Raw genomic sequence first — 72,089 nt, 5'->3', positions numbered from 1 at the left:
TAACCTTGGAAAAATATCTCAATGTAGTCCCTCATAATACTATTTTAAAGAGATTGGAAAATAATGGGTTCCTAATTTTTTTTTGTGTATCCCAGAGGAACCCAACAACCTTCCTCACATGTAACTACTAGCAAACCTCTATGGGTCTACAACCTGTCCTCCTCTTTGTCAACTAGGTTGCAAACAGGGGGATTTGAACCTTTGATATCTCAATTTTCATAGATTTCTCATTAATTTGATCACTAATTGAGCTTCCCCCTACGACATAATGGGGTCCTAAGGTTATATGAAAGAGTCATTGCAAAATTTAGAAGAAACCATACTTCTTTGGAAAAACTTAATTATAATATAGGGGCTAATCAATCATGTCCTTTCCCTCACCCTTCTTGGAATTTACATGGATAAGTTAGAAGATTTCCTAGAGGTCGTAACGTGTGTGGGCACTAACCTTATATGTGGTTATAATCCCGTTCTTTTTTGTTGTAGGCATTTTTATTTTAGTAAGAGATCCTTCTAACCTCGAAAAAAGAAAAAAAAAGTTCAACATTTTTGTACTAACTTTGAGATCACTATGAATATCGATAAAACAAAGATAATGATCACTAAGTCTATGCATTTCACATGGCTTGAGTTTTTTTACAATAACTAATACTTAGAATAAGTTCCCTCATACAAGTATCATGTAATCGACCTCCATCATAAGACAATTGGGAATTTAATGTTGAAAAAATGATCAATGGAGATTGGAAAGGTTGGTTTGGTCTTGAAAATAATTTTAAAGAAGCCAAGTTTTGGTTCTATTAAAAGATGGATCTGTTTGCTACAATTGTTATCACAGTGATTTTTTTATGGTTGTGAAGACTAGGGTTGTTGTGCTTCTAGGGAGACTTGAAAGAAATAAATCTAATCCAAAAGTATTTTAGAGGCTAGACTCCACCTATGGATAATAAGGCTATGCTAAGGTACTTATTTTACAAGTAAAAGTTGACTAACATGAAGAAATAAAGGATTCCCTTCATAGGTGCAAACATTAGCAAAACCATTCAAGACTGTTGACACAAGGTGAATTAAAGATGCTAATTGTTGGTTCCATTATTGTGGGGGTTTTCAAAGAGGAGGCACTTCAATATATGAACACCATTAATAGTATAAGTGTAACTAACTTTAAAGAGAAATTTTGGTGTTATAAGGATTTTGAAAATAAGAAAAAGACAATTTATGACAAAAACGTTATTAATCCTAAGTTATAAGATTTAAATTATCTCTTTGTTGTTGCTAGTGCCAAAAAGAAACTAAAAATTCTGAAACTAAGAACAAACTCTTATGAGCTTCATAGAGAAATTAGAAGCCAGAGAAACCCTAAAACATTTCAGGAAGAAATAATTTGTAAAGTTTGCAATTCTAATAAAGTAGAATACTAAAAATATTTTTCCCTGTAGTGCACATCCTACATGAATAATAGATCTCATCTTATAAACATTTTTGAAAACACTAATATTTATAATGTTTTAACCTATGAAAACCAAACTGAACTCAATAATCTTTCTAAATTATTTTATTTTAAAATAAATATAATAAAACAAAATAATTAATGTTTCCTTGTTAAGGTCCAATAAATCAATGTTGATCTCAATGGATATTGTTTTCATCCTCTTCATCTTCACCATTGTTTATGTCACTATTGTCACCACCACCACCACCACCCCAAGGATACTCTTAATAATATAATTACTATAAACCAAGTGGATACAATCATCAAAATTGATTGTTGTAATTCCATTTTATTTTTGCAATAATGTGATTTAAACTCTTCATGCTTGTAAATCAACAATTTTTTAAGTTTTGGTAAAGTGGTGGGGAGGAGGGATTAGATATAAGTGACATTATTAGTTTGGTTTATAACCAATATTTGTTATTTTCATTGATATATGTTTTGTATTTGATTGATGAAGGAAAAAAGTCAATTATAAATGTCTATCATTTATATATCTATATCTATATCTATATATCTATATATATATATATATATATATATATATATATATATATATATATATAGATATATATATAGATAGAAAGATAGATATATATAAAATATAAAATATTAATAATAAATGTTAAAGGTTAAAAGGATATATATATGCAAAATTTCATGGAAAATCTAAAGGATGCTTCCCCACATTTATGAATAACATCCCTAATAAACTTGCTGATGTATATTAGTAGAGTTAAACCAAAAGGACTTAAACTGAGAATTTGTTGGCATCAAACTAGTTTCCAAATACTCAACAACAATGACAACAATTGATTGATCTAACCCCTTGAGCTAGATAGAGCCATAGTGGGGGGATAGAGCCATACTTTTATTGCTAAAAGTAGGTTCCCACTTGTTTTTGGTATTCCTATAATTGGCATAGCAACACTAAATGTTGGTTTTTCATTTGGTTGGAGTGTTACTCTTAGGCTTGATCATTCCAATAGCATTTTTGAAAGCACCGAGTGCAACAGTTTTCATAAGGGAAGTAATATGAGGGGGGCTATAAGGTCAATTCATTTTCCAACACAGTTTCCTTTCTTAGCAACTTTGAAACTACTCAACCTATCTAGGTTGGAAAATGACCCCATAAAGCACCACCCTTCATCATTGAACATAAATTCCTTTGAAGCTACCATATGATATTCCCATGTTTGATTATAAATGCGGGGAATATTCTTTCACATGCATCATTACTTATCACCTATGGTGTTATTTGAACTCATTGGTGGATGATAGCATAAGCTTGAAGATTTTTTGTGGACCTTTATAGGAGCTATTTGCTAAATGCTACATTAAATTTGCTAGCACTTCATTAGTGACTTTTCATCCTTGGCCATGTCATTCTCGATGCATTTCTGGCTATCCATATGTTATGAGGCCATGATAGAAATTCTGACATCATTATGTTAGAGTAATACCATGCATAAATCCAATCATGTTCATTAATGGGGATAATGTTGGAGGCTCATTAAAGATGAAGTTTTCAATCAATTTATAGTGAATTGGTTTGTTAAGTCATTATTGTCACCTTGCCAAGGACATGACTATGTTAGAGGTAGTTAGCAGGGAGAAGGTAATTATATTTTCATAACATTTAGAACATATACTCTTAGTATGGAATTATATATGTATTCCACATGCTCAAAGGATATTGATAAATCCCATAAAACCTAATCTAGGACCACACACTAATGTTGTCATTAGTTCTATGTCCCATACATCTATTAGTTAGTTGAGTGGATATATGACTTATATGTCCATATCTAAAAATCCACATGTAGTTGTGCCAACATCACAAAATGACATAGTTCTTACTTAGACCTTTGAGGTTCATTAGGTGTAGTCCATAAAATCAAAGAACTCTCAACAACTCGAAGGTAAGAAAATAATTCTAATCATGGGAAATAAGCTATCTGTAGATATTCCTTGTAGATTCAAACTGCTTATGGAATTTTCTAAAACAAAAGACTTGAATCTACTCCACTGATCAGCGAAAACAATCAAACAATCGAGAAATCAAAGCATAAACATGAGACAAGATTCAATCACATATGCCCAGAGATTTATCTAAGGGGAAATAATCTGATCAAAACCCCTTCTTATATGTATTGCATTAATCAGAAAATAGAGAGGAAATACAATTCTTACTCAAGTGTGACTAACCTCTAAACCATTTTAATCTATCTCACTTCTTCCTAAACAAGGTTTGGTCAATACTTAACCAAATCCAAGCCTGCCCAAGTCCCTATTTCCCTATGTGGTTCCTCAAGGAATTAGACCCCTATTAATTAGGGAAATTCCCAATTATAACTATTGTTGGGCGACATATCCCCCCATAGTATTTGTTTGGGGCTTGAAGCCCAGATTTTGGTCAAGTGTAACATGAATACCCAGTGAAATGCGGGCGTGGAGCACGAGAGTCTATGGTTGTCCGCCCTAACATAATGTAATTTATGTAAAGTGTGTTGGCCTACCCATGGTCCATGGACCATGGGATTGTATAAATAGAGCGAGGCTCTAAGTGTAAAGTCAGTTTTAGTCTTAAGTATTATATTCTTTTGGATGAGGAATTCGCTCTGAGTCTATAAGTCTGAGTCTTGGGTTGTGGTAGTAGGGAGAGGCTCTGCAACTATGTGCGCAGAGGCTTGGTAGAGTCTGTAGCTGTGTGCACAGACCCCTACAATTGAGTGCGTAGGGCGGAGTTGGGATTGTTCTTGGACAGAGAATTAATAAACGATAAGTTGATTTTGGAATATTCTGTGTCTATGCTTCTATTATATTTATGCGTCTCTTTACAGTTTATGATTGCACGCACTAGTTATAAATGTTGAATGATTAATGTGAATATTGGGCCCACATAATTAAGTTAAGATCTATAATAAAAGCACAGTAAGAAATAAGGGTCTAGATAGCACCTCTTCACGCTCTTTACAGAGCTACGTGGAAGAAGTTGCACAAGTTGTAAAGGACAGATGGTTGTGCAGAGCAGCGCAAGCATGCAGGATTGGTTCACGAACTTCCCAGACTTCATCAAGATATCCCTAAGGTGGAGAAACCTAGTTTTAGCACCCTCCCATACTACCTCGGGTCAGACCTCAGTCCGTGCACCACGGACTGTTGCCGAAAGGGCCGATAGTTTTAGGATTTGTTTGGCTAAATCACTTATGAACCTGGGTCAGGCTCCAACAAGCCTACAGATTATTCCGTTGCCGGGACCGACATCTGCCTAAGGGATGTCTGATGTCATGCCACTGGAACCCAAAAAAGAAGTAAATTGAAGAGTGGTTGGACAAGAAGCTTCACGAGTTCGTGACACAGGAAAACAAAACTCCACAAATATCCAAGAAGAGGTGGCTAGATCACTATGTTTATATGAAAATCCACGAGATCTTCTTCACGTCCTTCCCTTCTAAACTGTATGAGTGGATCGTGAGGTTAGATGACAGCCAGGGAAGGTATATGCTCGATCAACCGATAGTGTGGACTCTAGAATTAGTGCATAGGCTAGAGACATCAGAAGATAAGATCGTGCGGGTTGTTGCTCGATCGGATAATAGGGGGATTTATCATTGAGTTTGCGATAGACACGACCATGAGCTACAATGAAGCAGAGCGATGTTTTCATAAGGGATCATGAGGTAGGTACATTAAATCCTTGAATACCTAGATTAAGATGCTATTATGTGAAAAACGGGTGATGTGAGTACATTAATGTTTAGAACGATGCAGAGCGGAAGGATCTAAAAAGGTAGTGGGGAATTAGGAAATAGTCCCTTAATTTCACCTTCACGAGAAACTGAGGAAGAGCTTGCTCGGGTCTCTTCGAGAAGTGTGGTCAGCTTGATAAGGCAACGCATTCTGTAGTTACCACCTCCACTTATGCCACCACCCGCTTCACCTCCTTCACCTACATCTTCACCCACCCCACCTCCACCAACACTGTAGTTTAGCATGGCAAGCGCAGTCAAGCTACCCATATTCAAAGGAGTAGGAAATGAGGATCCAGATTAGTTCTGGTTCGTGGTAAGAGTAGTGTGGGAAGCATAAGGGGTCACAGACGACAACATTAAGAAGGACACATTGGTGATCATGCTGCAGGATTGTGTGCTGACATGGTATATCAAGCATTCCAATGATCACCCAAACGCAGGAATAACAGAGGTCCAGAATGCACTGAATAGAGAATTTAGCTGGCTTAAATCAGAAACACAATCAATCATTAGATTTAAAGAGATCACGATGCTTCCAGGCGAGACCACCTGGGATCTGGATAAATGGCTTAAAAGTAGGATCCGCGAGGCTAATATGACGCTAATGGATGTGCAGCATCGTGCAGGGTTTGTGCCACCTCTAACACTGCACCTAAGGATGATGCTGTCACAACAGAAACTTTCTACCCAGGCCGAAGCATTGGAAATGGCGATGAGGTTGCGTGAAACACCAATACAAGATCTAGGGCTGGGAATTCAACAAATCCACGTGTAACTACAGAATCTCTACCTAGAGATGCAGAGGTTGAAGAAGGATAGGGCACCGTGACTAGAGGCGCGCGAGGAAGTGTGATGCATAAAATGCAAAGGCTAGGGCCATGACAAGGACCATTGTCTGGTATTTGCGAGCTACTTAGCAGGATGGGGACCAATGCTGTTGAGACCAGAGGCACAGGCAGGGCCAAGTGCAGCACCCACGCTATGGTGCATGATCTGTCAGATAGGGGGAAAGCACACGACATATAATGTTATATATCTGACCTGGAAATAATATGAGAAACATAAATATACCCAAGAAATAACAAGATCTGAATATTGTCAGAAATGCTTCACTTTATTAATCAAACCCTTAAGGTAGGGCAACACCATACATTCACTCCTTAAGGAAGGAGAACACTCCACAAGCCATATGCTTGTCCATACAATATTCCTTGACATCTCTCAATGGGGAGTCTCTAGCATCTATATAGGCCTTATACATACAATACCATGGGTCATTACCATGGTTCCCTCAATACCATCTATCTAATACCATGGGCTTATTACATTATTGTTAAGTACTTGTGGTCCCTTACATGATACGTGTTAACCACCTTATTTATTACAATGGCCCATCCCATTATTACATTATTCCCTTTGGTACCTCCCTCTGTACCCCATATTATCCCGCCTAGGTATACTACAGATAACTGTCATTTGTTGCAAAAGTATACACAGACTTCCTAGCAACTGTTTTGTAATTTTTGTAGATCGGTGGGCCACGACGAGCGTACTTGTCACAGCTACGAGTTAATGATGGAGTGGACACCAACTTATAGAATGCAGATAGAAATACGAGGCCTCAACCCAGCCGTGGGGATGGCACACACTGGATTTTATGGCCGAGGTCGAGCACGAGGAGGAATGGGGCTAGGAAGGGGTCATGGACAGTTAATCTATTACAATTGCGGAGGACCAGGGCACTACGCTCACGATTGTACCAACCTAATGAGAATATCTTGCTCGTACTGTGCTCAGTTTGATAATGAACTAGTGGATTGTCCTACGTTGATCACACAGATGCGCAAGAAAGGAGTACTCCAACCTCCTCCAACTCAGAATATCCAAATGATGAGATCTGAACCCCGCGAAGAAGACCCCAACATGAACATGATTCTCTGAAGTGCCGCAACCATAGGGAAAGATAAGGGGAAGCAGCCTAAGGAAGATACATGGCTTTGCAAGGCTCCTACAAAGGAACCTGAGTTTGACTTAGAACGTGCAAAGGAGACATTTATGGAAGCTAAGAAGAGCTTTGTGAAGCCTCTAATTCAGGTAGTAAGGATCAACCAGAGCTAGGAATGGATCCTTCTATGCTTAATACCTTTTTAGAGACATGCATGAAGTTGTTGTGCGATAATAAGGTAGTCAAGGGACTACAGGAGTTGATCACCAAGTGCAAGGGTTAGGGGAGCCGCGCGTAGTCCAGAAATTGGGGAAGCATGCATTACACACTGGGAGGGAAATGAGATTGACGACATAGATTGGCAAATATGAAATGGATCAGGTAATCCTAGACCTAGGTTCAGATGTAAATGTGTTACCAAAGCAGACATGGGAACACATGGGTAGGCCTATGTTATAATGGTCCCCTATTCAATTACGAATGGCGAACAAACAGAAGATTTTGTCCACAGGGAGCTTACAAGGGGTAACAGTTGATATCGAAGGCATGAGCACACAGACAGACTTTGAAGTAATAGATATTGTTGATGATAGCAAGCATTATCCCGCATTGCTAGGAATAGACTGGGCCACTGATATGAATGGAGTCATCAACCTAAAGAAGCAGAAGATGATATTCGAGAAAAAGTCCCTACATGTAGTAGTTCCTCTAGACCCAGCTCAAGGAGCCCGTTACACGGAACCGGTGCGCGACAATGAAAGTGATGATGAGATGGATTGTATCTACAAGATAACTGCACGAGATCAGGATTGGGTAAATCCGACTACAGATGGAAGGATCTCATGGGAGCGCACAAGTTCCTACACCTCGAATTCAAATGAAGAAGACGAACACTGGCACAATCAGTTGAATGAGGTGATAACGCTGAATTGCAACATGATGACTAGATCACTGCATTGTGTAACAACGCAGGCTTGAGATATGCAAACATATGATGGATTGAAAATGGGTGGATGAGTTCTTGAGCAAGTTTGAGAGTGCAGTAGTAGAACAACAGTGGTTCGATGTGTTGAAGTTGGCGCTGCGCGTGACACCTGTGAAATGGTGGGGAACACATCAAGGAAATTTTGAAAACGGGTGCGGCTGTAGGAGGATGACGCGCCTACGATTTGGGAAACCACAACTACGGATGATAGATAAATACAATGGATGTGATGACCCATGTACGCACCTCGTGAAATGGACCAAGGCCTATGGAGAAGAACCTCAGCCTGAATGGGTACACTTATTCTTGGATGTCATACCTAAGAATTGGTATATCAAGATAGAAATATGACATGGTATGGATGAATAGGATGTCCTGCACGAGGGATTTTTGATAACATTGACATTTGAAGACCGATGGTTGGATATTATTGACGATGTGCTACAAGCCGTAAAAGCCACTATCTTCAAAATACCATAGGAACCCCGAGAAGTAGTTCAAATAGCATGGGCAACCCAGTTAAGTAGTGCCCTAGAATGTTATAATGTACAAGTAGAGGAGGATGACGATGACCCCCGAAATATTAATATTCCAAAAACTGAAGGGTGTCACGAAGTTTGAGGACCATCAATCGAGGATCTTGACATCATTGAGCTGCTAAAAACAAAGCAGGTAGACATTGGTATAGATGTGAAGCCAAAGTACGCGATGCTTGGGGACTGTTGGGATGATGCTATGGTAGATATCGTCACTGAGTTACTCCGAAAATATCAATATTTGTTCCCGACCAAAATCATGGACTTAAAGGGGATCATTGGCGACTTAGGCATGATGAAGATCACTCTAAAACTAGACACGAAGCTAGTTAAGCAGTGACCTTACCATTTGAATATGAAGTATAAAGAAAAGGTCTGTGAAGAATTAGACAAAATGCTTGCAGCCGGAATTATTGAAGCAATGGAAGAATCCGACTGGGTGAGTCCTATGGTAGTACAGAAGAAAAAACATAAGGGAGAAATTCGAATCTCCATGGATCTCAGAAAGCTTAACGATGCCTGTGTTCATGATCCATTCCAAACACTGTTTACAGAGGAAGTATTGGAGAATGTCAGCAGTCAGGAAGCTTACTCATTCACAGATGGCTTCTCAGGGTACCATCAGATCAAGATCGCATTGGAATATAGGAGCAAGACAACTTTCGCAACCGAATGGGGCTATTTTCAATACATCGTTATGCCCTCTGGACTGAAGAACGCACCAGCGATATTCTTGCACGTAGTGGTGGCCGCGTTCAAGGAATACATCCACAAGTTCTTGGAGGTCTATCTGGATGATTGGACTCTATTTGGGTTAGTTAAGCACCATATAGTGAGCTTATGTTTGATGCTAGATACTTGTCGATGACACCAGATTGCACTGAATCTTAAGAAGTGCGCCTTCCTCATCCCCTTTAGAAACCTGATTGGCCATGTCGTCTGCAAACAAGGCCTGATGGTGGACCCTGCGAAGATTTCTGTTATTCTCAATTTGGAAGCACCGTGAAGTGTCAAACAACTACGTGCCTCTTTGGGGCACACTGGTTACTATAGAAATTTTATCAAGATCTATGCACAAATAATAGCACCAATGGAACAACTATTGAAAAAGGACGCTACATATTGTTGGAATGATGATTATATGAAAAGTTTGGATGTTCTCAAGGAGAAAATGGCATACGCTCCCATCTTGATCTTCCCAAAATGGGACGTATAATCTCATGTACATGTTGATGCGTTGTGTATCATGCTAGGAGCTATACTCACACAGGAAGGCACGAAAGGCATGGATCACCTGATTACATTCGCGAGTCGGCGACTGTCCAAAGCTGATAAGAATTATTCTACTACTGAGTGCGAAGGATTGGTAATGGTATATGCGCTCCAAAAATACTGACACTATTTACTTGGCGGGCACTTCAAGATGTATACTAATCATTCCACGTTGAAATACCTGGTGAACAAGCCTGTGTTGGGGGGGCGAATATGCATATGGCTATTACTATTTCAAGAATATGACTTCGAGGTCATCGTAAAGCCAGGATGCCTAAATGTAGGACCAGATCACTTATCACAAATTGATGTAGACGAGGAGTGAACAAATTCGGAAGAAGGACTACCTGATGCACAGCTCTTTGCAATGTGCATCGCAAATGGCCACTTCGAAGATATAATCCATTTTTTAACCACAAGGATTGTGCTGAAGGAATATTCAGTCCAACAGAAGAAGGATTTGATGGTATGTGTGACAGACATTTCTGTCATCGTGGGGCACCTCTACAAAATGGGAAATGATGAGATATTGTGAAGCTATGTACCTGAATTTGAACAAGGACAGATCCTCGTGGAAGCACATGAGGGGCCTGCAGGAGGACACTATGCAAGATGTGCCGACAGAAGATTTGTCACGCTAGGCTATGGTGGCCAACCTTACATCAAGATTCGAAAACATACTGTTGGGCCTGTGACATATGTCAAAGGACTAGGAAACCATCACAAAGGGATGAGATGCCACTCAATTCACATATGAAATTGCATCCATTTGAAAAATGGGCAATCGAATTTGTGGGACTAATCAAAACTCAGGGAAAGATGGGTGCGCACTACATCATGACCGTGACAGAGTACCTGAATCGATGGGTGGAAGCACAGATGGTTAAGGACTGCACAGCCGCCACAACTGTGAAATTTTTGTTTGACCATGTGTTAACACTGTTTGGATGCTTGAAAATTTTAATGAGCGACTACGGAACGCACTTCCTCAATGAAACTATTAGTGCCCTCACCAAGGAGTTCCAGGTGTATCATCAACAAAGTACACCATACCATCCGCAAGCTAATGGGACAGTAGAAGCATTCAACAAGATTCTAGAGACTGCGCTGACCAAAGCATGTAACATGTAGTGAAACGACTAGGACCTGCGCATACCTGCCATATTATGGGCATACAAAACCATGTGCAAGAAATTGAAGGGTCAGACACATTTCAGGTTAGTCTATGGCATGGAGGCAGTCATGCCAATGGAAGACATCATACCCAGTTTGTGGATAGTAGCAATTACAGGCATGTCAGACCGCAAAGCCTTGGAAGAGAGACTCGCACAATTGGAAGAACTCAAGGAAGAATGGTTTCTCGTGGGATTCCATCAGCAGGTCCAGAAACACTGAGAGAAAGCCTAGCACGATCGCCATATCAAGTTGTGCACTTTCAAGGTAAACGATTTAGTGTTGTTGTTTGATAGCAAGTTCAAAAAATTTAGGGAAAATTTAGAATGCATTGGTTGGGACCGTATGTGGTCAAGGAGGTCATAGACGGAGGTGTGGTCCAGCTAGTCAAACTTAATGGAGAGCCCTTCCCATGAAGAGTAAATGGTAGTCGCCTGAAGCCCTACACAGGTGGGCTGGCTGTCTGACTAATCGACCAAAGTACATTCTTCGTAACTTGGCAAGCCGGACAGAGGTGCGGGACTATAAACACAAGTACTAGAAGCTGGCATCAAAGTAGAGAATCAAATCAGACGTAGATGATTCAAAAGAAGAAATGGAGCAGATCCAGACGAGGGCAGCATGGTGAGTTGCTGACCTTCACGTCGCAATGGCATAGTTGGATGGACTTCACGCTAGGATCGCCGCACCATTAAAGTGACTCAGGATGAGTCACGATGATTGTGTTGGGGGCTTGTTGGGCAACGAATCCCCCCATAATATGTGTTTAGGGCTCGAAACCCAGATTTTGGTCAAGCGTAATGTAAATATCCCGCAAAATTCAGGGGCAGAGCATGAGATTCTAGGGTTGTCCACCCTAAGATAATGTAATTTAATGTAGAGTGTGTCAGCCTACCCATGGTCCGCAGACCATGGGATTGTATAAATAGAGCGAGGATCTAAGTGTAAAGTCAGTTTTAGTCTTACGTCTTATATTCTTTTGGATGAGGAATTCGCTCTGAGTCTGTATGTCCAAGTCTTGGGTTGTAGCAGTAGGGAGAGGCTCTGCAACTATGTGCGCGGAGGCCTGGTAGAGTCCGCAGCCGTGTGCATGGAACCCTGTAGTTGAGTGTGCAGGGCAGAGTTGGGATTGTACTTGGATAGAGAATTAATAAAAGATAAGTCGATTTTGGAATATTCTGTGTCTATGCTTCTGTTATATTTATGCATCTCTTTATAATTTATGATTGTGTGCACTGGTTATAAATGTTGACTGATTAATGAGAATATTGGGCCCACATAATTAAGTTAATATCTATAATAAAAGCATAGTAAGGAATAAGGATCTAGACAACATCTCTTCGCACTCTTTACAGAGCTACACAGAAGTAGTTGCACAAGTCGCGAAGGATAGACAGCTACACGGAGCAGTACAAGCGGGCAGGATCGGTTCGTGAACTTCCCATACTTCATCAAGACATCCCTAGGGTGTAGAAACCTAGTTCCAACACCCTCCCATATTACCTCGGGTGAGACCTCAGTCCGCACACCGCGGACTGTTGCCGAAAGGGCTGGAAGTTTCGGGATTTGTTTGGCTAAATCACTTCTGAACCTGGGTTAGGCATCAAAAGGCCAACAAATTACGTAATCCCTATAGTCCCTTCTATGACTGCATGCACCACCTGTACAATTTGGAATTTTCTACAATTAATAGTAAATTCCCCTTGAACTCCAATCTCACCTAGGTCACTCAAATTCTATGCATGCATGAGCTAATTTAGGCTAATTGATCAGTTTAACTGGATGATCGCTCATTGTGAAAGAAGTTACACACCCTTGTATGAACCTCCACTAGTTATACTAACATTAAGAACTAGTTACACTGACAATAACTCAAATTAACTGAACTAGATTGCTACAAATTAGTAATCAATCATGTAGAACCAAACTCAAGTGTATCCAACTTGAATTAACTAATTTAACTAAGTGATAAGTTCCATATCACTTCAGTTAAATTCCTACAAGTATTTTTTTATGAAATGAGAATTCAAATTTCTCCAAATTTATTTTGGAGGAATTTCTTGCTACATTTTAAACACTCCATCTCGGCAAGAAAGGGATTATCTGCTACCCCAATCCTACCTCTATGGAACTCAAATTTTAATCTTGACAATGCCTTTGTCAAAACATCTGCATCCTATTCCTCTGCAGGAATGTACTCCAACAACATGATTCTCCTCTACACACAATCTCATAGATGGTGATATCGAATGTTGATATGCTTGGACTAATCATGAAAAAATGGAATCTCAGAGAGTTTGATAAAACCATGGCTATCAAAGTAAATCACTGTAGGATCCATCATCTGACCAAATAAACCAACAAGGATCTTTCTCATCCAGATAGCCTCACATGTTTCTTGGATAGTATTCATATACTCTGCCTCTGCTGAGTTGACTGAAACAAATCATTGCTTCTCACTATGCCAAGAAACCACTGCTGACCCAACACAAAATTCCTCGTGGTGTGTTATTCCTGTCTGATGGACTACCTACCCAATCTGCATCTGTGAATCCTTACAACTTCACCCCCTTTTTTCACCTATACCAAAGACCAACCTTAGTGGTGTCTCTGAGGTATCTCAACACATGCTTTGTTGCCTTCCAATACATTTTGGTTTGCTTAACCATAACTTGAATAAGCAATTTACCTGCATAACACATGTTCAGTCGTGTGTTCACCAAATACATAAGTGAACCCATAAGTAACCTGTAGATGGTAGCCTCCACTAATTCACTTGAAGTAACATCTTACTTCCTCCAATTCCATGGTAGAGGAGTCTCCATGGGTTTGACGCTCTCCATGTGGAACTTCTTCAGTATATCTTTGGCATACCTTCTTTGGGAGACAAACATTTCCCCATCCCCTTGCCATACTTCCATATAAAGGAAATAATGCATGAGCCCCAAGTCCTTCATCTCGACTTCTCTTGAGAAATCTTCTTTGCAGGACTTAATCAACTTCTGACCATCGATTAAAATTAAATCATCGACATATAATACTATAATCAATAATTTACCTTCAACAACAATATAGTAAAGGTTTGCATCTGATTCACTTTTTTTGAAGCCCAACTCAGTGAGATAACTATCGATCCTAGTGTACCAAAGATAGGGTGCTTGTTTCAATCCACATGCTTGAGTCTGTAGACATGTGACTCTCTGTCGAAGGTCTAAAATCCTTCCATCTACTCAATGTACACCTCCTCCTCAATCACTCCATTGAGGAATGATGTCTTCACATCCATATGGTAGATCTTCCACCCCATTCGTACTGCAAGAGCTATAATTGATCTGATTGAAGATTACCTTGAAACTAGAGCAAAGGTCCACTCATAGTCAATTACCTCCACCAGAGAGAACCCCTTGACACAAATATTTCCTTGTACTTCTCAATGCTTCCATCAGCTGCTTGCTTCACCTTGTAGATCCACCTGGAACATACCATTTATTTTTCCTATGGTCCTGGGAACACTTCCCAAACATTGTTTCTGATAATGGAATCATAATCCTCTACCATGGCATCAACTCATACTATTTGTTGCACTGCTTCCTCGAATGAGGCTCACTCAGTATCTACAAACTCACTCATCAGATCCATGTAGCCAGTGGACCAATCTGGTGACATCCTCTTCCTGTGTTGTGATGTGGGTTCTCCCACATTCTCTATAGCATCATGAAATAATATGCCAGCTTCTCCGGTGCACTCCCTTCCATCTCTTGATGTATCTGCTTGAGTGGAATTCTCCACTCTCTTTACCTTTGCTTATGGTTACCCCACAACTTCCTAAGGTTCCTCCTTTAGAACCAAAATAACATGATCTAAATGAAAGTGAAGCTCCCTCTCAAGGGAACAACTTGTTTCCTTCTCCTAATCAAAATTCACATCTCTTTTGAAAACTATCATCCTAAGAGATGTTAGGTACACACGATAGTTGTGAGGTGTATCAGTGTACCCCACAAATATGCCCAACTCAGCTATAAGCTCTATATTTTTCCTTGCATCCTTGGAAACATGATAATAAAATGATGATCCAAAGTTCCTAAAGTGTGACACATATGGTTTCTTCCCTAAAAAAGCTTCCTCTGGTGTACTCATGCTAAGAATATTGTGAGGAATCATGTTTTGCAAATAAACAACAGTGTTGAATGCTTCACCCACAAGTGCAATGGTACGCTTTGATCATACAATGTGGCCCGTGATGCTCCCACAATAATTTTTTTCTTCCTCTCAGCCACCCCATTCTATTGCGAGTTATAAGGTGTCATCAAATCTCGTCGAATGCCTTATTTTGCACAAAATGTATTAAACTCATTCAACACATATTCTCCACAATTGTCGCTACTGAGAGCCTTCACTTTCCTACTAGTATCTTTCTCAAAAACTGATTTAAATTGATCAAATTTGGAGAATATCTAGTCTTTCTTCTCCATGAAGATGATCCAACACTTATGTGAGAAATCATATTCAAATATCATATAATACCTATGCTTGGTCATGGAGGCTGTCGAGAAAGGTTCATACACATCCAAGTGAACTCTTTCAAGGACTGCTTGTGCTTTATTGTCCCACTCATTGAATATGGATTTTGTGTACTTCCCCAATGTACGCACTTTCCATGTATCTCTACGCTCTAGTGCACCCTTAGGAAGTCCTGTTTAAATAAGATGCATGATATTCAAGGATCCATGGTGTAAATGGCCCAATATTCTATGCCATAATTCACCTATTTCTCGGCTCTACACCTTTTTTGCTTTTGTGCTCAATTTTGCACAATATTCTACATCCAATTTGTAGAGGATCTTCACTCGAATGACGATCCTCTTCACCTGTCCTGTGGTGATGTGTCTAAGGAAAGCCTTTCCTTTTCTAAATATCACATAGTAGCCATGGTCTTCCAACATAGCAACTCAAATGAGGTTCTTCCTCAGACTTGGAACATACATCACATATTTTAATTTGAGAGGGGAGCCATACTTCCTCTTAAAAGTAACTATATCAATACCAGTAGCACTATGCCTTTCGTCATCTCCCATTTTGATGTGCATATGGAGGTCTTTCTCCTCCAAGTTACTGAATAATTCTCACTTTCCCGTTATATGGAATGAGGCTCCACTATCTAGATACCACACACTACCCATCATGGTTCTCACCATACAAGCGATGAGGGTGAAATAATGTTTCAATTGTGAAATAAGAGCTTCACCCGCCGCTCCTCTTGAGATATTCTTACCTGCCTTATTGTGTGGAAACTTTGTGGCATAGTGTCCTAGTTCATGAAAATGAAAACACTTGATATTCGAGAAGTCTTTCTTCTTGCCACCCTGACTGGAATCCCCTTTGGATTGGGATTTCTTCCCTTTCCCTTTCTTTGGCTTTCCATCTAAGGCACAATTCTCCTCATCACCATGCTTGGATAGGGTTCCATCTTTGCTGTTCTACCTTATCTCTTCTTGTACCAAGTCAGACCACAATTGCTGCTAATTTGGTAGCTTCTCCCTCCCATTTATTGAATCTTGATAGTTGTGCTAGCTCTTGGGAAGTCCTAGAAGTGCTAGGCTTGCTAGATCATCCTCAACAACTGTAATGTCAACACTCCCAAGTTCATCCTAACATTAGGTGAACCTGCTCTGGTACTGTGGTATTGTGTCACGCTTCTCCATCTTGATCTTCTAAAGATTGTCCTTCAGTACCAACTTCTTGTGGTCATTGTTGTTCTCAAACAAGTTTATCAAGGCTTTCCACATTTCATATGGGGTATCCTTCCTGTGGAGATTCTAGACAATATGATCTTGAACTCCTAGTATTATTCTCCTCGCCTTTGCCACAGATTTCTTCCACTCTTCCAGATCTTGAGCATCAATTGTTGGAGGCTTTGGAATATCATTGTCTATGAATTCCTTCAACCTGTTATCTTCCAAAACTACCTCCATCTTGTCCTTCCATGAAATGAAATTCAAGCTACACTCAAGGGCATACTCGTGTCTCAATACATGGAACGACATCCTGCTAGATTTGAAGAATGATACTACAAATTCGATACACCTGTAAAGAAAAACTCGAATTATTCTCTTATATTGAGATTCCTTCTCTAATACCATGTATAAATTACTTGTAGATTGAAATTGATTATGTAATTTGCTAAAAAAAATACTTGAATATACTCTACTCATCAGCAGACATAATTAAAAGATCGAGAAATCACAACATAAACATGAGACAAGATTCAACCACATTTGCTCATATATTTATCTAATGGGAAAACAACTGGTCAAAACCCCTTCCTATTTCTATTGCATTAGTCAGAAAGTAGAGAATAAATACAGTTCTTTCTCAAGCCCGAGCAACCTCTGCACTAGTATAATCTATCTCACTACTTCCTAGACAAGCTCTGGTCAATACTTAACCAAATCCAAGCCTTCCCAAGTCCATATGTCCCTGTGATTTTCCTCAAGAAATTAATCCCCTATTAATTAGGGAAATTCCCAGTTAGAATTATGCAATCCCTATAGGCCCTTATTTGACTACATGCATCACCTGTACAATTTGGAATTATCTACAACTAATAGTAAACTGCCTTTGAACTACAATCTCAACTGGGTGACTTGAATTCTATGCATGCATGAGCTAATTTAGGCTGATTGATTAGTTTAACTGAATGATATGTCAGTGTGAAAAGAGTTACACATCCTTGAGTGAACCTCCACTAGTTCTACTAATAGTGAGAAGTAGTTACATTGACAATAACTCAAATTAATTGAACTAGATTGCTACAAATTAGTAATCAATCATGTAGAACTAAACTAAAGTGATAAGTGCCATATCACTTCAGTTAAATTCCTCCAAGTAATTTTTATGAAATTAAAATTCGAATTTCTCTTAACTTATTTTGGGCAAAATTAAATTAGGAATTTCTTGCTACATTTTCAACACTATTGAAGATCAAAATAGTAATGTGGGAGGCAACAAGGAGAAGAAGAGGTTGACGTTTCCTTCCAATATTTACAATAGAGACCATCTCACCAACAAATGTCCTTGAATGAATGACATTCACCAATATTTATCTTAGTAGGGAGTTTCGTAGAAACTTGTTGCACAAAAAAATCCATTCCCACCACAACAATAATAAATGGTTGCATCGAATCCCACACCTCCATAAGGAAGCATGTGAGGTAACCCCTAGCAAGGGAGAAACACATCAAATGCAAATTTTTACCTCTGTTATCGCACAATTAACCTATAAACCCAAGCTTGTAATTATAAGAATCTTGAGACTAGTTATTCAAATAAGGTTCCATCTCATTCTTAGCTTGATGGCCTTCTTGAGATAGATAAACCATCATGTTACATAGTGATTTTCTCACCTAAGGGTGCTTGATGATGTTGATGCATAATTCTAATGCATGATATATCCATACTTACAATATTGTATAATATTCAGTTGAGGCATCGTGTGCAATGTTTGCCCGTGAAGTCCTCCAAAGATGCCCCATGAAACATAAAGAATTGTTGTCTATTATATGTGGATTTGAGATTATTGGCACTTTCTTAAACATTTGATATCAACCAAGGTAGGCATAGGTTCCCCTGCCAAATTATTTTTGAAATTCAAGTGGTTTTTCATGGGAGTAATATTTTGAGGATTGTTGTCTATGAAGCAGACTCTGATTATATAAAGTCCTTGTAAGATTGGTGAGCATTAGGTTCTCTAGATCTCATTCAATTGAACACTATGTTGAAAGTGTTTGATGGATATACATTTAAAACTTATAGAATCATTATCTCTTTTCTAACTAAGTTAGGGGGAATATTGTCTGATTAAAGTTGAGGTAGTTGATCCTCTAATATATTACTATCTTTTATTAGGCTATATTTGTTTATATGCTATGATGGTTTTAGGTTTCTAAATATTTATGATCCTCCTCTTTCCCTATAAAGGGACATTGTTACTATTGATTAATTGGCCTATTATACGTCGAATTCTAGGGATAAGAATAATATGTGAATTCCATATGTAAATAGTTCCATGAGAGTGTATAGTAGTGTTTGTGTATGAATGCTTAAGGTTTGACCATTTATGGGTACATTTTACCCTACCTCCACCATTCAATTCTTCGCACAAAAATACTATTTATACGTCCTCCTATGATGCTATTGAATAACATGGTAGATCCTTGGCTTCTTAATCAATTTTGTTTGACATGTTAGCAATTCAAAAATGTCCTTGGGTAGTACCTCATCCTTCAAAAGTAGAATAATCCAAAGTGAGTACTAATTAAGTGTGGTGAATATTTTGTTTCAAGCAATCTATTCAACATTAGTCAATGTAAATAAGATACTCTTCAAAATGTGTTTATATGATTCATATTTCAATGGAGCTTCTAGATACACTATTCATTTGCTTTGTCAACCCAGGTTTTGTAAAATTGCAAGGTACTCCATGCAATATACACAAGAAGTAGATTCCTCACTTGCCCTAAATGGCCTAGGCTACTAAGCAAGGAAAAATACGGGGATATGGATTCTTTATAAGGGATAGACTTGATATCTTCCCACAAATCCACTAGATGGTCCCTCATGCACCCAAGCCCTTTACTTGAGTTCCTATCTATGTGTCAATGGGTAGGCCAAATTTAGGTGACTTTGTAGCATGCCAATTCTGTAATAGTTGCTTGCCATAGTTTTTTAACAACCTGATTTTGCAGTAGTTAGCCACAGGTATCGTCCCCTTAAAATCAAATTCAATGAAATAAATCCTAACACTACCAACTTCTATTATTTTTGAATCAAAAGCACACAACACTAAATTACAATGATAAGTTTCAATGCTAAATTCTAATATTTAAGCATTATGATAATTCACACTTTGGAATTGAAACAAATGCATAAGAAGTAATTCAATAGAATGAGTTATAAAGTAATGTATACAATTTTTATTGAATATAGAAGGAATTGGGCATATTCTTCATACTGATTAGGGTATACACATACACATGAAAATTTGATGTTATAACACTCAAAAAAAATTTGTCACTAATATTTTTTAAAATGTCATATGTCAACTCCATCTTAACTAGTGATTGAATTATACATCTCCCTCATACATAGATGTATAAAACACCTAATATTTCTTTTTTACTTTCAATTACTCTTGTATGTATGTATATATATATATATATATATATATATATATATATATATATATATATATATATATATATATATATATATATATATATATATATATATATATATCTGTGTGTGTGTGTGTGTGTGTGTGTGTGTGCACCACATGTCAACTCCATGTTGAGCAGGGAAGGAATTACACATCTCCCTCATAATTGACTATAAAAACACCTTTTAGCACAATGACTTATTTTTATTTTTATTTTTTTGCATCTCACAATAACTATTTTTGGATTAAAATATGAAAAACATAATTTTGTATTAATGGAACCATAAATACTACATTGCATAAGAGGTATTCACGGGTGTTGAATATGCATTAAAAACAACGATTTCATCAATTCAAAAGAACAACCCCAACAAAGTTTACTTGGTCAAATTATGTTGATGGAAAATAAATTAAAATGTTAAAAAACAAATTTTGTAGCCCTTTTTTCTTAGTTGACCTTGAAAAAGATCTTAATGTACTCCCTCACAATAATATTTTGAAGATTAGAAGATAATCGGATCCTAAGGTTATATGAAAGAGTCATTGCAAAATTTAGAACCATACTTCTTTGGAAAAAAATAATTATAATATAGGGGTCAAGCAATGATGTCCTTCCCCCACCCTTTTTGGAATTTACATGGAAAAGTTAGAATATTTCCTCGAACATGTAGGGTGTCTCGGTACTAACCTTATATGTAGCTGTCATCCTCTTCCTTAGTGGAGTAGGAATTTTTCTTTTAGTAAGAAATCCTTCTAACCTTAAAAAACAAAATAAAAATTATTCAACATTTTTGTACTAACTTTGTGATCACTACGAACACTGATAAAACAAATATAATGATCACAAAATCTAGGCATTTAACGTAGCTTAAGTTATTTTACAATAAAAAAAACTTGGAAGAAATCCCCTCATACAAACATCATGTAATTGACCTCCATCATCAGAGAAATTGGAATTTAGTGTTGAAAAAATAATCAATGGAGATTGGAAAGCTTGGTGTGGTCTTGAAAATAATTTTAAAGAAGCCAAGTTTAGGTTATATGAAAAAATTGATCACTTTTCTACAATTGTTATCATAGTGATTTTCATGTCAGCTTCACTGGGAGACCAATAACATACCACATGTTTCATATTGGTGGATATATATTGAGGAAAAATGGCATAATTTTTTAGGGGATATATAGGGGGTGAATGGTTTTTATATTGGCAGGTACAAAAAATGGAGCTCAAAGTTAATGAAAAAATATAAAGGGGTATAAAAAATGTTAATGAAAAAATGGATACCTACAATATCTAGTGAAATTAGGGGTAGTTTAATCAAAGAGATATAGAATAGGCGGTGAAGGAGTGTGTTGTTAAGGCACTCCGTAAGTAAAGGTCATCGATTGTAGTCTCGCTGATACCAAAAATCTAGCATGGTTTCTACTGGTGCAGCTTAGGCCAGGTGTGATCCCCAGGTGACTTTGATGGCTTAGATGCCCCTGAGTCATGGCCTCTTAGCCACAGGGTAAGCGTGATTTTCAGTATTCACCCACTTATCAACCAAAAAAAAAAATAGGGGTATTTTAAATTGGGAAGGTGTATTTGGTTTGTATTGGTAGGGGGTTAAATAATGTCATTTTTAGATGTATTTTCCAATATGTAGTCAAATTAAGGGTATCCTTTAATATGCCATGAATGCACACGATATGTTAGAGGTTCACTAAGTGAAGCTCCCATGGTGATTTTGACTGGTTGTGAAGACTAGGGTTATTGTGTTTCTAGGGAGACTTGAAGAAAATCGATATAATATAAAAGTATTTGAGAGGCTAGGCTCCACATATAGATAATAAGGCCATGCTAAGGTACTTACTGTATAAGTACATGTTGAGTAACATGAAGAAAAACAAGCTTCCCATTATAACTGCAAACATTAGTAAAATTGTTCAAGACTATTCACAAAAGGTGGACTAAAGTATTCTGTGGGTTGTCAAAGAGGAGGCACTTCAATATATGAACAACATTAATTGTATAATTATAACTAACTTTAAAGAGAAATTATGGTGTTATAAAAATAATGAAAATAAGAAAAAGAGTGTTTATGACAAAAAGGTTATTAATCCTAAGTTAGAAGATTTAGATTATCGCTTTGTTTTTTCTAGTGCCAAGAAGAAACTAAATATTATAAAACAATAAAAAAATCCTATGAGATTCATAGAGAAATTAGAACACAGAGAAAACTGAAAACATTTCAAGAAGAAAGAATTTGTAAAGTTTGTAATTCTAATAAAGTAGAGATTAAAAATATTTTTTTCCTACAATGCACATCTTACATAAAGACTAGATCCTATCTTCTAAATATTTTTAATAACACTAATATTTATAATATGTTAACCTATGAAAACAAATGTGAAATCAATAATTTTATTTATAAACTATTTAATTTTAAAAGTAGTATAACTGTTAGTGTGAAATTTCTTGGATGGTGTGACAAAAATACTTCACTTAAGTTACTAGGTGACAAGTGACCCTAACAACAATTTGATGGATGCTTACAATTCATATCTACAATAAAAAGTGAAAAGCCTACGACAAAAGCATAAATGATCCAAAATAGAAAACAACAATAAAGATATCCAATGCAATAACTGAAATGGAAAGACTTTAATTGAATAAATTCTTTATTGAAAACACCTAGTGAAGGAGATATACAAAAAGGGTATGCAAATCCCCCTTCGTGGGATGGGTCTTTTGATGTCCTTGATGCCTCAATAATCAATCTTGTCTCTCAATGTATGAAAAAACCAAAACAGTATAGAGAACTCAAATGGGAGCTCAAAAGAAAAGAGATGATAATGGTGACGATGATAGTTATCATGGTGAAGAATGAATGGAAAAACCCCTATTTACAACAAACTATTGAGTTAATCTCAAAAATGGAGAATAATAAAATAATGTTGACCAAATCAAGATCTAACCGCTAGGAATAATTTATTATATTTTTTGGAGAGGGAAAAGATATTTAAAAGGGTCAAATATATTTATTTAGAAATAATTAATGAATACAATGATTTATTAATTATTTCGTGAGGATTAAGAACGATGTGAAATTGAAATAATTATTAAATAGTGATTTAACAGTTATTCCAATAATAGAAGTAAGGAATAATAAATAAATATTGATTTATTTAATTATTCCTAGTAGATTTAGTGAAATGTGATAAGGAGTAATTATTTAAACAATTAATTAATATTTAATAATTATTCCTGGAGAAAATTAAATAAATAATGATTTATTTAATTTTTCTCTTGGGTTTTTTTTTGTTTAAATCATAAAATGATTTAATAAAAGTGGTCTAATAAATGATTTTCCAGAGTGAATGTGATTTTGTTATGGTAAAATTAATCCTACATGGTGTATTTTGATCCACCTAGTTATAAATGGCTAGGTGATCATTTTTTGGTGATAACGGATTTCCCTTCAACGTATGAGTGTTAGGATAAAATGATATGATTGAAATAAATTGTAGGTTACACTTCCACGAGACACCAAAGGGGAATCAAAGAGAGAGAGAGAAAACTACAACAATGCAAGGACAAAAAAATCGAGGGGGTGAGACCTACTAAACTGATATAAGTATCCTTTTATGTCAGAGTACATGATCTCAAATGAGGCAAAGGAGGCATACCCATACCTCCCGAAGTAACTGCGTACAAAGAATAATGATGATCCCAACAATGTAGGACTGAGCTATAAAGTACATGATATACTGGCATCAATGGGCCATAAAATAATCCAATGGATCTGATATACATAATGCGCCTAGAAAAACATAGGGCAAGAATGAATACAATAACATTTGAGTACATGAGACATAATTTCCCTCAAGTAGACATGGTGGGGGGGATCATAACCAAAGAAGCCCTGCTAAATAAGAAATGGCTTTGAAGATATGAATGGATCATCTAAAGGAGACATGCATGCTATGGGCACTACAAGTGGTAGAAGCCGAACCCATCACATCTGTGGAACTACGTCTGAGGCTAGATCAACATTTCTGATCATCTGGGCATGTGGGGGACTACCTGAAGGGCCACCCCCTCATCAGGTCTAGAACATCTCACACACAAATGGGAGTCACTCGAACAATCTTTTAGATCACCGAATCATCAAGTGTCTGAATCTCGATCATGTGATAAGGAGCTAGTGTCGAGCACGTGAGAAACAACCAAGTCAAAGGGAAATGATGATTCCCTTTTCTTTATTTGAGGCATAGAACAAATATGGAATCTAGAAACAAGGTACACCTGCCTTTGGATCACTCTTGTAGAAATAAATGTGTTGAGGTCGACAGAAAGGGGCCCACCAGAGTTAAGGCAATGAGGAATCCTTAACAAAGGCACGATGAATCATAGTAGAGTGAATGATGGACTGACACTAGGGATGATGATGGAACGAAACAATATGGGTGGCTTATTGAGGACTTCCCTTGTCAGAGCATAATAAGTATGATTGACCTGGCAGCGACTAACGTGATTCTGTAGAGGATGGTCAATGACTCAAACGGGTTCTACAAAGAGGGAGAAGTAGAGTTGTAGGAAAAATATGAATAAAATGGGATGGATGAGATACAAAAATGTATGGAACAATGTAAATGTACTCAAGGGGTCTCAAACGAGACACCATAGATACAAGGGTGACTCATCTTGGATGCTCTATACTAGGGTGACTAGATGATGTTTCCATGGGAGGGAGGCCCGGAGGGGACCATAAAAACATCAGTAAATGATGGTTACTCATGAATAAAATCAACCAGTGCAATGGTAAAATGATATCATAGTATGGGTGGCTCAAATGAAGCAATTTGATTTTAATGGGTGGAAGAGTGAGACCTCATGGAAAAAATTGCTTCTCGGTGAAGTGTCAAATTTCCAAAAAAAGAGAGAGACCCATTATAGAACTTGTTGAGAGTTTTCAAATGGTGTTGATGGTTCATTAAAAGAAGCTATGGTTTGGTTGCAATGGGAAATGAAAAAACTAGGGTTTTTCATATAAGAGGGATTTTTTCCCCCAAATTGAATTCACTTGCATAGTGAGATGTGGAGAATTTGGAGAGGAGGAGAAGGTCATAAATCTTGTGGAGATCGTAGTGGACAAACTAAATGTTGGAATCAGGATCTGCAAGTTGGAGGTAGGTGGCCCAACCTTACTCATCATTTTTTGTGCATCCAAATTTTAGATTAGGGCTTCACTTTGCTGTGGGGGAAACCTACTCATCCTCACAGTCACAATGCACTTTTGGGGGCCTGGTCTATGCTATGGAGTGAAAAAATTGGGTGCACAAGTGCATCTAGTGCAGTTTTGAGGGAAAAAACCACATTTTGGGTTTAGAGGATGCATAGGAATGGTGGTCTATGGTGAGCTAAAGCTAAGTACTAGACATTCACGCCTTTGACTCTCGACTGAAAAAACATAATGTTATTTTGCAAGTATGGTAGAGCTAAAGGTGTCATGGTGAGAACAATATTTGTAACCCCTCCATGCTGAGATTCAGGGGAATCAAGAAATGAGAGGGGTGTTGGCATGATATGGTGTGCTGAAGTTCTTAGAGAAACCTATGTTGAGGGTTGGTGAGCCCTTGATATCGAGGATTTTGAGTTACTAGGACCTAGATTAGGAGGCATTTGTAGTACAGGGGCACAAGATCGAGGTCACAATCCAAGACATATATTTCCTGACAGGATTGCCCCCCTTCGGGGTGGTATGGGATATACATCCAGTGTTGCCTCATGGGAGGCATATAGCTGAGATTGTTGATTTCCATTGTGTACCAAGGAGTTGTGCAAAGGGTATGGCCATATAGATTAGTGACCTAGAGGGGCTTCAGACACAAGATACAACCACAACAATGTTGCGAATCTTGGGTGGTCATCTCTTCCATTATATCATTGGAGGGTAGATGATGCTGGTGGAGAGTGTGTTGGCGAGGACCTACAATGGTTGGGCCCAAATGATGTTGTCATTGTTGAAACGACATTTGACACTATTCAGACAGAGGACCAATGGTAATTGTTTATTGGGGACAATGTTATGCTCACTCTTCTATGAGAAAATCCCCACTATTCGACCTCACATACAGATCCATGATGCGGGGCCATAGAAGCCTAGGATGTGCTATTGGGGGAAAATACTGAGAAGAGGTGGAAGAGGGGGAGTTAGACAAGTCTTCTTACCTGAGTTTTTTCTCATTGGGACTAGATGCCACTATACATAGATGACTATCCATATAGTGGCATGAACTATTAAGGGGACCCATACTTACCAATTTCATCGAGACGAGCATGGGGTTCAGATGGTAAGTGAAAGTTGATATATATTTGATGCATTTATAGTTTAATAAATATTCGTATATGGTACTAATTTCTAAACTTTGTGGTATGCATATATAGAACCAGTGAGTTCAGTAGGATACATGGGACGAGCTGCAATGCCTAGGGCTGCATATGAGGGTGTTTCCACATCACAACAGAGATCAAGGAGTAATGCTCTACTGGAGGATATCTTATGTAGATTCGACGTGCTATTAACTAGGGTGACAGAGCATGGGTGGCATGAGCTAGAATATCAATATACATATGAGTGAAAAGTTCTTCCCTCAGAGTGGCGAGGAATCACGCGGTGCATTTCTATGGCCGGTCAAGAAGTACGAGATCTACGGGCTAGTGGGATGGAGTGATTGGCCCAAGAGACTCCAAATGATAGTGATTAGGCATAGGGACATTTGGGTCCCCATTTTTGTTCTATGATAACATGTGAATGAGCAGGTCAAAGGTATTTAGAGGAGTGGACTCAAAACACTGTATGACGATACATATTTATGATTATGCATCTATTTGTTTTGACAATTGTGGTTTACCATTTGTTTATGAATGTCTTATTATATATGCATGTGATAAATGCCAATTTAGAATTTTATTTTCATTCGTATCTACATAGTGATTCCGGGCTCTATGAACATGATTGAACAAAATGGATTCAAATTCATGTGCGAAAATGTTAACTCATAGATATTTTCTAAATAGGACAAGATTATGCACATGATAAATGCCATTCAATTGCATGAAAAGTAGTGAATAATCAAGACAAACATGAACGTGAAGGATGCAATGATCAAGGGAATCGACTAACAAACCTATCATAACATCATATTTGGCCTGGTTACTGGTGGCAGGTCTAATGTAACCGTTGCTGGAGTGGACTAATGAATGCAAGGGGGTGAAAATGGCCAAAGATGCCAAGGCTAGATTCCTAGTGAAGGGACTCGCACCATCGGCATAACTAATATAAGGCGTTGATAATGGATCCATGTGAAAGATGCAAGAAGACAATTTGTAAGATGGTGGGCAATGAAAACTATATAAATGCAAGAAGAAATAAAGAGATACATGCATTTCAATGGGAAATGCTATGGTTAAAATTTCTTGAGGTAGAGTGCATTTCGAGGATTGGGAAGGATTTCTCCTTCTGGACCCTCTAACAAGCATGTCATCTTTCCCAAACACTTATGAATGATATAAGGTCCTAGACATAATGGTTCAAACTTTCCATACCCGAGGATATCATGAGCTTGGTCATAAACAAGAACAAGGTCACCTTCATGGCAGGTACGAGGGTGGAGTTTTTGGTCATACTAGTAGTCTTTGAAGGACTACTAGTGTTTTAACTTCTTTTAGATTGTATAAATGTTGTTTGAAGTTTTATATTGTCTTTCCCAAGTGGCATATGTGTTTTCTCATTCTTTTCACAACCAATCGTTGTTGCAGTGACTCTCTTCACATGCTTCATTTTTCCTTTAGTTTGATTGATTCCTTCCCTTGTTTCACTTGTATGCATCATCACTTAGACATATCTATATTCAACATCACACAATCCTTTAGACCTTCTCGATTTCACACTCCCCTTGGGCAAATCTAGGCTCCCCTTGCCTAGATCTCACATTTCACTAAATGCACTATGCAATATGGGAGTTGAAGACCTTTGCCTTGGATTTTGGAATTGTGCAGAGGTTGTCCTAGCTTGCATCCAACTGCACACTACATAGTTCCAGGATTCATCCTCCTAGCTTGGCCACTTAGACTATGCAATACACAGATTCTCCTAGCCTTGTCCTAAGACTAAACTGTGCATTACGCAATTCCAGTCACTAAGCCTCCTGACTGATTGTTGGGACTACACAATGTGTAGTTCCAAAAAGTAGCCAGTGACCTCTTTCAACTCGAATTCCACAATCTCTCCCATCATGAGCCTGATTTGTTTCTTGATCTTTTATTGAAGTTTCTTTGGTTTTTAAGCTGACATTTGCTTGCCATGAGTGTCTTCTTTGTCCCATAGGTACAATAGTTATTGAGCATCTTTCTAGAAGTTACAGTTTACATGGCATCCAAGAGAGATGCATCAAAGGAAACTGTTGAGAGTAATACTGGGGAAGCAATTGAGAAAATATCAGTTAATCTACTAGTCTATGCAGACACTCAGTTGTTCATTGAGAAGAGTACACCATTAACATGGAAACAAATCAAGGATACTTTTGCAGAGGAATTCAAGGAAGACTTAGAGGACTGATAGGTTTACCTTAACAACCATCGATTAGGCTTATACAAGGTTTCATGTAGGTATCCCGTCTCCCATGTGTGAACATTATCAGCTGGATCGTCTAACACATAAATGAACGAACAATGACTTTGATCAATTCCATCAAGAAAAATCTTTCCACCTTCAGGGTGGAGAACGTTTAGCAAATCTATTATTTACCTTAGCTGGTGAAGTGCATGGATTCATTTTTCTATGCCACCCATAGCCTTGTGAACACTAGATACATCGTTAAGTGCTAGGTGAAAGAGCCGTAAAAGTTTAGATAGAAACCCAATCATGTTTACAAGACGAAGTTCCTTAGGAAGGCTTATCAATTCTTGATCATATTTTCCTGCAAAATATATGGTCAAGAGAACACAAAAACCTTTCCTGAAGGCTGGGTAGCCATGTTGGACTAGTTGATGAAAGATGGGAAGGCATTCAACTCGTCAGACTTGTTGGCTCATAAGTTGAAGATCCATGTGACTAATGTTCAAAATACACTTAAGAATAAGAAAGGAAGATTCTAAATGTCTGTGTTTTTACTTGATGTAATCTGTGCCCAAGATCAGTTCCCTGGCATGAGATGGACATGGAAACCAAAGGAGACTATCGTCAATATCTATTGCAATTTTCTTTCTGACTGCAGCTATCCAGGAGTGATGGTAAATCTAACTCACCATTTTATCATCCGATTGTACAAGCTTATCTTTGAGAAAGATCCCCTTTGCAAGTCCAAAGAAGTAATGGAGGCGATAATGAACATCGCAGATTGGTATGTCTCACCAGGTGGCACCTTCATCATAGTGTATGGTAGAGAGAAGCCCCCACATATTTGATGGGCCTCAATATTGCAACAAGAATGCTGCAACTCCCGAGGCTACCAACTTTACTTATCAACCTGGGGTTCATACAAACTTAAGAGGTATCAGCACTATATGTGTAGCATAAAATGTTTTTTTTTATTTGCTGTCATAATGTAATGGAATGTATGTATTGAATTCAAATCCTAAACTAATTGAATAAAAGGAAATGTTCGAAATGGAACCTTAACCTATTGCAAGAAATAAAGTACAAGGAAAGAGAATGAAATAAAATGCTAAAACACACCATTTTCTAACTAACTCCTAAGAGGCTTTGCTTCAAAAGAATGCTAAGTTAACATGTATGCAATCCTACTATCCTAAGCATGTAGTTTCAAACCATCAAACCTTCTACTGATGTGCATGTAAATGAATAAAATAAATTTGTTTTTATTTTTGTCTTTTTTCCATGTGAGAGTGTGAAAGCTAATCCCTTTTGGTGATGTGGAAGGCGGCTTGGAGATTATGGGGAATGGTCGGAAGGTTTTGGAGACAAGTAGGGACCCCTTGCTAGCCTCCTAGAGGATTTTTCGACAATTAGGCCTCAAAACAAGCTTTCCTCAAGGATGCTATAGTGATTTCCTACAAGATCCCCTAATTTTCCTACAGGATGTACAAATTTATTATAATTCATCAAATGACCAAGAAAATAAAATCCAAATTGGATGCGAAAAATTTTGGTATTAACTAGGATTTCTTAGGTCCCCATTCCAAGTGAAATCACTCAAATATACCTCTATTAAACCATGCAAAAAGAAATAAAAAAACATTACTAGTAGAAAATCTAGAAATTCGAGAACTAGTGAGCTAGTAAATCTAAAAAATCCCTAACCAAATCAAGTGAAAATGCAATGGAGTAATTTTTGTTATGAACAAAATGTTTTTTTTGATCTAATGAAAGTGGAATCAATTCGATTGAAACTCGTTAGCATGCTCTAAAAAATAGCAGAATTTTATTGTTCTTTGCTAAAAAGGAGGTCCAACAATCTAGATTTGGGAATAAGAAGACTAATCCAAGAAACTCAATGATTATTATGAACTTCCAAAGCTTTTCCAAGGATGAAATAATTCTTGTGATCCTACAAAAGAACTTACATCAACCATTTAACTCAATCCTACAACAAGAAATCATTAATACTAAGTGCATAAATAGAAAGAAATAAAAACTAGAGATGCATGTAAATAACCAATGAAAAGAAGGAAAGAAAATTATACAAAAGGGCTCTAAGGCTCCTAGGATGGCCAATACCAAGGAAACTCAGAGACCTATGGAGGAGAAAATTATTTAGAAGTTGAACATGACACCAATCTTCATTATTTTCATCAAAAGAATTACATCCCAGCAAGAAAATACAATGGAGCTGCAAAAATACAAGCTCTCTCCACAATAACACTAATGAAAATCTATCCCTAGAGGCAAATTTTACTTGGTACTTATACAAAATGATTAGGAATAATTCCTGAAGCTTTCCCCACCAAAATCCCTTTATTAGTGGATGTAGTCCCCAATAAGAGGAATTTGAATTAAATGGCAAGGAACACATTCCTAGATTTTCTCAATCATTCCCTAGAGAAAATTCGACTTGGTACTTATAAAAAATTATTAATAATCATTCTCCATGGATGGAGGAAGATTTCCCCACCAAAATCCCTTGATTAGTGGATCTTCTCCCTTGATTGGTGGATCTGCTCCCTTGATTAGTGGAACACATTCCTAGATTTTCTCAATCATTGGAGTTCCACAATTTGTGCCATAATTCCATAATATATTTTTGACTTATTATTTAGTATTGATCCTCCAGTAGTAGGGAACAAGTCCCTAAATTATCTCCTCCTCCAACTCTTCATAATTTGCCCAATATTCTCATAATATTTTACAAAAAATAAATAATATTAGGCACAAATATTCAATTATTCATAAACCTTCCTAATGAATATATTAAAGTTAAAAGTAATTTATCTAATGCAAAAATAGAGGTTTAATGTGTTGAAGAATGGTCATACGCCATAATTTATGTTTTAAATTTGAAACATGGGCCTTAATTTATGTTTAATTTAGAGGCCCATCATACCCCCTGCTGAAAGTGTTGCTCATCCTCTAAGCAGCTTAGTGACCTCATTGTGCCTCATCCATGGCCCTGGTGGCCTCTCTCTTGTGCATTAAGAATCTTGGTTGTAAGCTCTGCAAGGACAAGCCAAAAAAACATATTTTTGCAAAGAAAAATCCTTTTTTCTTGAGACCATTAGTTTTCTTTCTTCCCCTTATTCAAGATTGTTCATGATTATTTTTTCAATTTGGCAAGGTCTTCCACAACCTTATCAACATTTTTCTACCCTGTTCCACCATTTATTTGCCTTAGGATTGCCTCCTGTAGGATTTCCAGGTCACTGTAATTCCTACAGGATCATCCTGTAGAAAGCACATTCCCTTTGTAAACTAAAGTAAAGGAGTGGAAAAATGACATAAATGGTGAAGGAATGAATGGTAATGAGCGGTAAAAAAAAAATGTGAGTGACAGGGGTCTCTTTGTGATCCTCCTTTGCTCTTTGACCATCCTTCTTGCTGACCTGTAAATGGGAATTTCATGAAAATGGAGAGCATGCTCTCTTTGTTTTTTTTCAAGAATGCAATGGGATGGATGAATGATGAATAGATAGTGAATATGAAGTGGATGGAGGGTTTGGAGTGTTGTAGTGATCTTGACCTTTTCAAAAACTTCTTCTTTTAACTGCTGTCCTCATTCCTTGAAATCATCCCCCCTCATAATTTGACTTTTCAACATTGCATGAGTGAGGAGTGAGCTGCAATCAACTAGTTGAAGGCGGCTGAGACTGTTGACCCATCCTTACCTTATTAAATCTCATCTCTCATGCATTTGACAACAAATTTCTAAGTATAATATGCTCAAGAGAAGAGGTCAAGAATATTGCATACCTATACCTACCTGATGGTTGTTTGAGAGATATGCATGCTGCTACTGAGTTGATGTTGATGATCTTGATGCTGCTGCTAATATCTAGAGGAGTTTCTTTGACCTCTGGATCTCCTTTAAAACTGCTCACTGCCAATCTTGTAGGTGATGTTCTATGTCCTGTAGGTTTATAGGACAACGACTTGTTTTACCCATATCTCCCAAACGGTAGACTGGATTGAGTCGAAACATTTTGAGCATGTTGCCATCATCATTATGCACCTCCCCATAGAAAAATTGACGGTCAATGGATGCACAAATCTTGAGAAAAACTAAAAATGTTTGAAGGTGATGGAGGTCGATTTCTTGGAAATCGTGCACTAGAATTTGCTGAAATTGCTTGGGCATGTTACCATCATCCATATGAATCTCCCCATGAAACATCTTTTTAAATGGATGCACAGATATTAAGAAAATGCAAAAATAGATGAAGGTGTTGGAGGTTGATTTCTTGGAAACTGTGCACTGGAATTTGATAAAATTTCTTGAGCATGTTACCATCATCCATATGAAACACCTCTTGAAACAGATTGGAAAATGGATGAATTGTTTTCATGTTATTACAAAAACAAATTTCTGCTCTATGTATTTTTGTATCTTGTAGTAAAACAGAGCATCGTATAGTTTTTTAGGACAACAAGGAAATTGAATGGTAGAAGCTTGAGAATGATGGATTGATGGTGGAAAAAGATGAGGGTGATGGATTGGCATGGCCTTGGCCTTGTTGGAGCATTTGAGTGAAGTAGAAGAAAGTCACAGTTTGACTTCTTTTGACTAGGCTTGACCAATTTTCCTTTTGGTACCAACTTGTTCTTTTTGCTTGCGGATGTTGGAGAGTACATGCATGCATGGAGCAAGAAATTTTATTTTTTTTCTCTTTTTTTCTTCTACGCCTACTAGCCACCTCAATGAAGTTTTCAACTCGTAGGTCTGCCTAGGCGCCTTAAAGGAGGTTTTCACCTACGATCTTTTTTTTTCTCTTTTTTCTTTTTTCCAACCCATTGACTGCCTCATGGAGGTTTTCAATCAATGAGCCAATCTGAGGCACCCCCAAGGAGGTTCTCACCTTAGATTTTTTTTTCCCTCATATTTTTCATTTTTTTTCTTCTACCCTACCCTACTTGAAAATCAAAATCACTTTCAAGTATAGGAATACTTCCAATGGAACCATGTGCACATCAAGATGACACAAAAAATTATGTGGAGGCTTGAAAAGTATGCTTTGACATGTACCTGGACTTGAGAGATCAAATGATTTGACTTTGAAGATATTAGGCACATTGAAGCAGAGGGTATTGTTGCAACTTAATGACTGTCTGGAACCATATTTCAATATAGTTGTGATGCCGTTGTTCCACTTGCTGATTTGGATAATTTTGGATGTCTTCTTCTTCCATGACCTTCAAATCTTCCTCTTTTTGTTGATTCTTCTCTTGACCACATGGAATATTTGATGATAACCATGAGGGAGCTTTCTCAATCTCTAATTTTGTTGTCTGCTCTTCATCAAATGCATCTGATGATCCTTTGGTACTCTCATTTGAATCTTCTTCTTCTGGATGTGGTCCTTCATTAATATCGAGATTATCTCTTTTTTGCAATACTCTTCTTGAGCTATGGTGAATACCATTGATCCCAAGAGGAGATGTTTGGAAGTGTTGTACCTCAACATTGTAAGTGGGATGAGCTACTTCAATGTGTGGGATTGGAAATGGTGGTACAAGTAGATGAGTGGAAATGTATATTTGAGATGGGTGTGGGTCGGGTTGTGGTTGTGGTGGAGGTGAGTGGTAAGGATAACATGGAGTTTGGTATGGAGGAAATTGAGGAAAATACTAAGGATATTTTGGCTGGATCCCATAAGTTCCTTGCCAAACTTGTTGCCAAGATTGGTTTTGGGGTTGAGATGGCCAATGTTGCCAAGGAAAGGGTGTGTTCCAATTACTTTGAGGTGGATGTGCATAAGCTTGAAATTGTGAAATAGGTTCTCGCATCATATCAGGTTGAATAGGCTACCATGGTTCTCTTAGAGCTACATAACATTACCGCATTAGCAATTGACTTGCTCCATTGTCCTCTTGGTGAACTTCCTTCGACCTTGGTAATGAGGAGCAACATTTAACATCATGTGATTCTACATGGACAACATAGAAATCTTTTTTTTTCTCATTTTGTATTCTTAACATTTCTACTTGTTTGTTTAAATTGCTAAGAATTTTTGTTTTAAAGTCATCAAACAAATTTCCAAGTTTAGCTTGACTTGCCGACTTTGATGTTGATTTACCTACTCTTTCTTTTCCTCTTGATATGTGTTGCCATGTTTCACAAATTCCCTCAAATGATAACTGATATACATCACCTCTACTTGTGAGATTAAGGATATCAATCCACTCATCCCTAATTGTTCTAGGTAAAAGGGTTTTTAGTGTGTCAGATCCTGAATGATGTAGTTTTTCCCTCTTAAGATTATACATGAACCTCTCTATTAGATCCTCTAGACTCTCATTTTCTCTTTGATTCATTATAAAGATTTCTTATTTTAGATCATGATCTTTATATTTTTCTAAAAATATATTTTTCATATCATTCCATGATCTTATTGAATTACTCCCTAAACTCATGAACCATTTAAGAGCTCTATCGTTCAATGTTTCCGGAAACAATCTCAATTTTTAAGTTTTTAATAAGTAGCCATAATATCTACAAATAATCTCAAATTCAAAGAGAAAGGTTTTTGGATTTTCTAAACCTAGACCATGAAATTTTGGAAGAAAAGATGGAGGGATGTTCTTCATGTGCACACTTACATCAGTATCTTGAATGGGAAATCTGTTAGAATATTCCCCATTGTCATCATCGCCATCAATTTCTTCTACATTCATCACTATCTTCTTCTTCTATCTATAGCAGTGAATGGTGATATGGCTCTTACTGCACCATGTGATCAAATGGGGGGGTGGGTTGGTGTTGGAGAATTTTGTTTTTGTTTTTATGATTGAATGAAAACTATAATGCAATTCAATTTTCTACTTTTGAAATTAAATATGCATAATGCAATTTTTTTTTTGTTTTTTCAAAAAGTAAAAAGAAATGAATCAACTAGGGAAGAAAACAATGCATACTTTGACACCTCCCCGGCAATGGCACCAAAAAGTGATGGGCCTTGGTATTGCAACGAGAATGTTGCAACTCCTGAAACTACCAACTTTACTTATCAACTTGGGGTTCATACAAACTTAAGAGGTATCGGCACTATATGTGCAGCATAAAATGTGTCCTTCCTTTGTTGTCATAATTTAATGGATTGTATGTATTGAATTCAAATCCTAAACTAATTGAAGAAAATGAAATGCTCGAAATGGAACGTTAACCTATTGCAAGAAATAAAGTACAAGGAAAGAGAATGAAATCAAATGCTAAAACGCACCATTTTCTAACTAAATCCTAAGAGGCTTTGCTTCAAAAGAATGCTACGTTAACATATATTCAATCCTATTATCCTAAGCATGTGGTTTCAAACCATCAAACCTTCTACTTTTGTGCATGTAAATGAATAAAATAAATTTGTTTTCCTTTTTGTCTTTCTTCCATGTGAGAGTGTGAAAGCTAATCTCTTTTAGTGATGTGGAAGGCGGCTTGGAGTTGATGGTGAATGGTCAGGAGGTTTGGGAGATAAGTGGAGACCATTTTCTAGCTTCCTGGAGGATTTTTCATCAATTTGGTCCCAAAACAGACTTTCCTACAGGATGCTACAGTGATTTCCTACAGGATCCCCTGATTTTCCTACAAGATGTATAGATTTACTATAATTCATCGAATGTCCAAGAAAATAAAATCCAAATTGGATGGAACAAATTTTGGTATTAACTAGCATGTCTTAAGTCCCCATTCCAAGTGGAATCACTCAAAAAGACCTCTGTTAACCGATGCAAAAAAATAAAAAATCATTACTAGTGGAAAATTTAGAAATTCGAGAACTAGTGAGCTAGTAAATCTAAAAAATGACTAACCAAATCAAGTGCAAATTAAATGGGGTAATCTTTTCTATGAACTAGAATGTTTTTGCGGTCTAAGTGGAATAAATTTGGTTGAAGCTTGTTAGAATGCTCTAAAAAATAGCAGAAATTTATTGTTCTTTGCTAAAAAGGAGGTACAACAATCTTGATTTGGGAATAAGAAGACTAATCCAAGAAAATCAATGATTATTATGAAATTCCAAAGCTTTTCCAACAATGAAATAATTCTTGTGATCTTGCAAAATAACTTACATCAACCATTTAACTCAATCCTACAACAAGAAATTATTAATACTAAGTGCATAAATAGAAAGAAATAAAAACTAGAGATGCATGTGAATAAGCAATGAAAAGAAGGAAAGAAAATGATACAATAGGGCTATGATAGTCCTGGGATGGCCAAGCCCAAGGAAAATCATATACCTATGGATAAGAACAATATTTATAAGCTGAACATGACACCAATCTTCATTATTTTCATCAAAAGAATTACATTCCTGAAAGAAAATACAATGGAGCTGCAAAACTACAAGCTCTCTCCACAATAACACTAATCAAGATCTATCCCTAGAGGAAAATTCAACTTGGTACTTATACAAAATGATTAGGAATCATTCTCCATGAATGTAGGAAGCTTTCCCCACCAAAATACCTTGATTAGTGGATGTAGTCCCCAATACTAGGAATTTGCATTAAATGGCAAAGAACACATTCCTAGATTTTCTCAATCATTCCCTAGAGGCAAATTCGACTTGGTAATTATATAAAATGATTAAGAATCATTTTACATGGATGGAGGAAGCTTTCCCCAACAAAATCCATTGATTAATGGATATGCTCCCTTTATTGGTGGATCTTCTCCCTTGATTAGTGGAACACATTCCTAGATTTTCTCAATCATTGGAGTTCCACAATTTGTGCCATAATTCCATAATATCTTGTTGACTTATTATTTATTATTGATCCTCCAGTAGTAGGGAACATTTCACTAAATTATCTCCTGCTCCAACTCTTCATAATTTTCCCAATATTCTCATAATATTCCACAAGAAATAAATAATATTAGGTGCAAATATTCAATTATTCATAAACCTTCCTAATGAACATATTAAAGCTAAAAATAAATTATCTAATGCGAGAATAGAGGTTTAATGTGTTGAAGGATGGTGATAGGCCTTAATTTATGCCTAATTTAGAGGCCTGTCAATATTCTACCAAGGTATGGCACTAACAAGTTCATCATGCAAGAGGTCTCATATCACCTCTCCACAGGGTTGTCAACAAGACTGCATAGGAAGAAGAAAAATGCCATGCCTCACTCTTCCTTTGTGGATCAGATTGTATGAGATTAAGATCTTGAAGGATGTAGATGTAGAGGCTAAGGAGATAGTGGGATTCAAGTTCAGCACCAAAGAATTTAATCATATGGTCCCGACATTATTTATAAGGACCATTTTGTGAAAGTGTAATTTTCATGGATCCAAGGGACATTTCAGTGGGTGAAGGAGGACCCTTGGAGGTATTGTTATGATGCCTCCAAATTCAATGAACCAGTTATTATAACAAGATCTTAGAAATCTACTCTGCAGACAACAGTAGCACAAGAAGCAAAAATAACAACAAAAATAGGCAATAATCCAGTGTAGGACAATGGAAAGTGGAAGATTGTTGAGAATCAAGATGCAGAGCAAAGCTACAAAATGAAGGCAGATCCTCTCTTGGAGAAAGCAACTTTGGAAGAGGAACCAAAGAGGGAGCAATGAAGAAAGAGAGTAAAGAGAAGGAAGAGACAAAAGAATGGGATGCAGGAAGCGGAACTGAAGCTGCAGGAGATGGAGAAGAAGTTGAAGGAAGAAAACGATCTGAGGAGGAGAGAAAGAGAAGAGAAGGAGAAGGAAGAAGAACAAGGGTAAGTCACAATGACAGAGTAAACAACGCCCATACAAGTTGATGAATCAGAACAACCAACAACTAAAGAAGAGGGTTAACAAATGTAGGATCAGGAGCTTGGTCACCAGATTGAGCAACTAATTGAAGTGACAGACATTGAGTTGGAGCAAGAGACATTGAATGAAGACACTGACCTTAGGCTGAGAGCACCAAAGGCCATCCCTCAGTCTCCACCATCTCCAGTGTCACAACCGGGCCTGAGCGAGCAAGGAGAAGCTATTCTCCTTGATGATGATCTAGTCATGGACATGTACAATCTATCATTTGATGAGTTGTAGAAGTGGATTGTACAGGTGTGGAGGAAGAATTTTTCGGATGATAACGCATCACTTGCAATCATTAAGGAAAGCCTGATAGTGTCAGACATCAGGAAGCATCTAGTTTCCCTTGTGTTACAGGGAAAAGTGTCTATATAGAACTGCTCTATCCCACTAAGGTGTGATAGTTGCCTTAGAAACAAACAGAGAAAAGCTACTTATGTTTTTCCTTTATGAACTATAGATAGAGAGGAACAGAAAGACCAACCTCTGTCTTGTGCTAATCCCTTGATTCGATCCCTCTCTTCTTTGATAGTCCTCAGATACTTGCTCCCTTGCACGCCCAGCTTCACAAAGTACCTGTAAGATCACAGAAGCATAGAACTATACAAAGACATGGATCTATAATCATAAACAATCTAGGATCAGATGTAAATTGACTATACAAATGTAACAAGCATCAATGATACAAAAGCATAGAGGAAAACTCAAATAGCTTTTATTGATAAACAAGAAAAAGAGCCAGGAGGAGTTACAACCAGTTGTTCCGACCCAGCATCAACCTCCCAGCAAAGAAGCCCCTCTTCACCTCAAACAAAGCTTAGATCACCCAACAATTTGATGTTTGTCTCTAGAAACCAACAACAATTCCTTACAATATGCAAAATTCCAGCCTCTGGATCTCTGGGATGAGGGATCCATATATAGATATCTGTAAGGGGGATGAGTCAGCTTGTGATTTGATTAGTGTCTTCTCTCTGATAGTTCTTGCTTCCACTTGGAGACTGAGGGCCTCTTACTCATCCTTGGTCGAATTCAGTGAGGCAAGTGTCACAGGAGAAGATTCTAGAAGCTTCTATTGCCTCTCCACCTTGCGGAATGACACTGCCATTTGTCATTTCTCGCCCATCGCACCCCACAGAAGGGACTTTTGAAATGCAACGCACCCTCATAGTGTATTTAGGTGAGATGCAACGCACTTAGCTAGTGGAGCAGCTGCAATGATCCCGTTTTGACCAATTCTGAGCAGGTTCTCATGGAGAACTTCTGGGAGAAGCTCTAATCTGTTGACCTTGTTCCTTTAGAGGTTAGAACAACACTTTTAGGGACGTAGGAGCCCTTGGTTTATGGACATTTCATGCTTGGGGTTGTAGGGCACAAAAATGTCTATAACAGTTGCCCCCTAAAGTATGAGGCCGTTAACCTTTTGGGATAGGGTGAAATGCTTTATTATGAGGATCCGAAGTTCTTTCAATTCTGGGAGGAGACCTATAATAAGATACAATACAATACATTATCTTCATACTATTTTCATGATCTAGCTAAGGCGGGCATTCCCATGCTCAGCTTTATAAATTCATTTTAATGTACATAGGACAAACAATCGTCTGAGTGTAGACTGATGATTCTGATAGAGCCATCATCCTTTTGAGTGGATGATTATCTGTGCAGCAATGATGTACATTTAATGTCTTTATTTCCTTGAATATATATTGCAGCCCGGATGGATGAAACTAGATCCGGGGTCTTCAATCTCGTCCGATCTTCACTCGAAGTACAAGTCGATCCATGTGAGAAATGTTCTGAAGTAGAACATGGAAAGACATCGCTTGATTACCAGTCAATGATGTAAACTGTTAACAAGCGCGAGAGGAATCACCGATAATGATAATGACCCTCAAGGTACTGCAGTACAATTCACGTGGTGTGAATAAAGGACTTCGCGTCGAACACCACGCAAAATCTTTCGGTCGAAGGCCATTGATGTAAACGTGTCGCCAGAAGTGAGAAACTTGCCATTGAGGCATGCAAGCTTCAAAGTACTGAATGGGGTGTTCCTAGATCAACTTCTTGGATAATGAGCTTATGTCGACAAGAAGTGATCCGTCACAGGAGGGCCTTAATGAATCCCACCTCAATGACACGGAACGCAGCAAATGTTTTTAATGGAGGTGAGGACGATCTGGTGATATAAGGTTCAGGGTGGCGGTCATGAAAGAATGGAGTATAATGTATGGTAGTGGGTGAGACATAGGTGAATTCTCTGAATGACTTATCTTGAACATATCGGTGACACTAATGTGATGGATTGGTAGCATTAACCCCAAATGTGGATGGTATGGCGTGACCATGGTGATGTGACCGGTGAATGAAACAACCCAACCCGACTCGGACATGGAGCAGAAGTGTCATGTTCAAGAGCGACTTGCTACCAACAAAGTTTCTTTGAGTTTTCTTCCCAATTTTTCCCCAGTCATTGCTGACCAGTACCTCTTTATTTTTGTCAAGCTTGAGGAGGATAACATATGCTTGTTCTATAATTTGCCCTTCGGGCAAACCCATCGCTATGTTTTAACGAGCCTAGCGATAGTGAAACTCGTTCTCGGCTATAGACAAGTTTGTCGCTATTAATCTTTTAAAAGAGTTTAACGACAAAGATAACTCAGTCCTTTTCAATTTTAGAGAGTCTGAAAAGGAACGTAAAGGTAGCTCCAAAATTCCTTTTTCGTCATCTAATCCCTTAAGTCCGAAAAATTATAAAACAATACAGAAGGGATAGATTTTCGATACTTTTAACGAGTCGAACAAAACAAGCGCTCGATATTTTTGTGTAATAATCCCTCAGGTCCAAAAAGATTAAAATCTAGAGGAGGGATAGCACTTCTTGTCCCTTTAACGAGCTGGAGAGGCCAATGGCTCGACAATCTTTTCATATTTTATGAGTTAGTTGAAAAGAGCTTAAAGGAGACTCGTCTTTTGAGGAACGAGTGATAAAACGGGTAGCAGCTGATTCCAGGTAAGGTTTGGAATTTTCCAATCACGGCAGTGTCACAAGGATGGCTAGTGAAATCACTCTTCGCAGCTGTTCCTCAAAATGGGTAAACAATCAAATGGAGGTGAATGATCGGCCAATGGAAAAAGTGGAGGTGACGGTGCAAACACGACCAAGGCTTTAATGGCTGAAGTACTACATTCACGATGGTTATTTACTGGGGAATAGTACATTTTTTAACGAGCTCAAATGCGGGTGGAAACATTTGCTCATGTCTTATGTTTATTTTTTAACGAGCTTGAACTATGTGCTAAAACTGCTCGATCAATCCAGTCGTGTGATAAGAATGTCTCATATAAAAACGGTAACTTTTAGAGTTTTGCCCCACATCCTTTCTTTATGCAAGTTAGGAAACGACCAATCCTACGAGTTTAAAGGGTTAGAGGTCCTAAAAATTTAAAAAATAAATAGTCGCTCTTCGCTTGCACGCCAAAAGGTTTGCATGCCCCTAGGTATAAAACAGAGTTTCAAGGTTACCCCTTCTTTAGTCCGTTAAAACATTTGTTTTACCGAGAGAGGCCTACCTCTTACAGGTTACCAAAGATAGTTCTATTTATAGTGTAAACAAAACACCTCTTCGGTAATGTCTACCGAGATAAACAAAGGCGAACGGCGATGCCCGCCAACTCACATAACTTTGACAAGAGAATCTTGTTCCAGTCCAACTCCCTCTTCCAATCACGGATGGGAGTACGGAGGTCATATACTCTCGCGGAAACCTACCCTATACCCGAGGTTTTCCTGCCGAAGTAGACTAGGGTGCATGCCCCCTGGGTTTCAGTCATGTCCCCCCGAATCACTCGCGCTCATCGGGTGGACGGACTGGAGATTGAGACATTTCTTGCGTGAAAAGACCATTTAGGGATGGTATATGACTATTTGCTATGCGTGATCCGGGAAATGAAAGCTGGTCTACGAGCTTGACCACTCTTCCTTCGTGCGGAAAACACATCACTCTAAAGAGTGATGAGACAATGGCTCTCATGCAATAAATATAGTCTCGTCGAAGGAGTAGATTGTAATCTAGGGGTCTTCGAACTACCATTACGTTCATGTGAACGGTTTTCCCTCTGAATGTTATGGGTAGATTGGGAAGGATCCCTAACGGTCGACTGGTTCCTTTATCAAAACCTGTTAGATTTCTCATCTCAGGCAAAAGCGATGGAGAACCAAACACTTTCCAAGCAGTCAAGGAAAGGATACTCACAGAAGCCCCCTCATCTATGATGGTACCAGCCATAACCATTCTATATATTTGAATGATAATCCGGAATGGTATACTAGCTGGTAAACGGGGTCTGCCTAGTTGATTCCAGTCGAAGGAGACAACTAGGTTGCTTGGAGGTGGGACCGAATAGACGCCCGGGTACGAATCTGATGAACTTCCTTCCTGCGGTAAAGGAACGGGTAAATTGCCCCCATCTTCGTTGGAGTCTGTGCTTATGAAAAGAATTTCGACGGTGTCATCCTTGTTCTCTTCAGTGACTGTATCATCTGAAGATGGAACTTCTGAAGGCAAGACCGTGTCAACTGCCGCCTCGACCTTTTGACTTTCGTCTGGTATGGATTCAGATGGTTTATCTTCAATGATAGATGCTTTGGCCGACCACCTGAGCGGGCCAGCCGGATTTTCAACTAATGATGGACTCGGCAAGAGTTTTTTATATCCAGGAGGAAGTCGTAACGGTGAGACCGGACGATCGTCCAAAACTCTTTTAGCTTCGTCTAAAAAGGGACAACGGTGGATGGCATGATCACCTTCGCACAATTTACAAGGAAATCTATATTTTCCTTTTTGTCTTGGGGCTTCACTTTCACTAGTTGACAGTGTGTTTTTAACATGATCATCAGAGATTGACGACACCGGGTTGTGCAAACGAGGAGACCAGTCCCCAAAGATCTAAGGGATGTAAGGACAATCTCTGTGATAGTGGTCTCCTTTGCAAATGACACATGGTGATTTAGGCCTGGTCGGTGCAGTGTGTGGATTTTCGCTAGACGACACTCGTTTGCCCCCATTCGCTTTTGGCTCCTTCTTCTTCTTCTCCTTCTTCTTCTTTTCCTTCTTCTCCTTAGGTACTTGACTTTTGGCTTCACCAGCCCCATCAAGCGAAGAGGAAGGAGGAGAGGAAGAATTGGAGGAAGTAGAAGGTTGGTGGGTAACTCTGGACTCGTCTAATTGCTGACTCGATTGTTAAGGAATTGTGGTGTTCTGAATGACAGAGGTTGAGAAGAGCCATACAGGCAAACCAATTGTCAGTCCTGCAAGTGACAATGTGGCCATATGGGGTGCACCAACATCTCCCCAAGAGGAGAACGGACTAGGATTTCCTCCAAGGGGAATTGCTTGGTTGGTGGATTCCATTTTCTCAACCCGAGATCAACGTAGGAAAGCAGTAATGAATATTCCGTTTAAAATAAATTTTATATGCTTTGACACAACTTGTTTTTTCAGTTTTTAAGAGCCGAGAAAAAACAAAAGATGACTCTAGTCGCCTTCGATTTTTAATGAGCCTGAAGTGACAAGTGCTCAGATGGACCTTTTCCATTAAGGAGTCTGAAAAGGAATGAAAGGGACTGCTCTGGAAATCTAGGTAGAAGGAGTACCAAACCAATCACAAAACTGCAGAATACTTTTTACGGTACGGCAGTCAATCTTCCCAAATGCTGTGTTCAGTGCATTGCGATCGATAGGGCGGCAGACATGGCTTCCTATGGATAAAGGATTTAAGCCTATTGGGGTCTCCCAAAATATACTCGACAGTACGTGGGAGCACAAGTCCGTACTGGCACTTATCATCTCAAAGTGGAGGAATCACCCAACCATCAGTGAGAACAACAGTTACGAAGCTTTACGACGCCGGAATACGTCTCTAGCCTAGACTTCTAAATGTTGTGTGTTAAGTTCCAAAGCGTTGTTAGATTCATTGAATTTATTTTAATTTGATCTTGTTTATGAAGTTTGTCTTTCGGGTTCACCACGAGATGTAGATGTAATTCCTAAAATGCAATCAAAGATGATAAACAAACTTTTATCTTCTATATGCAATGAAAATCCTAGCTACTAGGGAAAAGAAAGACAAAATCTTTTCACAAAGAGCAAAGAGCACACTCTAAATGCACTTTTCCTAAATCAAGCCAATCAGACTGTCTATATGAAAATGCACATGCATGTATTTGTTTTTCGACTTTCTTAGTATATGGATGCTAAAAAGAAAGTTGATGCACAAATCTGAATTTCTTTTCAAGCGACAAATATAAACAAGCTTCTTTTTGAAATCAAAAATCGAGATGATTACGACACCTTACGATTTTGAAATGAATACTCGTTCTTGACACTAGAAAATTTCAAATTTAGACCAAAAGCAACAGTAACAGGATAATCGACTATCAACAACAATCAAACTCTTCCCTAGGACTGAAAACGACACTTGCGACAGTCTCAAATCAAAGGGCGACAGTACGATTATGCTACTTTTGCAAAGGAGATCTGTAAATGACTCAACAAACACACAAAAACATCTACAGTTCTTTTGTACAAAGGAAGCGGAATAACAGTAAGGAAAAGGGGTTTCAAACAGACATATACTGATCACAGGCAACAAAATTCAGGAATAGAACTAGAAAGAATGATCCACAGAAACCACAACTGCACAGAGCTAGTTTGATCAGCGCACCTGTAACACAAAGAATCTGAAATGCAAAGCAGGTTGTCCACTAGGGAAGTGCACTGAAATTCAGAATCTCTGAACAGTACCTACACTGGGCCGGAAACGAGACTCTGTTCGGTCTCTGGGTCACAGTTTGCAGTTCAATTCTTGGTTTTTGGCAGAGTAAAAAGCAATCAGTAAGGCAACAATTAGGGGTAGATCTAAGGAGGATCTAAGAGCTATCACAAGGGCAATCAGATTGTTCATGAATCAGCTGTTTAAATCATAAACAGATCCAGTAGATGGATTGAAGTAGCAGCTATCTACTTTGCATTTGTTATGGCAATGCAGTTCGAATGCTACTTGTAAGTTTATGAAATAGACAACAAAGAATGATAAACAAACAAACTAATTATCTCCCCAGTGGAGTTGCCATTTTGTTACAGGGAAAAGTGTCTATATAGAACTGCTCTATCCCACTAAAGTGTGACAGCTACCTTAGAAACAAACAGAGAAAAGCTACTTATGTTTTTCCTTTATGAACTATAGATAGAGAGGAATAGAAATACCAACCTCTGTCTTGCGCTAATCCATTCGATCCCTCTCTTCTTTGATAGTCCTCAGCTACCTACTCCTTTGCATGCCTAGCTTCACAAAGTACCTGTAAGATCACAGAAGCATAGCACTATACAAAGACATGGATCTATAATCATAAACAATCTAGGATCACATGTAAATTGACCATACAAATGTAACAAGCATCAATGATACAAAAGCATAGAGGAAAACTCAAATAGCTTTTATTGATAAACAAGAAAAAGAGCCAGGAGGAGTTACAACCAATTGTTACGACCCAGCATCAACCTCCCAGCAAAGAAACCCCTCTTCACCTCAAACAAAGTTTATATCACCCAACAATCTGATGTTTGTCTCTAGAAACCAACAACAATTCCTTACAATATGCAAAATTCCAGCCTCTGGATCTCTGGGATGAGGGATCCATATATAGATATCTATAAGGGGGATGAGTCAGCTTGTGATTTGATTAGTGTCTTCTCTGTGATAGTTCTTGCTTCCACTTGGAGACTAAGGGCCTCTTACTCATCCTTGGTCAAATTCAGTGAGGCAAGTGTCACAGGAGAAGATTCTGGAAGCTTCCATTGCCTCTCCACCTCGCGGAATGACACTGCCATTTGTCATTTCTCACTCATCGCACCCCACAGAAGGGACTTTTGAAATGCAACGCACCCTCACAGTGTATTTAGGTGAGATGCAATGCACTTAGCCAGTGGAGCAACTGCAATGATCCTGTTTTGACCAATTTTGAGCAGTTTCTCATGGAGAACTTCTGGGAGAAGCTGTAATCTGTTGACCTTGTTCCTTTAGAGGTTAGAACAACACTTTTAGGGACTTAGGAGCCCTTGGTTTATGGGCATTTCATGCTTGGGGTTGTAGGGCACAAAAATGTCTATAACACCTTGCCAATGCCAGCTTGGGCTATGCAAGAGAAACAAGCTCAAATGTTAAGTTCCTATTGGCCGAGAATGAAAAACTAGAAAAGAACTTGCAGGTTGCCAGGCAAGAGGCAGAACAATTTCAAGAGCAGAATGCAATTTCCACAATGGGAGAGATGAGTAAAGCGGTACTTGATGAAGTATCAACACTTGAGAGTATCAAGCGAAAGCTCTATGACATATTTTTCATCGTGCATAAAGCAATTATCCATGTGCATGGCTTACAACAGTTAAGCAAAGAGTTTGTCCAAACTATCAAGAATGTACATTCTTCCATTACCCATGTACAGGAGTGGACAATGTGGTACAAAGGTTCCCCACTTCACTTAGCAAAGAATATGAAGTCGTAGGTAGAGCTAGATAAAGAAAAGGTCTGTATGTTGATCCAGAACTATGAGCAGCTTTCCCCATTTTTCAATAGCATACATGCCTCATATGTATGGTTGTACAATAGTTTTGATGTTATGGTGAGAATGCATATGATCCCATCAATCGGTTCCCTCATCAAGGCTAGACCCAAGAACCAAGTCCGGTTAGATATCAATGAGTACATTGAGCAACTAATCCTAAGAGGCCACCAAGGATGACTTAGAGCTGAGTGCACATAACATGAAGAAGTACATTTGTGGTCCTGTCATGGTCAAAACCATGTTACACATGCTTCAGAACAAGTTGGACACAAGTTCCAAGACTATGTACTTAGATGCCATGGAGGTAAGAGTCCGCTATCAGAAATATGCCATCAAACAGTTTGGGGACATCATCACACAATACCAAGGTTGGCATCAATATGTGATCGAGAATCACCAAGTGAAGATTGTCGATTTGGTCTTCCCCAAACTTCAGAATCATAGTGTTTTGTCTTGTTAGGTTGTCTCTAGCCTATTTTTTCTTACATGGGTACTTGTGGAAATCGTAATATTAACTTTAAATATGTTGTAATTGAAATTCCAAGTGTCATTAGTGGAATGTTAAAGGTCATCATGTTATGTAATGAATTATTTGTAAAGAAATTAAAGAGTCATGAGGATAGTCAAAGAGTCACAAAGGGGAATGCCAAGGGTCACCCCACCTTTTGTTATAAATAGAACCTCATAACTCATAGATAGGGAATTTGGGAGCCAAGATTTTGGATAGGGTTAGGCTTATAAAAGGCTTGGGAGTATTGTGAAGAGCCTTGGCTTCTCTATAGCATAGAGTGAGTATACTTCTTTGGAGGAGCAGGAGTTCTTGACTGTAATGTTTCACTATTGGGGCTAGTGGTCGTCAGTGGTGTATGTATGGATGAGAATTTTGTTTATAATAATAATATCGAAGCAAACACACTTTCATGCATATATTGTTAATGTATTTGGACTATTATGGTTGCTTTAGCAATGTATGTAGTTTAACTTACACATTTTCTTATGAACTACTTTGTATGCAATTGTACAAATCTTATTGAATGCATGTTGTTGGATTAACTCATCACTTTAATTAGTGGACTATTCAACATTTTGGCTTTTGATGTCCTTTCGCTCATGTGTTCCTTTCAAGTTGCGTACTATTACAAGCTTCTAAGGGGTGCACTTCCTTCCCCCCTTCATGTGTTAGAACCTTCATGCATCACACTTGACTCTCCACAAGGTCACACACTTTCTCTCACCCAAAGTTATCCTACTTACCTCTATGCAATACCACTGCTAAGGCATTACACTACCACCCACTACTAGGACTCCTACTCCAAATGGTTTTAGGTATAGTTGGGACTTCATATCGGGGACATCCCCTCAATGTTGGCAGGTCCAACACATCAACAATGTGTTAACAACTTAAATCAATTCGTGATTGAGTTTATAATCACATCCTATGAAATCTTTATATTCAACAATATCTTTATCTTTAATCATTAACAACACAAAATTCTTACTAGAATTGATAAACCTTTTCATCTGACAAACACTTACAAGAGATAAGTTCATCTTCTTACAATGTGCTCTAAAAATGTACTCAAATCCATTTTTAAAAATATGATATTCATTCTCATGACAATAGAGTATGGCTTCTTGGTCATACAAGTATGGACTCCCTAAAACAATCCCGCAAATATCAAGTGGTACAACATCAAGGTCTACCTCATCTATAAAATTTGCATTGGTGGTGAATTTGAGTTTACACTTTCTTGTCACTTGTAATTTGGTATGATCACATACCAAACCCAAAGGGTAAGGTTTAGTATGAGGTGAACTTTCTAGATTTAGCTTCTTGACAATTACTTCATAAATAAGATTGACTTGGGATCCACTATCAAACAATGTATCAACTTTTGTACCTTTTGTAATGACCCTGATATGAAAAAGCTTACTTCTTTCTTTATGATTTTGAGATTCAATGGGATTACTAGTAGAACTAGTACTTTCATTAGAAGCCATACATTTCATTCCCATGGCTGTGATTTTGGTTTCATCACTTGAATCAGATCCTAGATCTTGTTGAGTTGTAGCAAGAGTCTTTTGTTTCCCCTTGTTAATGAACTTCTTTGGTCTCATTTCTAGATGTAGTTTCCAGCAATGGTCTTCATAATAGAGTTCTTTTGTACAATTTTTATAGGTAATTTTCTCTCCTTCTTTCCTAAATGTAGAATTCTTTTTTCCCTTTCATTTAAACTTCCCCTTCCCTTTGTCTCCAGATTTGAAGGGTTTCTTGCTTGTCTCTTGAGGAACATTATTAACTCTTGTTTCTAAATAAGTTTCCTGTAGACATACTTCATCTAGATTGGTGAGATTAAACATAAGTATAATATGTATCATATGTAATCCACCTGTGTATCTGAGGAGAGTATATTGTGAAGACAAATCAACACTCAAGATTAAAGCTCTTCTAAACTCTTGTGTGTAACTTTGGACACTCTAAACTTTAGCTTGTCTAAACTTTTTCCAATCCATAATTGTTTTTTTCATGTAAGCTAATGGATAAAATTTCCTTCTTAATGCAACTATAAAATAATTCCAAGAAGAGATAATTTTACCAGTTTTCTTCAAATATTCTTGACATATGGCCTCCCATCAGATTAGGGTTTCACTTTCTAAATAGAGAGAAGCAATTCAGATCTTAGTAACATCATCATAAATATTTTTTTATCTTGCAATAACCTTCAATCTGACGAACCCAATTGTTATACAAGATTTAAGATTATAGAAAAAAGTATCTCCCCTAGGTCGGTGGCTAACCTAGAACAACAGAGAGACAAGGAACACGATGCTTTTCCTTAAAGTAAATAGATGAAAAAGTGAGGCCTACTTGGAATCCTTCACGTAATTTGATCCTTCTTTAGCTTGGAAGCTATAGTTCCAACTTTGAATTCCAAAATTAGAACCTACACAGTCAAATAACACAAGCCAAGAAATTGCATGATCTATGCAGTATCATCTAAGTACTTCATTCAATAGATCAACATGTTATTGAAATATACGAAATAGCAACATCACATATAGGAAAACAATGAATTCTTTGCATTAAAATAAACAAAAGGAGATTATAACCATAAGTAGTAGTTGATCTTGTAGAAGAGATCCTCCACGTTGTTGGCTTGTCCTTTCCTTGTCACAATATGCACCTCCAACCACCCTAATAGATCAGATCATGATGACCACTCAATAAAGTAGCATAAGGGTAGAATCACTCTCCAAAAGCCAACCCCCAACCACATAAAAGTTTGTAAATACATAGAGAAGTATGGTAACTTAAGGATTTCTTATCCAATTACCAATATAGGGTAAGAGATCTACCTTTGTTGGAGGGATAGGATCAAAGCATAAGTGGTGAAAGGTCCAATATAGGGAAGGATAGGATCTGAATGTTTTATCCAAGGTAAGTAGTTGAAAAAACTTCTGGAAACTCCTAGAAGAGGAAGCTTCTGAATCCTCGATCATTCTCCTGTATTTCTAGAACCAACACACGTGAAAAAGGGAGTAACTTGCTGGTCACCAATGTTGGCCATAGTGGAGCACCCTGCTGATGAACACACCCCAGTAGGTTTACAAGAAGAATTGGTCCTCAAATTGGCTGAGATGAAGAAGTTTAGGGCTGAAACTCTAGGAAATGGAAGGTACATGCTTAAAGATTTATGTAAGATGGTGATAAGGGGGAATATGATGGTGATTGATCCTATTAGGAGGCTCACTAATTCGATGTGACAAAATGGCCTATAAAAGAATTCCCCCTAAAGTGCAATGTCAGAGATGATGTCTGATGACTGAAGTGATTTACCTTGTGACAAGTAGAGATCAAGGACAATCGTTGAGCTTCATTTGTTACAATACATTTACATCATCATATATTTGTTTGCTAAGGTAGGCATACCCATACTCATCTCATAAGCTAACATAACATGTATAATGATCAAAATACACTTCCATAGATGAAACTGGTGGACCCATGACTAGATGACTATCTATATGATTGTTTCCATCATACAGTGTGATCTTTGTATAATCCTAAAATCACAACCCAAATGATGGAAACTAGATTCATGGTCTTCTATCTCATTCACATTACCAACCAATGTACAAGTCTAACCATGTGAATCAATGAGCTGGAGTCAAACTTGGTAGACATCATTTGATTACCGGCCAATGATGTAAGCCATTAACAAATGCGAGAGAACCCACGGATGATTTTAATGGTTCTCAAGGTACTATGGTACAATCCATATGGTGTGGATGAATGATTTGATGTTGAACACTGCACCGAATCTTTCGGTCGAAGGCCATTGATGTAAATCTATCACCGAGAGAGAGGAAAATTGTAATTGATGTATGCAAGCACCAAGGTACCAAGGGGTGTTTCTATGTCAAATTTCAGGATGATGTGTTGATGTCGATAAGAAGCGACCTGTCACAGGAGGACCTTGATGTATCCCCCATCAACGACACGAAATAGGTATGATGATTGAGATGGAATCATCAGAATGATGTTGACATGGAACTGGATCAGGAAAGGTAGACATGAAATGAAGGCTTAAGTGTATTTTAGTAGAGATCAACTAAATGAATTCTCTTGAAGACACTAACGACATTGAATGGAGTTGGAAACATTGACCCAAAACCAAAATGAAGGCTTTCAAAGATGGTATGATAGCGAAAGACAAGAAAATTACCCAACCCAAAAACCACGGAGATGAAGTGAAAGAGTGTCGTGTTCAAGAGTGACTCGTTGCCATTAGTAAAATGGAATCCCTTGTTTTCCCAATTTCACCAACCATAATGGTCAGTACCTCTTTATTTTTTAACAAGATTGAGGAGGATAACCTATGATTAATCTGTAAGTTCATCCTTTGGATGAATCACTCCAAGTACGAACCCTGAGAAGGAGTAGTTTGGCCTTGTCATGTTTGACAAGTCCATCATTGTTTGATGTTTTAACGAGTCCAGTGAAGGTTAAACTAGACATCTTTTCCATGCTTAGAGAGTTTGAAAAAGAGGCGAAAAATAAAATTTGAAATGTCCCTTTTCGTAGGTAGTCCCTTAGGTCCGAAAATGTAGAAAAAAAATACCCAAGAGAGCCTCTTAACCATTTTCGACTAATGTATTCCTTTCTCGTAGCTAGTATATCTCAGTTGGAAAAAGGGTTAAACTTATACAAAGTAGATGTATTTTAATTTAATTTTACGAGTTCGAAAATACAAGTGCTCAACAATTTTTTCATATTTTGGGTGTTTGAAAAGAGATGAAAGAGGACTCCTCCTAGAGGAACAAGTGGTATAGAGGGTAGAAACTGGTTCCAGTCATGATGGAACTGCTCAAAAACATGAAAATAGTATTAGGCTGGCTAATAATACCACTCATCGCAGTCGTTCTATAGAGGAAAAAACCAAGTGAAAGTGTATGTTCAGCTAAGGATATGGAATGAGAAAACCAAGGCTCATATGGAAAAAGTAGGTTGATAAAAATGGCAGTCATAAGGGATAAAATGGGAATGGTTTCATTTTTACTTAAGCTTGAAACATGGGAAACTATGCTTCAAATTGGTTTCACTTTTACACAATCTTGAAACAGAGGAAAAACTATGCTTGAAAAAAGTTTCCATGCTCCCAGCATAATCACTCAATTTGACGTACATTCCCCACAAGCTTCGTTTCATGCACCTAAGTAAACTACTAGGTACTAACAAGTGGATGGAATGAAGGTTCATTTACTTAATCAGGTGAAAGACTCGACTGAGAATTTACAAGATCTAATCAAAGACTCTAATTGAAAGGAGATTTTTTTCATTTTTTAATGAGCTTGACCTATGCTCATAGGAACCTATTTCATTTTTTAACGAGGTTGACATTGTAAAAAAACTATCCTCATAAGAGGTTGTTTCATTTTTTAATGAGCTTGACACAAGAAAAGGAACTCTGCTCTGACACCTTGTTTCATTTTTTAAGGAGCTTGACACAAGAAAAGGAACTCTGCTCCAAGGGGCTTGTTTCATTTTTTAAGGAGCTTGACACAAGAGAAACAACTCTACTCTGGGGACCTTGTTGAATTTTTTAAGTAGCTTGACACAAGAAAAGGAACGTTGCTTTGAAATAAGATCATGGCCTCCAAGGGACCATGGCTTCCAAGAGGTTCTCATGAGATGCGAGAATAACACTGTGGAAGGGACCAAAGGATCCAATGGAAATATCGGGCTACAATGCCACCAATACATGATGCACTACATCACCAACTAGATCATCAATAGAGGAAGAAATGGAACAAGTTACCAAATAATTAATATGTGTTGGGGGAGATATTGCTTGCATATAAGGACCATTTAGGGAAGTTGGTTGATTAGGAGTCAAATTAGGACGGTCAATGAATGAAAGCTGGTCAATAGTCACGATTCTTCCTTCATGTGGGAAAAACAACACACAAAAGAGTGAAGACACTAGAGCTCCCATGACATAAACATAGTCACGCCCAGGGAGTAAATTAAAATCCAAAGGGCCTTGGACTACCATCACATAGATATAGGCATTATTTCCTCCCAAATTAATAGGAAACTTAGGAATGATCCCTAATGGTTGATTGGTTCCTCTGTTAGAAGCCAATAGATTCTAGGTAATGGGCACAAGCTGCGGAGAACCTAAATCTTGCCAAGTAGTTGAGGAAAAAATACTAAAAGATGTGCCTTCATCTATGATGGTTCTAGGTATGACCACATTGTAACCCTATATTATGATCTAGAAGGGCATGTAAGGAGGAAGACGATATCCTATCAGTTGACTCCAATCAAAGGAAGTGATCATACTACTTGGAGGGGGGACATAGGAACAGGATAACTTCCCCCTTGTGTAATGGGAATGGGAGGATTTCCATCATGTTTCATTGGAATGGGAGGATTTCCCCGCAATTCATTGGAATCTAAAGAAACGAGAAGAACCTGAGCGATATGACCCTTACTCTCTAAGGGAAAAGTATGATCGACTGAAGGCAGAATCAGGTCAAAAATTTTCTCAACCAATGATTGGTTGAGAATAGACTCATGGGATTCTCATTCAGAGAGAGCGGGATTGATTGGATTCAGATTCTAATCGATCGCTGCATCATCTAGTGGAGGATTGGGAGAAATATTTTGGTAACCAACTGAAAGTTGTGGATGAGAAGTTGTAAGGTTTTCCAACACTTTTGAGGCTTCATCCATATAAGGAAAAAGGTGAATAGGTTGATTCCCTTCAAATAACATACAGGGAAATTTGACTTTACCCTTTTTTCCATGGACCTTACTATCACTAGTTGAGGGTTTCTCACTGGCATGATCTCTAGAAGCTAATGATAAAGGTCACTGTGAGCCTATGTGTTATAGACATTTTTGTGCCTCGTGACATGGAGCATGAAATGTCAATAATTACAAGGATCCTCAGTCCCTAAACATGTTGTTCTTACCCCTAAAAGAACAAGGTCATCGAACAACAGCACTTCCAATCAGTTCTCCACCTGAAAACACTTCAAAACAGGCTAATTTTGGATCATGTCAGCTGCTCCACTGAGCATCTGCGCTGGAATGCAACTGCTCCTCCTTGTACCTGCACTGGAAGTCAAATCTAATGAAGGCTACCTGCGCTGGGCGAGATTGGCCAAGTGGCACAGTCATTCTGCAAGGTGTCAACTGCCCAGGAAGCTTCCAAACTGACACTTGGTTCATGAGATTCGCCCTGTGATGAGTAAGAGGTACTTGATCACCATGTGTAAGCAAGGATCTCCAAGTGGACTTAAGAACTGAAGATTAACTGAAGAGGGAGAGGACACTAGTCAGCTCTATGCCAGCCTCAAGCTGACTCATCCTCTCTTCTTCTCTCCTATATATAGAGCTCTTCTATGAGGTCTAAGGAGGCTGGAATTTTGTGTAAAGCAAGGAGGTGCTGTTGGTTTACAGTTAGAGCTATTGGGTGATTGTTTTACTAGAGGTGAAGAGGAGAGTTCTTGCTGCTGGGGAGGTGCTGCTGGATTGGAGCCATTATTGGTTGTAACCTTCTCAGAACCCTGTTACTTCTATCAATAAAGTTGTGCATGTTCTCCTATATACTTGTATTGCATTGATGTATTGTATTTACATGTATATTTGATTCATCCTAATCCATGCTTCAGTTATGAGTACATGTATCTTGTAGTTTGCTCTCTTGTTTGTGCAGGATCTGTGTGTGGCTGGATCGGCAAAGAGAGCAAGGAGCTGGGAACAAGAGACAAAGAGAGAGGACAAGGATCGACTAAGTGACAGACACCAGGTTGGTTAATCTTTCTCCATTCTCTCTGTACTTTCATAAAGGGAATCATCAAAACTTTACTTTCAGTTGTTGCTAAAGACTATCACCTTTAGAGTAGGGATACGGTCATCCGCATCGGATACTTTTCCCCACAACAAACTGGCGACTCCACTGGGGAGCCTAGTATCTTGTTGGTGTTTGTAGTACTTTGCTATTCATTTCTTGAAGAAAAGAGTACCAAATCGAAAAGCTTTTGACTATATCAAAAGCGAAGTAGAGGGACTGCTACTCTTGCTCATTTGTTGAGCAAATTCAAGATTTGAAGAGCCTATCTACAAAATACTCTTTACTCTTTGTGATAGATCTTCATCCTCTTGATCATCCCTTAGCCTGTACTTGACCTATAGCTTTTTATTTCAGCAAAAACAGTGCATTTTTGAGCTTTTTATGACCCGGAATTCTTTGTAGACGAAACTCTCGTGAGTCAGTGCAGGCTGTCCACAGGCAGTCTGCATTACAGCGCAGGTACTCCCTTCGGGAACTGCGCTGAGAGTCAAACTGGCAGACTAGAACCTGCACTGGTCCAGTTAGCCATTGTCTTCCTGAGGTTTCCCACTGTGTCTGAGCACTGTTTTCACTGTTATTTTGCTGCTGATTGCTTGTCATTGTACTTGCTGTAAACCAACCAGGAAGCAAGAAGAAAAAAAACAAAGGGAAGAAGAAGAAACAAGGTGGGTCATCCCCTCAAAAAACTTCTTCAAACCCTCCTGGGCAAGGGAAACAATTTCCTCCATGTCAAATATGCGATGAAAATCATTCAACAAAGAACTGTCCGTTCAAAGCTGAGTTAAAGAGGTTCTTTAAAAGTTCCCAAACTTCAGCTGTGTTGACTGATCCATTTCCCACCCCAGGTCAAAATATGGTTGATAGTGGAAATGCTTCTCCGTCTCAAGTGCTTATGTTGTCGGTTTCTAAGCAAAATGATGCTTTGATCTCGACTAGGAATAAAGATTATGGGAATCCGCCGGTGTCGAACGACAAAGGGAAAGATCGACCCAGTAGTTCGACAACAACTTCGGCAGAAGTTGTACCCCCCCTCACGCATGAATTAACAATAAAGCCGCCTAAGGGAGTAGTCCACAAGTCGACATTCAACCCTCGCGCCAGAGCGGCGCAACACTATAATATAGTGGAGGATTTGGCCCAATCGCCATCTGCTATGTCGACTCTTGAGGTACTACAAAATTGCCCATCCCAAAGACAGGCATTGTTATCAGCAATTGGTGGAGTGGATCCTGAAGATTCCAATCTTGTATCCTTTGATCACAAAGGATATGATCCTCAGTTACCAGCGCAATTAGCTTTCCTTATTCAAGTGAAAGCACTCAACAAAACTGTTCATAGAATGATTATTGATGAGGGCGCATCAACATGTATCATGTCGATGAGTTGCTGGAAAACTCTTGGATCTCCAACCTTGTCGCGATCTTCGACGACATTGAAAGCATTTGACGGTAGGTCGTACACTCCGTACGGTATCCTAAATAACTTTAAGGTTGAACTAGGAGGAAAAACAGTAGAGATTGATGTTGAAGTCATTGATGGCAATCTTGACTATAACATCCTACTGGGAAGACCATGGATATATGCCATGGCAGCTGTAGTGTCGACATATTTTAGGAAGATCGCATTCCCGTTTGAAGGAGGGATTACGATCGTCGACCAACAGAGTTTCCTCCCTAATGGTTCACAAGTTACTGGAAGCATTCCCCTGATCCATGGGAGTGACCATTCAATAAAAGATATAGGAGTAGGCTTGCTAAAAGATCCCACAATGATGGGAACTTTCACGTTGCCACCTCCTTTCCATGAAGGGAATATCCCGTTTGTAGCAACATGCAACATGGTATCTTCATCGAAGGTCGCGGAAGACAAAGTCGTCATGGATCATCAAGTGGTATTGCCACCTAGCCCTATTGAAATATTGTAGCAATCAATGTTTCAGGCATGGGAGGCGAGCCCAAATGAACGCTCGTCAAGCGTTTGGGTAGATAGGTCCGAAGAATATGGTACCCCATTAGATCCATGGTCAAAAGTTCATGGGACTGACGAAGGAATCTTACAATCAATGATGATTGAGGGGGCACCATGGAATGATCACCACCATCGTTCCCTTCTTCCAGAGTGTGAAGAAGAAACTCATCACGACCTATACCACCCTTCAGTGTTTGAATTCCTAACAAATACTGTAAATACGGTGGATTCAGAGAGAAACCTATCCAATATTGAAGAAACCATAGCCATAAACATCTCGACAAAATCTGATGTTGTTGAGAACATACATGTCGGCAAAAGTTGTTCCCCTTCAGAACTGGAAATATATAGTGCTCTCTTTCGCGAATTTAGAGATGTCTTTGCATGGTCATATGATGAAATGCCAGGCATTGACTCGAGCATAGTTGAACATGAGATTAAAATGTATCCTGATGTCAAACCAGTAAGACAACGACTTCGGCAGGTACATCCGAAGAAAGCCGCTGCCATTAAAGCAGAAGTTGAAAAACTTCTCCATGCTGGATTCATCTACCCGGTTCCTCTAACCGATTGGGTATCGAATATTGTCCCTGTTATGAAAAAACAAGGGACGATAAGAGTGTGCGTCGACTATAGGGATGTAAACAAAGCTTGTCCAAAGGACAACTACCCTACACCCTTCATCGACCAGATAATTGATGAATGCGCCAGATGTGAAATCTTTTCCTTTATGGATGGATTTTCCGGGTATAATCAAATAAATATCTGCCCACAGGACCAGTCTAAGACTGCATTCATCTGTCCGTGGGGCACATTCACTTATCGAAAATTACCCTTTGGTTTAAAGAACGCAGGGGCGACGTTTCAGAGGGCAATGAATTATGCCTTCCATGACATCAAGAACATTGTTCAACCTTACCTCGACGATTCTCCGGCTCATTCGCAGAAGCAGACTGATCATCCGCAGCATTTGAGAGCAATATTTCTACGTTGCCGACATTACAAGATAAGACTCAATCCGCACAAGTGTGTGTTTTGCGTCGGTTCTGGTCGTTTACTTGGCTTTGTGGTCTCTAAGGATGGGATTCGTCTCGACCCTTGTAAGGTTCAGGCAATCATTAATTTGCCTCCACCTTCAAATTTGCTTCAGATTCAGAAACTCCAAGGGAAAGCAAACTTTCTGAGGAGGTTCATTCCAAATTACGCAGAACTTGCCAAAGGTTATACTCGTCTTTTGAAAAAGGATGTACCTTTTATCTGGGACCAGGTTGCGCGAGCTTCCTTTGACGCTCTAAAAGATTCTCTAGTAAGAGCATCATTAATGTACGCCCCGGACTATCAAAGAGATTTTAACCTGTATCTAGCTGCAGCGGATACGACCATTGCGATGGTCTTAGTGCAAGAAATCGATGGAATTGAACATCCTATTTATTATTTAAGTAAAAACTTAAATGACACAGAAAGAAAATATTCCTATGTTGAAAAACTAGCGCTTGCTGCTGTTCAAGCGATTCAAAGGTTTCGACATTATGTCCTCTTTAGGAAAACTACCATTCTGTCAGATTGCAATCCCATGACATATATACTGTCGCGACAGTTGCTTGGGGGCAAATATTCAAAATGGATAGCCATCCTTCAAGAGTTTGATTTAGATTTTGTAAAATCCAAATCGAAGAAAGCTCTAGTTTTCGCGGAATTATTATGCGATCTCCCATCGTCGTCCAACGATGAAACATCAGAAGAGTCAATCGTGGATGAAAATTTGTTTCTAATATCGGTAAGCGATGAGTGGTATGGAGACATCATTGTTTATCTCCAAACCCAAAAATTTAGGCCGAATACCTCACACTCGGAACGGAAACGTATACGATACCAATCTAAAGACTACATGATCGTCGGTGATACACTTTACCGTCGTGGTGTCGATACGGTTCTGAGGAGGTGCCTTACCCATGAGGAGGCCGAAAAAGCCCTGAATGATTGTCATTCAGGCGTGTGCGGGGGACATCAATCTGGATATGCAACAGCACAAAGAATCTTACGAGCAGGATATTTCTGGCCAACTATGTTTAAAGATTGCATAATAGCTGTCAGAAGTTGCCATGCATGTCAGATCTTTGATAGCAAAACCAGAAGACCACCCGCACCCTTACAGCCGATAGTTGCTGTTGGGCCCTTCGCCAAGTGGGGCATCGATTTCATGCAATGTAACCCCACCTCGACCGGGGGGCATGGGTATATTATAGTCGCTGTTGACTATTTTACCAAATGGGCCGAGGCGATGCCTACATTGGATAACACTGGTGAAACAGCTGCCCTTTTCTTTTTCAATCATGTAGTCGCCAGGTTCGGCGTTCCGCAAGCTATAGTGACAGATCATGGATCGCATTTTCGCAATCACATGATGGTTGAATTAGCTGCCAAACTAGGGCTATCGCACGACAGCTCTACCCCGTATTATCCACAAGCCAATGGACAAGTTGAGGCAATCAATAAGGTCCTGAAGCGAATGTTGCAAAGGATGATCGGGGTTCACAAAAGAAGATGGCATCTAATCCTGTACTCAGCATTATGGGCTTACCGAACCTCGGTAAAGAACGCCACTGGGTTCACACCATTCCAATTGGTGTATGGCCTGGAGGCAGTCTTACCGATCCAGTGCGAAATTTCGTCTCTTAAACTCGCAATTGACCTCCTCCCCGGAACTTCAGAAGAAGAGGCTCGTTTCCTGGAATTGATCCAGTTGGATGAAAACTGTCGTGGCGCCGCTTTGGCGAACGAGGCCCATAAGAAACGAGTCAAAGCACAGTTCGACAAAAATGTCAAACCTCGCAACTTCTCTGAGGGTGACTTGGTTTTGCTTTACGACCAAGAATCCGATAAATTAGGAGCAGGAAAATTTCAGTCCTTATGGATGGGTCCCTATATTGTTAAAAGGGTGTTCGCAAAAGGAGCCTACGAGTTAATGGATTATGACGGAATACCACTGGCGCAACCCCGTAACGGGTTGTACGTCAAGCGTTACTATGCCTAAATAGTAACCTGAGTGCTTTTGTTGTATTTTGTTTTCGCTAAAATGTTTGTTTCGGTTAAGTAATCCACCTTTCTCATTTGTTGCAGATGTCGAATTATTCTGATACATATGTGGGATATGCCGACGGAGCGAGTCGTAGTACGCGGAATTTGTCCTCCGCAGCCTGGGCCATTTTTGATCCAAGCGGCGAGTTAGTGAGTTTCAGAGGGGTGTGTATTGGACGATCAACGAACAATATCGCTGAGTATAGTGCGTTGATTGAACTCCTCTCTAATACCATCTCTCATGTATACGCCGACTAATTGTCAGGCTAGACTCACAACTTGTGATACTACAACTCACCGGTATATATTCAGTCCGCAATCCAGCTATTTATCGTATGTTTCTAAGAGTTAAGATTTTGGAAAGAGAGTTTGATTCAATTCAATACCAACATATTTCCAGAAACTTGAACACATTAACAGATTCATTAGCAAACTATGTATTAGATAGACATTTACAACATATATAAAAAGAGATGCATCGGTGCTATGTAAGTGGATCACAAATAAACTGAAATAAACTCCGAAAATCAAAATATATAAAGTTGTTTATAGTTTGTACATAATGTGCTGTAATCAAAACAAAATTGGTCATATGACCTAGAACTCAAAAAGATGCTAGGGGGCACCCTAGCCTAGTGGTGCTCATGAAAGTACGTCACGGTCTGTGCGATCATGCGCAAAAGACGAGTCCATCGTCTAGGCACGCCAATAGTATGCCGCTGCAACTGTAAAGGTAACTCGTCAATCTGTACATCCGGAAGACCACGAGTAAGGCTCTCAACCTGCTCCTGCACAGCTGCAAGTATCTCAGTATCACCAAGGTCGCGAATAACAACTCTCCTAGCAGGCTCTGCTGCTGGGGTAGCAACTGGCGATCGTGGACGCGCTACTGGACGAACAGGACCAACATCTGCATGCACCCAAGAGTTTGATCAGTTTGAACAGTAACATCATGAATAAAAACAATAAACAGTGATATGGTCAGAGTTTTTTACCAATAGCGCCCCATTGCTCGCCATCCGGAAGCACCAAGTCCGGATCACCTCGGTAGTCCATACCTGTTGTGGGGAAAAGTATCCGATGCGGATGACACTAACCCTTTCTAAAGGTGACAGACTTTAGCAACAACTGAATGACAAAGTTTTCATGTTCATCTTTATGAAAGCACAGAGAGAATAGAAAGAGGATCAACCAACCTGGTGTCTTGCGCTTAGTCGATCCTTGTCCTTCTCGCTTTGTATCCCGTTCCCAGCTCTTTACTCTCCAAGCCGATCCAGCTACACACAGAATCTGCACAACAAAAGGGAGCAAACTACGAGATACAAGCAATCATAATTGAAGCATGGATTAGGTTGCATCAAATATACATGTAAACACAAAAGCATCTATGTAAAACAAGTATATAGAAGAACATGCAAACTTTATTGATAGAAAGTAACAGGGTTCCAGAGGAAGTTACAACCAATGATGTTGGCCCCAATCCAGCAGCACCTCCTCGGCAGCAAGAACTCTCTTCTTCACCTCTAGTAAAACAATCACCCAATAATCCTGGCAGTATACCAACAGCACCTCCTTGCTTATACAAAATTCCAGCCTCCTTAGACCTCATAGAAGAGCTCTATATATAGGAGAGAAGAAGAGAGGATGAGTCAGCTTGAGGCTGGCATAGAGCTGACTAGTGTCCTCTCCCTCTTCAGTTAATCTTCAGTTCTTGAGTCCACTTGGAGATCCTTGGTTACACATGGTGATCAAGTACCTCTTACTCATCACAAGGCGAATCTGATGAACCAAGTGTCAGTTTGGAAGCTTCCTGGGCAATTGACACCTTGCAGGAGGACTGTGCCACTTGGCCAATCTCGCCCAGCGCAGGTAGCCTTCATTGTTTTTGACTTCCAGCGCAGGTACAGAGTGGGACAGTTGCAATACAGCGCAGAAGCTCAGTTAAGCAGCTGACATGATCCAAAATAAGCCTGTTCTGAAGTGTTTTCAGGTGGAGAACTGATTGGAAGTGCTGTTGATTGATGACCTTGTTCTTTTAGGGGTAAGAACAACATGTTTAGGGACTGAGGATCCCTGTAATTATCGACATTTCCTGCTCCTTGACGTGAGGCACAAAAATGTCTATAACAGTTGCCCCCTAAAGTATGAGGCCGTTAATCGGGTGAAATGCTTTAGCTAGAGGGTCCGAAGTTCGTTCCAGTGCTGAGGAGAGTGCCCTGTAATACAATACAATACAATACATTATCTTTCATTCATCATTATTCTCATGATCTAGCTGAGGCGGGTATTCCCATGCTCAGCTTTCTATAAATACATTTTGGTACATATGACAGACGATCGTCTGAAGACAGAATGATAATCTTCCGCTAAAATTATCATCCTTTGAGGAGGATGATCATCTGCTACAATGATGTACATGGTAAATGCTTTTATATTTCCTGAATATATATCGCAGCCCGGATGGATGAAACTAGATCCGGGGTCTTCAAACTCGTTCGATCTTCACTCTAAGTACAAGTCGATCCATGTGAGAATTACGCTGAAGTCGAACATGGAAAGACATCGCTTGATTACCGGTCAATAATGAAAACCGTTAACAAGCGCGAGAGGAATCACCAATAAGGACGATGACCCTCAAGGTACGGTAGTACAATTCACGTGGCGTGAATAAAGGACTTGGCGTCGAACGCCACGCAAAATCTTCTGGTCGAAGGTCATTGATGTATACCTGTCGCCGGAAGTGAGAAACTTGCCATTGAGGCATGCAAGCTTCAAAGTACTGATGGGGGTGTTCCTAGATCGACTTCTTGGATAATGAGCTGATGTCGACAAGAAGCGATCCGTCAAAGGAGGGCCTTAATGAATCCCACATCAATGACACGGAACGGAGCTAATGATTTAGTGGAGGTGGAAACAAACTGTGACATATGATTCAGGGTGGCGATCGTGAAATGGATAAAGGATAATGTATGGTAGTGGATGGGACACGGTTGACACTTTCTGAATGACCCCTCTTGAACATATAACGACACTGATGTGATGGATCGGTAGCATTACCCCGAATGGATGGTGTGGCGAGGACCATGGTGATGAAACCGGTGAATGAGACAACCCAACCCGATGTGATACGGAGGAAAAGTGTCATGTTCAAGAGTGACTTGCTACCTCTAAACTTTGATGTTCTCCCAATTTTTCCCCAGTCATTTCTGACCAGTACCTCTTTATTTTTGTCAAGCTTGAGGAGGATAACATATGCTTGTTCTATAACCTGCCCTTCGGGCAAGCCCATCGCTAAGATTTAACGAGCCTAGCGATAGGGAAACTCGTTCTCGTCTAAAGACAAGTTTGTCGCTATTTAATTATTTTAACGAGTCTAACGACAAGGAAAACTCGGTCCTTTTCATTTTTAGAGAGTCTGAAAAGGTACGGAAAGTCAACTCCATAATTCCTTTTTCGTCAGCAAATCCCTTAAGTCCAAAAAAGTATAAAACAATACAGAAGGGATGGCTGTTCGGTACTTTTAACGAGCCGAACAAGACAAGCGCTCGATCCTTTTGTGCAATAATCCCTCAGGTCCAAAAAGATTAAAATTTAGAGGAGGGATAGCGTTCCGGTCGTTTAACGAGCTGGAAGGCCAAAACTCGGCAAACTTTTCATATTTTACGAGTCAGTGAAAAGAGCTGAAAGAAGACTCGTCTTTTGAGGAACGAGTGATAAACAGGGATAGCATCAGATTCCAGGTACAGGTTGGAATTTTCCAATCACGGCAGTGTTACGAGGATGGCTAGGTGGAATCACTCTTCGCAGCTGTTTCTCAAAAGAGGTAAACACACAAATGGAAGTGAATAATCAGCCAAATGAATGGTGGAGGTGATGGATGACAACACGATCAAGGCTTTTATGGCTGATGAATTTACGATCTCAAAAGGTTATTTACCGGTTCATTTTTTCTGGATGAGCTTGAACTCTAGGGGAAGATTGCTCACAACTTATGTTTTATTTTTTAACGAGCATGAACTATGTGCTAAAACTGCTCGATGATTTGCATGCCCCCAGCATCATAATGATGCATGTCAAAGGAGGGTGCCCCCCAAGCTTCATTGCAATCAACTTGGTGGTTGGAATGAAGGTTTACCTTTGAATTTTGAAAAGGGGATTTGTTTCATTTTTTAATGAGGTTGACATAGTAAAAGAACTATCCTCATGACTCCTTGTTTCATTTTTTAACGAGGTTGACACGAGATAAGAACCGTCCTCGGCGCCGACCAAATATCTAGGAATCTTCCGAATCCAACCAGAAGATTGGATTAGATTTCATTTTGTAGGTTTCCACCGTGGCCACTTCCGCCAGATTAATTGGAGGCGGTAGGGCGAAAGTACCCATTAAGGCAGGGTCTTTTAGGAGACCTACTCCGATATTTTGAAACGAATGGTCGCTTCCATGGATCAGAGGAACGCTTCCTGTAACTTGTGAACCATTAGGGAGGAAATTTTGTTGGTCAATGATCGTAATCTCTCCTTGAAAGGGGAATGCGATTTTCCTAAAATAGGTTGACACAACAGCTTCCATGGCATAAATCCATGGTCTTCCCAGTAGGATGTTATAGTCAAGATTGCCATCGATGACTTCAACATCTATTTCTACTGTTTTGCCCCCTAGTTCAACTCTCAAGTTACTAAGGATACCGTAAGGGGTATATGTCCTTCCGTCGAATGCTTTTAATGTTGTTGATGATCGTGTCAAGGTTGGAGATCCTAAAGTTTTCCAGCAACTCATCGACATAATACATGTCGATGCCCCCTCATCAATAATTGTTCGATGAACAGTTTTGTTGAGGGCTTTCACTTGGATGAGGAAAGCTAGTTGAGCTGGTAACTGAGGATCATATCCTTTGTGATCAAAGGATACAAGATTGGAATCTTTAGGATCCACCCCACCAATTGCTGATAACAATGCCTGCCTTTGGGATGGGCAATGTTGTAGTACTTCAAGAGTCGACATAGCAGATGGCGATTGCGCCAAATCTTCCACTATATTATAATGTTGTGCCGCTCTGGCACGAGGATTAAATGTCGACTTGTGTACTACTCCCTTTGGCAGTTTTATTGTTAATTCATGTGTGATGGGGGGTACAACTTCTGCCGAAGTTGTTGTCGAACTGCTAGGTTGATCTTTACCTTTATCGTTCGACATCTGTGGATTCCCGTAATCTTTGTTCCTTGTCGAAATTAAAGCATCATCCTGTTGCTTCGATATCGATAACATAAGCACTTGTGACGGTGAAGCATTTCCACTACCAACCAGATTTTTTCCCCGATCGGGAAATGGATCAGTTAACACAGCTGGAGTTTGCGAACTCTTTAAGAATCTTTTTAGATCAGCTTTGTATGGACATTCTCTCGTCCAGTGATCCTCATCACATATCTGACACCCATAAGGTGGTTTCCTATCTCGAGGAGGGCTTGAAGAAGTTTTTCGAGGAGATGACTCTCCTTGTTTCTTCTTCTTCCCTTTGTTTTGATTCTTCTTGCTTCTTGGTTGATTGGAGTTTTTGCCTTTATCCGTAGATACAGCATTTACCTCCGAAGCAAGAATCTCTTGATTTGCTTTTTGATTCGAAGTCTTACAGGCTTTCTTATCTGAATCCCTTGTCGACTTAGCGTTTGCAGTTCCAATCACGCCATCACCGGCATGAGAGTCACTATTTGATCCGGGAGGAGGAGGGATTGAAAATTCTGGTCTGGGGGCATCAGGTATCTTATCATAGAGCGTGCCTGACTGAGTATACACTAAATCCAAATATTGAGCACGAGCAATCACTTGCTCTTCTGTTACGACACCTCCCTTGGCCACATCTTCTGTTATTGCCGGCAGAAGCGACTTTATAAACCACTCAGCTAATAGCTGATCTGGAACATAGGTTTTTACCATTCTGCGACGACGACGCCACTCATGTATATGATCAGATATATGTGTGGCTGTTGTCTGCTTGAAATTGGTCAAGATCTCTGTCCCAGTTTCGTACCTTATAGGTAACTGAAAGTGTGTTAAGAAAGTCGTGGCTAGGGAACTAAAATTGTCGAAAGAGGCTCTAGGTAATTCAATATACCATTTGGCCGCCGGACCAGTCAATGTCCTCTGGAAAAGACGAAGCCTTATCGAATCATCATTCAAGGTATTCGACGAACACCACAGATGGAATGTCATCACATGATTCGACGGGTCTACGCCAGGATTTCCATTGAATTTAGGAATGTCCGAAGGAAGTTTGTGAGGAATCGCTGGCCACCAATGGGCATAGGCGATTGGATCGTTCGTTAATCGATGTAAATCTGGTAATTCTAAGGTCGCCACAAATGGCAACTGCTGATTCAGGTTTGGCGAGGCGTACCCAGGATACGATGGAATCGCCTGAGCAGTAGGTCTTTGCACACCAGCATAATGCAACTGATGTTGATATGACTGATATGGTTGGTGGGCTTGGCCACTGTAAAGTGGTTGGTTTAACCCGTTCTGAATATAGGGTTGCCCACTATTCGCAAAGATCTGTTGCTCAGATCCTTGGTACACCTGTTGAAACTGAGGTTGTTGGTATTGCACCATCCATGGTTGTGAAGCCATGTTTTGCTGTGCAACACTAACCGACGGACCAAGATGCGGGGTTATGGTTCCCGCTTGTATCTGTGTCGTCCCGGCAGTTGGTGATTGTGGTTGTGTTGCAGGGTCAATAGGCTGTTGCATTACAACTTGGGGTTGACATACAACAGGCATCGATTGAACTTGCGACACGGTTACAATTGCTGGCGTTGTCGGGATACTAGACATAGGTACACATTGTTGCATGGAATATACAACTCTTGGTTGTTGGGGTAACATAGGTACCCAACCACTCGTCGTTACTTCAGTCAAACCTGAATGTGGTTGAAAACTGCCGTATGGGTATCCCCCCGAAAGGGGAAGTGAAAGGGCATATTGCCCCCCATACGGTAACAATCCGGAGCTCAAGGGTATAGATGGCCTTTGAGGACTGGATGGCCCAAAATGATTCCCAAAGGGATCAATTTGTCTAGTTTCAACATAAGAATTACCGGGTATTATACCGGAAGAACAAATTGGAACAGACCAAGTTGTCATAATAGTCCCTGGGTGGACTCCTTCTAGTTGATGAGAACTAGTTGGGACAGATGGTATGCCGGCAAACATCGTTGGAATGGCAGTAGGAGCTTCTGCTGTCGCCGTGTCGTTTGGCACAGTTCTAGATGTCGACGGTTGTTCAGACATTTTAAGTCTATCCAATAAACTTCCTAACGATTCTTCAGGAACTTCTTGTGGCGATAGACAAACTTCTGATGCAGAAGGAAAAAGAGTGGAACCTACTCCAAAATGAATTGGAGTATTTGCTTGCTGGTCCTCTACGATTTCTTCTATTGCGATCAGACCAGGAGGAAGAGGCAGACCGTCAGGTCCGTAATAGATTTCTGGTGCCGAAGAAGGGGTTGTTTCGACAGCGACAGTTGTTTGAACAACAAGACTCTGTGGACCGGTTTCAAATGGAACTGGTTCAGTTAAACAAGTACTTGTTTTCAGACTAGGATCAATACAATTGTCCTTCTGTTGCCGTTGAACTTCTTCAATAGAGGCAGGGATTCCAGAAATATTGGGAGTGACCAGAATCTCAGATGTTGTTGGAACTTCCGTTCTAACTTTAAAAGGAGATTTTGACCTGGTCCAGCGAGATCGCTTTGCTCGTACTACTTTCGGTTCCGGAGACAAAGATGGTCGACTTGCAAGCCTCCCTGAACGACGGGGTTTTAATTGACTTTCCTCCACGATTGCGGATTACTTGATCAACTAAAATACAAAAAGGGGAATTATGTTTCCGTATTGAATGAATTTTATTAGACGCTTTTAGACACAACTTTGCTTTTTCATGTTTTAAGAGTCGAGAAAAAGCTAAAGATGACTCTAGTCGCCTTCGATGTATTAACGAGCCCGAAGTGACAAATGCTCGGTTGGACCTTTTCAATTATAGAGTTTGAAAAGAGCCAAAAGAAACTGCTCTGGAGATCTAGGCAGAGGGTGTGCCAAACCTTTCGCGAAACCACAGAATACGTTTTACGGTACGGGTGGTCGATCTTCGTGAATGCTGTGTTCACTGCATCGCGATCAGTAGGGCGGTCGACACGGCTTCCTAAGGATAAAGGATAATTGCCTATAGGGGTCTCCCAATATACGCGACGGTACGCGGGAGCTCAAATCCATATTAGTGCTATCGTCCCTCAGGAGGAATCACCCACCTTCGTAGAGATCGACAGTCACTACGTTTAACGACGCCGGAACACGTCTCTACCTAGACCTCTATTGTGAGCGTTATGTTACAATGCGTTTTTAGATTCATTCAATATATTTTAAGTTGATCTTGTTTATCATTTTGTCTTTCAGGATCACCACGAGATGTATTGGTACAAATTCCTAAATGCAGCTAAAATGATAAGCAAGCTTTCACAATCTTTTTAGCTTTGAAAATCCTAACTACTGCGGGGAGAGAAAAACAATATCTTTCCACACAGAGCACAAAGCACAAACTAATGCACTTTCTCCTAGATCAGACACCCAAACTTATCAAAAATGCAAATGCAAGATGCATGTATTTCTTTTCTTTTCCTTTAATGTTGATGCTTAACAAAAGGAAAACTGTTGTATGACTTTCGAATTCAATTTGAAGCGTAAACAAACAAGTATTGTCTAAATGAAAAGACGCTTTACAGGTACTTGTTTTACACCAAAAATATATGAATTCAAACCATAAAGTGAAAACAAACCAACTTAAACAGCTATGAACAGTAATAACACTAACTCATAAGATCGCAATCTAAGAGGCCACAGCTACTAGGTTCGTTTTTCACAATGGGAAATTGTAACTGAAACAAGAAATACTGAAAGAACGTTTACAATTTCATCACACAACTGAGGCTGAATAATGTCAAGGAGATAAGGTCTACAGCAAATACAATAACCAGCAAGCAATCAGCCAAAAAACAAGCGCAAACAGGGCCAAGACACAAAGGAAGAGCTGAGCTAGACTAAGGCCAACTGGACCAGCGCAGGCACTGGTCTGCCAGTTTCACTCTCAACGCAGTTCCCGAAGGGAGCACCTGCGCTGTAATGCAGACTGCCTGTGGACGGCCTGCACTGACTTACGAGAGTTACGTCTGCTAAGAATTCCGGGTCATAAAAAGCTCAAAAATGTACTGTTTTGACTGAAATAAAATGCTATGGGTTAAGTACAGGCTAAGGGATGATCAAGAGGATAAAGATCTATCACTAAGAGTAAGGATTCATCTGTAGATTAGCTCTTTAAATCTTGAATTTGCTCAGCAAAGGAGCAAGAGTAGCAAAACCCTCTACTTCGCTTTTGATAGAGTCAAAAGCTTTTCGATTCGGTACTCCTTTCTTCAAGAAATGAATAGCAAAATACTACAACAACAAGATACTAGGATCTCCCCAGCGGAGTCGCCAGTTTGTTGTGGGGAAAAGTATCCGATGCGGATGACACTAACCCTTTCTAAAGGTGACAGACTTTAGCAACAACTGAATGACAAAGTTTTCATGTTCATCTTTATGAAAGCACAAAGAGAATAGAAAGAGGATCAACCAACCTGGTGTCTTGCGCTTAGTCGATCCTTGTCCTTCTCGCTTTGTATCCCGTTCCCAGCTCTTTACTCTCCAAGCCGATCCAGCTACACACAGAATCTGCACAACAAAAGGGAGCAAACTACGAGATACAAGCAATCATAATTGAAGCATGGATTAGGTTGCATCAAATATACATGTAAACACAAAAGCATCTATGTAAAACAAGTATATAGAAGAACATGCAAACTTTATTGATAGAAAGTAACAGGGTTCCAGAGGAAGTTACAACCAATGATGTTGGCCCCAATCCAGCAGCACCTCCTCGGCAGCAAGAACTCTCTTCTTCACCTCTAGTAAAAAAATCACCCAATAATCCTGGCAGTATACCAACAACACCTCCTTGCTTATACAAAATTCCAGCCTCCTTAGACCTCATAGAAGAGCTCTATATATAGGAGAGAAGAAGAGAGGATGAGTCAGCTTGAGGCTGGCATAGAGCTGACTAGTGTCCTCTCCCTCTTCAGTTAATCTTCAGTTCTTGAGTCCACTTGGAGATCCTTGGTTACACATGGTGATCAAGTACCTCTTACTCATCACAAGGCGAATCTGATGAACCAAGTGTCAGTTTGGAAGCTTCCTGGGCAATTGACACCTTGCAGGAGGACTGTGCCACTTGGCCAATCTCGCCCAGCGCAGGTAGCCTTCATTGTTTTTGACTTCCAGCGCAGGTACATAGTGGGACAGTTGCAATACAGCGCAGAAGCTCAGTTAAGCAGCTGACATGATCTAAAATAAGCCTGTTCTGAAGTGTTTTCAGGTGGAGAACTGATTGGAAGTGCTGTTGATTGATGACCTTGTTCTTTTAGGGGTAAGAACAACATGTTTAGGGACTGAGGATCCCTGTAATTATCGACATTTCCTGCTCCTTGACGCGAGGCACAAAAATGTCTATAACAATACCCACATATGGATACTCAGAAAACGCCATCTCCTGACGCTCGAACCACCTAAAGAAGGACTCAGTGAATGTAATATGAGGTTGACCAGCATGCCGGGACATATGGTCAACCCACCTCTGCATGCGTGGCTCGGTCGGAGAAGGCACATCAAGCAAGATGTACTGAGGTTGCATCAATGGGATTTTCTCCAAGACAAAGGAAGTCAGAATAGAACCAAATCCAAAGTTCTTCAGCCCCCCGTCCTTTACCTTGGTCAATTGACTTTTCATCTGAACAAGTACTGCATCGCACCAGTTAAACACTTTCGGTTGGAGACACTCCAAGGCGTGCTGCATATGAGATCTGTTGGCAACATGTAAAGCTGCGCTACCGGCCATCCTACCAATGGTAAACAGAATGGACCTGAGAGACCTGTCAGTAATGTCACGGATATTGATCTTGCCGTCTTTGCTCGGCTGTGAACCTTCCCGGCAATACTGACGGATATAGTCTCTGGTGGAAGTAGTCCCTCGAGCCGTACCTGACAAAGAAATGGGAGCACCCCGCCTTGACAACCCAGTCAAGAAGTACATGTCCTCTATGGTCAAGGGGAAGGACTTCCCCCTAATCTGGAATACTTGGTTAACAGGATC

This window comes from Pinus tabuliformis, chromosome J (assembly GCF_031772625.1).
Source record: "Pinus tabuliformis cultivar Carrire ecotype Pingquan chromosome J, CPIR1, whole genome shotgun sequence".
NCBI lineage: Eukaryota > Viridiplantae > Streptophyta > Pinopsida > Pinales > Pinaceae > Pinus > Pinus tabuliformis.
Note: the sequence above shows the minus strand (reverse complement) of the source record.